The 53,008-nt window shown below is 47.0% G+C and overlaps 1 protein-coding gene across 4 annotated transcripts; it reads left to right on the forward strand.

Annotated features, from left to right (window-relative positions):
- Positions 1-611: 611 nt before the first annotated feature.
- SLC7A8 (solute carrier family 7 member 8) lies at positions 612-52,517 on the forward strand. Of its 4 annotated transcripts, XM_045525567.1 has the most exons (14): positions 620-863; positions 1,058-1,617; positions 16,693-16,897; positions 17,879-18,030; positions 38,122-38,247; positions 39,685-39,838; positions 40,424-40,547; positions 42,329-42,432; positions 46,063-46,159; positions 48,176-48,325; positions 49,971-50,148; positions 50,635-50,780; positions 51,628-51,749; positions 51,862-52,517. In XM_045525567.1, exons 2-14 carry the CDS (start codon positions 1,467-1,469, stop codon positions 52,172-52,174), a joined length of 2,022 nt encoding a protein of 673 aa, XP_045381523.1. In that variant the 5' UTR covers positions 620-863; positions 1,058-1,466; the 3' UTR covers positions 52,175-52,517. The 4 variants fall into 4 exon arrangements, with proteins under 4 accessions (XP_045381532.1, XP_045381523.1, XP_045381513.1 ...); XM_045525557.1 differs by having other exon boundaries at positions 620-1,617; XM_045525576.1 differs by lacking the exon at positions 51,862-52,517 and having other exon boundaries at positions 612-1,617; positions 51,272-51,721.
- The last annotated feature ends 491 nt before the right edge of the window (positions 52,518-53,008 follow it).

A 53,008-nucleotide genomic window follows, 5' to 3' on the forward strand; every position in this document is an offset into this window, starting at 1 on the left:
TGCTGATAATTCCCCATATGTTACTGCTTTTCAAATAACTTACAGATGCAAAAATATTAGAAATTATGGGAGCGGGTTTGAGTCATTTCTGTCGTGTTTCAACCAGCCCTAAATATAAGCTGTGAACAACCAAGTTACCACCTCTTCCTGGTGATTTTGTTTCCTCTGTACTCTTCCTAGCTCACAATTACACTAAATGAACCTCTCTTCCATTATTCTTGATTCCTTCCGTTCCCCTCCCCCACCCGCAGGTTCCTCCTACTTTCAAGAAACTTGAGGATGATGTCCTACAAGCTTCTCTCCCGTATCCTCAAACGATCCAGACCTAAATATTTTAATACATTGGCCAGTTTATTTCTGCTGGCATTAAAAGCGCCTGCACAACTGTTTCCTTATTTCTAAAGCTCACAAATGCTGTATGACCTGTAACGTTACCCTAGCTAATGAGCTCTCCCGGAACAGTTGACGTGGAAGGATTTTACTTCCACTTGGTTACAAGGAGAAAGATGGAGAAAAGCAGAGGCGATTACAAAGAGAAATCATTTAGTCCATTTTCTCAGCGATCTCTGGGGGCTCTGTGCTAATATTTAAATTGAAGAGGAGGGAGGAGAGGCGGCTGAGGATGGAGAGGAACCGAGGAGGTGGGGGCGGAGCCTTGTTCCGCAAATAAAACCCTTCGCTGACAGGGACTCACGCTCGTGTGTGGAGAAACCACTCTGCGGTAGCCCGGAGAGATGGGGCAATCTGTGCCGTAGGACGGAGGTCGGAAGAAGGAAAACAAGGACGAGAAGATCAGCGAGAAAAGAGGACATCGGGGAAAAGCGGAAGCAGAAGACCGGGCAGGGAAAAGAACCCCATGGCAGGTGGAAACCAGATTTAGAGCAAAACGGTCAGGTCCACGGGTTTCTGTTTTTCGTTTTTCTGCAAGAGAAGAAAGTACCTGAAGATTGCCTCTTTTTCCGCTCCCCCCCCCCTTCTACAGTTAATGAAAACTACTTTTGTCCTCATCATAAAAGAAAAGACGAAGGGGAGGTAAAGGCAGTCTCTGTTTTATTAGGAGAGCTGCAGGGAAATCCAGACTCTGTTTCTGAAGCGTCTGAGATCAGCCGCTGCCCGGCACACAGCGACCATCCTGGTTCCGAAGACACATCCCTCCCGGCAGAATTCCAGCCGGAGCCGCTGGTACAGTTCTATTTCTCTATTTAAATATACCTGTCTTTCCCGCCCCTCTCCACCCTTGTAGCGACATTTTCCTTGTTTTTAAACACGAGTGACGAGAAAGCGTCAATCCGGAGTAGGGATATTTTTCTTTTTCTTTTTTATCTGCTTGTCCTTTTTAGAGGGTAGGAGCGGTCCCTGTTTCGGGAAAGGGCGTTTTACTTTAAAGGCTCCCTCCCAGTATATTTACACGCACACGCGTTTAGATAGAGACACAGCTTTTGGAGGTTGAAATCCTACCTAGAAAAATGGAAAAAGGAGCCAGGCACCGAAACAACACCGAAAAGAACCACCCAGGTGGGGGCGAGTCGGACGCCCGCCCGGAGGCCGGTGCCGGAGGGGGCGGGGTAGCCCTGAAGAAAGAGATCGGATTGGTCAGCGCTTGCGGTATCATCGTAGGTGAGTTCGAGTCCCGGTCCCCCCGAGGACGCCTCTCCCTCTCCGGGGGTCCTCTTGTCGGACCTTAACCCTTCGAAAGCACTCCTTAGAAATGGGTTGTCAGTCACCTGTGCTACCACCTACCTCCGCTGGTTACGCCTGAGTGGTGTAGGAAGTGCTATATGGCATACAGCTGTTCCTCCGAACCAGGCAAGCAGTTCTGCCCTGTGTTCACAGAATGGTGCAAATAGGGGCCGCAAACCTGGCTGATTGGATCAGAAACTTGAAGTTTCTGACGCAACAGCTTTAAGGTGGGCGGAGGGACTTGAATTTTTAACAAGCTTTTATGCAGCCACCCTCACCAGGCTGTGCACTGGCTTTGAGACGTATTTGGTAGATATTTTGCTGTTTTATGTTATATGAGACTATGGGATAGGTGATAAATATATAGCAACAACAGCAACAACGATGCCCTTTTACAGCGTTTTCCTTCTTATGCAGCATTCCCACTGTGTGGAAGAGATGTGACAGGGCTGTTATTCCCATTTCACAGATGAGGAAATTATGGAAGAAAAGAGGGATAGCCTGTGCCTTTCTGTAAATGAACAGTTTATAGTTTCTATAGTTGCCTGATGGAATTCACCTGGCTCTTAACACCCACAGCAGACCCTGTGAGGGTCTCAAAGGGTATTGGCAGTAACTACAGTGTGGAGTTGAGGAGGAACTGATGGTAATGCGTGTCCCAGCTGGGAGGCTCTGAAGGTAGGGAGCCTGGGTGGCCCTGAGAGTGCTAGTGTGGGCCACTCTGACACTGCCCCCCACACACACACACACTGCACTCTACAGGGCAGAGGATCCCAAATACAGCTTTGTCTCTGGACAACACATCCTCCTCTTTCCAGAGAAGCCCAGGAGATTGATGGCAGGCAGTGGCTCATTCCTGCCCTCACTTAGGAGGGTGATAGTTTCTTCTGCTATCTTTGGTAGAGGGCTTTACCTTCTTCCCAGAGAAATGGGTGCAGGACCGTCAGGCCCAGGTATGTTTCTGTGTCGTCTCTCCAGATTTACTTTGTGAAGGCTTATTGTGTCCTGGTGCCCATGAACCAGTTTCTCTGGATGACACCATGTTCCGTGCAGTAGCTAGAGACGTTTTGGCACCTGACACCAAGAGTGACACTGGAGAACACCCTTGAAATCAAATAAAATCAGAACAGAATTCAGATAATCCTCTTCACTTTTACACCTAGACTTCGGTGATCATATTATATCCAATCTCTTTTGAAAATGGAATCCCATTTTAGCTAATTCTCTGACTCTGGGAGGTTTTCAGGCATCTATAGTTATAAGAAGGATAATGGTATAAAAAATTATAGTCATGATCTGAATCTCTCATTACTTTTTCTCATTACATTTTCTTTTTCTTTTTTATTTCAGTCTTGCTGAATTAAACAGAACCTTTTCCTCTTTTCCTCTACTTTATCTCAGTTGCTGTAAAAAATGAGATCAGCCAAGTATCCAGTATGTATAGCACATGTCAATTTAAAGTCTATAAATAGCCCAGAGCCTGTTACCTCTTCACCAGTTTGATAGATTTAAGCATTTTCCTCCCTTTGAAAAGGTTCTGATTTATAAACAGATATGCATGCCCACATGCACACAAGTACAAACTTCTTTCTTCCTGCCTCAGTGATTTTCACCAATCCCAATATATGTGCAGGTATTCAAGGGTAGAGGGTATTTTCCTATATACTGAATTTTTTGTCTCTTTAACATTTTTTTCTAAAACTATGAAGAAATGAGAGTGTTCAGGTATAATAAGTACAATATCAGTGGGGTGAATGTTACTACTGATTTGTCTATGACCTCATCGGTGGTACTTCAATGTGAAAATTGTCCCCAAACTCCCCTTGGTGGCATTACAGTGACAAGAATAGCAACTCTGGTGTTCTGTGGTGAAAAAGATTCCAAATATGTGACTTCAGAGAAATCAGGATATTTTTCCAAACTGTGGGAATACTTATAGAGTTAATAGGCACTGTTCTGCATCCCTTCGAGCTAGGATGAGACACAAATTTCCCTTTTAGGGTGATATGAGGGCAAAATCCTTTCTGCTTTCCCTCCTACGTGGCTATTGAGTTGCAGATGTGCTGAGAAGCTGCCCTGTCCTCCTCTAGAGGAGTTTCCACGTGGATGATAATGATTCAAGTTTTTCAAGACCAAATACAAAAATAGAAATGGCATTTTCCGTGCAGAATTCAGTGATTTGGTGTTCACATCCATCCATCTCATACCCAACTGACTTAGATAAGTTAAACTATGTGCTTCGTATAAGCTCATAAATTTAATTCATAATTATCATGGATGATTGAAAGTAGGAATAACAGAATGGCAGGTGTCATGGGAATATAAAATACTAGTAGAAGACTCATGCCATAGAGTGACTTATAATCTGATTGGGAAGACTCATAGGCATTAAAGAGAAAGCACTGAAAATCAATGATATGGTTTAGTGGTGTAAGAGCTGAAGGAGGGAAAATTTAGGTGATTGGCGGGAAGCAGAAGGAAAGAGAGGTTCTCACCAAGAACTAGATTAAGAAGCATCTTAGCCCGGTGCAGGGGCTCACTCCTGTAACCCAGCATTTGGGAGACCAAGGTGGGAGGATAGCTTGAGGCCAGGAGGTGAAGACCAGGCAATATAGCAAGACTCCCTTCTCTACAAAAAATTAAAAAATAAATAAATTAGCTGGGTATGGTGGTGTGTGCCTATAGTCCCAGCTATTCAGGAGGCCAAAGAAGGAGGATCACTTGAGCCCAGGAGTTTGAGGTTGCAGTGAGCTATGATGACTCCACTATACTCTTATCACTGGCAACAGAGTAAGAGACCCTGTCTCAAAAAAAAAGAAGCATCTTGAAACATCTTGACGGATGTGGGGAAAGGTGTAGGGAAGACAATTCTGGAAGATTTTGTAGGTAAAAGCATGATGACTAAACTGTTATTTCCTTGATCAAAAATTGTGTCTTACATATGTCTGAATCTTTAGTGCTTAGCAGAATGCTTGATACAGAACAATTACTCAAGTAATTGTTGAATTTAATTGACTCTTGGACAAAAATCTGAAGACAGTGGTAATAAGAAGCATTTATGCTGTTGGGAACCTGGCTTGAAAATCTTTAAGCTGGGAATAATTTCATCAACCTGGACAATTAGGTTGGCCCATTTTAATTTTTTTTAATCACCCTTACCCTAACCTAACCAGGCTTTTGCTCTCCATGTACTTGGATAAGGAAACCTGATGGCAGCAGATGAACTTAGATTCCACCATGAACTTGGAGTCGTCCCTAAAATCTGAAGAGGGTGTGAAGAACAGCAAAATTCATTTGCTAGTGGTACCAAAGCTACTGCTAGTTGTTATTATTAAACACTTACCAATTACCTAACATACCTTAACTTATTTGCGCCTCACAATAATCCCTGTTTGGTAGGCCCTTATTATCTCTTCCCCCAGATAAGGAAATAGAGGCTCAGAGGGATAAGCAACTTGCCAAAGGTCATACAACTAGAAAGTATTGGAGCTAGTATTCAAATCCAGATCTTGTCTGCCTCCTGAATGCAGCTAAGCATTATTCTCTTCTATTTCTATTTTTATCTCCTAAAGGGGTATTTTCCTTTAGAACTTGGACAGAGGTCCTTATTGGTTTTTGTAGATGAAGCAATTAATGTTGCGTTCCCAGTGAGAAAGGTTCCTAGTGTCAGGGGGAGCTGGGGAGTCAGCTGGGAATGGAAGAAGGTAATGTTCCTGCTGCAACTGCAGGAAGACTTGGGGCGAGCCTGAGGTGCATCTGGCCAACACAGACCATGTTCCCATTAACTCCCCCACATGCACACCTTTCCTTTTTGGCCCAGTGTTCTTCCCAGTCATGTTGGAGATACCCACAGAGTTCCTGTCTGTTTGGGTAGCTTTATACAGGTCATGTGTTTAGATATGTAACCAGAATCTATGTCTTGAAGGCAAACAAGCTGGCTTCAGAACCTAAAAGAAAAGTTTAAGTTGGGCTCAGTGGCTGACAACTGTAACCCAGCACTTTGGGAGGCTGCGGCAGGAGGATAGCTTGAGGCTAGGAGTTTGAGACCAACCTGGGCAATATAGCAAAAAAATAAAATTAAAAATCTCTACAAAAAAATAAAAAAATAAAGCAGCCAAATGTGGTGGCAGGCACCTATAGTCCTAGCTACTCAGGAGGCTAAGTTAGGAGGATCACTTGAGCCCAGCAATTCAAGGTTATGAGCTATGGTTGGGCCACTGCACTCCAGCCTGGGCAACAGAGTGAGACTGTCTCTAAAAAAATAAGAAAGAAAAGTTTATAATTTGTCAGACCATTTTGTTTTCAGCACAATGTATGTTCATAGGGGAACTTGGGATGTAATGTATATTCATGGGAGAACTCGGTATGTTTGCTGTAGGACAGCACTGGCTGTAAGTCTAACTATTAGACCACTATCTCTCAATGAACACAAACTTTTTAAAAAATATTATTTATTGAGCTCTTACTAAATGCCTGTTCCTGTGCTATATACTCTTTACATATTTAATCCTGATAACAATTCTATAAAAGTAGATATTATAATTATCTCTATTTTAAATGTGGGGAAATTGAGTCACAGAGCTGGTAGGTGATTTTTCCAGAATCACACAATTGATAACTGAGAGGATCTGACTCCATAGCCAAAATGCTTAACAAGTCCACATTTTTAATTGGTAACCAAGAGAGGAGGGAGGAAGGCTGATGTATATGCAAGAATCTCGAGGTCATGGAGGAAGAAAACACTGAGATGGGAGTCTAGAAAGACAGTGGATGTCTGCTACGGAAAAAGTTGGTAAAAAACATTTTTTAAAGGATGTTTGTCAACAGAGAAATGTGGCTATAGGAATAACTCTACCAAAATGGCACTGGGCTGACTTAGGAATATTTCAAGTCTAAAAGATTTCAGACCCATGTGGTCCATACCACTTTAGAAGATTTTACATTTTAGCCTCTAATATGATGTATTAGCTTCTAATCCCAAAAATGTTTATTGGATGTCGACCAGAGAGAGTGTGAAAACTACTCCTTGAGTGTGTACTTCAATTAAACACACACACAAAATATGGAGGGATTAGGATTTGGTTCATTCAGGATGAAAACATGATTAAAACTCTCATTGTTCTCAATGAAAACTCTGGGACAGAAGCCAGCTAGGAGTTATTTCAAAACAAACATATCTTGGTGAGTAGGGAAGGGCTATACTTGGCAGTGTAATAATAGTAAGTAGCTACAACTTACTGAGCACTTACTATGCACTGGGTACATGGTGCCTGATCAGTACTTTATGAATATTATAATCTAATCGCATGCAATAGCTACTGTTATAGAAATGAAAGGTCAAAATAGGTAAGTACAGGGCCCAGATTCCCCCCTGGTCATTGAACTCTGAAGCAACTGGGCTTAACCAAACAAAATGCTCCATAGCATGGAGCGCAAGGTGGCCGGGACCAGGGATCCTGTTGCATGCGTCCTGCCTCCAGGAATCAGAGGGCTCAAGGAGCAATTTGGTTGAATCTGTTACTGTCAGGGCTACAATATGTTCCTTCAAAGAGCAGAGTTATGCAGAATGAGTGGCTAGCAGGAAACGCTTAGAGTCAGGGAAAGAAAATAGAAACCCAGTAGGTAAAAATTGTGCCCAAAAACAGAACCAAGCAGTCCATTTTATTTAGGAAAACAACAACAAAAATACCTTGTACCCAAATCAAGTGACCTTCTCAGAGAGGCCAGCACCATATATACAACTTTTCTGAATTAAATCGGCTTACTGAAATGAAGTAGAGGTGCATATTGCTGGGGACTTCTCAAGTTGCCAGGCTACCAAGGTTTTCTGCTTTTTTTGAGTGGTAATCTAACCGTATGGCTGCCTACAAAGAAATGCCTTAGGAATTTCTCTTGTTGCTGTTGTTTTGTTGTTCTTGTGGGGAGGGGCTGGATTTAGAAAAGCAGACATGAGCAAGTGATCCCAGGAGTATATTCTGAACTACAGAAAAGAAGAGCCATTCAGGAACCCAGGAGGCTAGAAATCATTCCTTTCCAATTTTTAACTCCCTCCTGAACTTACAGAGTAAGGAGGATAATGCCTTGTTCCCCTACCCTACAGAGGAGGCCCCTGAGTCCCTTCTCCCTGGAGACTGGGAAATGGCAAACTGCAGGCTACTCCCTGGGACAGGGGTGAGGGCTACTGGTCATAGGATTCAGGAGCATATTATATGCTAGGGCCTGTGTTGAGCACTGGTGAATTTTATTTCTAAGAAGCAAAATAATCCCTCACATCTATTTTAAGCTGTTTTATTTATAGAATGAGTGAAGTTTGAGCTGAAAAGCTTTATCCATCACATCTCATGCCTCATCCTTTGTCACAGTCACAAGTCTTCCCATTGGTTTGCTTCCTGCTTTAAATATCCTCAGCGTTAGCAATGACGTCACTTCTGGGGAGAAGGTTTCACAATATGTCTGAAGATGTACCAGGCAACCTCACGCTGAGCTGCACGTCATGAAGGCATATTGCTCAGAGAGTATCACTGCTGCAGAATTATTAGTGTTCTTTTCTCATCTATGTGTATATATATATATATTTTTTTTTAAACTGGGCAGCCTTCAGAATCACAGCAGATTCAGAGAGACTTCATATAGATATATATATATACATTTTTTTAAAGTGCCTGTTTGTACATCTATGAAATGCACAAATACTTTAGCTGCTTCTTTAGAATACAGTTCTGCGTAAGATGTTTAATAGGCAGTTGATATATGCAGGTCAGGTTGCCTTAAGGAGGCATCTGGGCCCTGATACTGGAAGTAGAAAGCTTAACATGGATTTCTCCATGACTTGCATCAGTATGTTGTAGAAAGGGAGGAACCACCCATGATATAGCAGAAGAGGGTGGGCTTTAGAGATAGTCTTAGGCTTCCAGTAAACTGCTTCCCTATTTACAATCTTCATAACTTTGAACAAGTTAATGATCAGTTTACTTAGCTGTAAAATAGAAGTTTCCTGTGAAGTATTAAAACAAAGTGGCCGGGCATGGTAGCTCACACCTGTAATCCTAGCACTTTGAGAGGCCGAGGAGGGAGGATCACATGAAGCCAGGAGTTCTAGACCAGTCCAAGCAAAAGCAAGACCTGTCTCTACAAAAAATAGAAAAATTAGCCTGGCATGTTGGCAATGCCTGTAGTCCCAGCTACTTGGAAGGCAGAGGCAAGAGGATTGCTTGAGGTCAGGAGTTTGAGGTTGCAGTGAGCTATGATGATGCTATTGCACTCTAGCCCAGGTGACAGTGTAAAACTATGTCTTGAAAAAATAAATACATAAAACAAAGCCCTACCCTATGGTCTATGTTCCATAAAGATTGATTTCTTTTTCTCCTTGAGCTCATCCTCCACCACCCCCACTTCCCCTCCTACCCCCAACCCACACACTCAGTAATTCTAGTTCAGAAATTTAGATTGGACTGATCGGGTGATGGGAAGAACTGACTATTCAGCCCAAGCCTGATCTGCTTAGCAACCAACCAATTGCTTTTCCTGTCCTCCCTGTTAAATTGAGTTTACTTACCCATCAGCATCCATCTTGTGCTTCCCTCTTCCAGGAAGCCCTTTCTGAACAGTCTGTGCCAGTGACCTTTTCCACCCTAATGTCTTGCCATATATTGTAGTAGCACTCATGCAACTTCTGCTCTGCCTGGTGATGTCAGCTCTGTGTCCGCACGCATATCTTCATTTTTCCACACGGTTCCTTGAGAGCAGTGACTGAATCTTACTTTCACATCCTATAGCCTAACACATGGTAAGTGCCTACAAAGTATTTGTGGGGCCAGGCATGGTGGCTTATGCCTGTAATCCTAGCACTTTGGGAGGCCGAGGTGGGAGGATTGCTGGAGGCCAGAAGTTCGAGCCCATCCTGAGCAACACAGTAAGACCCCATCTCTACAAAGAGTAGAAAAATTAGCCAGGCATGGTAGCACACGCCTGTAGTCCCAGCTACTGGGGAGGCTGAGGCAGGAAAAGCACTTTAGCCCAGGAATTTGAGGTTGCAGTGAGCTATGATGACACCACTGTACTCTAGCCTGGGCAACAGAGCGAGACCCTGTTTTTTTTTTTTTTTAAAAAAAGGAATTTATGGAATAATAGCAGTCAGTCAAAAACAAATTGTCCTTTAGAGATTGTTTCACAACAATGTCAATATACTTAACATTACTAAACTGTAGCCTTAATAGTTAAGATGGTAAATTTTGTTATGTGTTTTTACCACAATAAAAAATTGTTTTAGTTTAAAAATGAGTTATTCCCATGAACAATTACATGTTGGTGCTTAGCTAAAAAAAAAAAAAAAATCCAGGTTCAAATCTGAAAGGGATTAGGGATGAACCAAACGATGGCATTGAAGCTTGAAAGTAGAACAGGGTTTCTCATCCTCAGCACTATTACCTTTTGGGCCAGATGGTTCTGTGTTGTGGGAGGCTGTCCTGCTCATCGTAGGATGTTTAGCAGCATTCCTAGCCTCTACACACTAGATGCCAGATGCACCTCCAGCCCTGTTGTGACAACCAAAAGTGTCCCCATGGCAAAATTGTCCCCAGTTGAAAACCACTGAGGAAGACAAAGCCTCTCACTGTAGGTGCCTGGATCCCCAGTCTGGCAGGGAAATGCTGGAAGTAAGAGGTGAGTCCTTAACGGGCTTATTTGAAGGCTCAGCACTCTTGGCCCCTCAGGCTACAAGGCCTGTCTGTCAGTGGCTGATGAGTGGGTTGTTGGCTCCATCTGTTTCATTAAAAGCCCATGTGTGAACAAGTGCTTCTCAATTACCTTCCAAAGCAGGCATGTACAGAGTGGGCGCTCAATAAATACTTTTTGAGGTGCAATTACCTGCTGCCCACCCACCTGCAGTATCTAAAAATTATACCTAGACAAGCAGACAAATGACTCAGAGAATACTTCATGGTCCTGGCTATACAGCACTGTTTTGGAGCCAAGCCCCCAAAGGAAGCTGGCCAGATTCTTCTAGGACTGGTCTCTGTCCCTACTGCTACAAATCCTAGTAATTGCTTCTATTTATTAACATTTCACAGATTATAAAGTACCTCACATATTTGTGCTCTCCCTTGATCTCCACAACAACCTTGTGCGGTAAGCAGGGCAGGAACAAATATTTCCATTCTGCAGACAAAGGAAGTGATTCTCAGAAAAATTCATGCCACATGGCTTGTGAGTGGCAAAACCAGGACTCAGTGGCTCCTCCAGCTCTAAGTCTAGTGCCCTTTTCACTTTTTCAGTAAGGATCCAGAACAGCAGAGTCCTGCAGCACCTTCTACATCTGTTCTGCAGGAGCTGGCAGCTCCTTAGGGCATGTGTTGGAGTCACAACCTGTTCACACCCAGGTAGCTGTTTGTACCTGTATGCATGGTAAGAGGCATGGTACACTTCCCAGGCCTGGCGAGAAGCTCAAAGCCTGGCCCCAGCATGCCAGACCCTGCTCTCACACTCTTCCCCCAGTTCTGAAAAGCTCTGAGATCCTCCCAAACAGTTATGGAAGGAGCACACAGCAGGTTCACCTCAACTTTCCCTGGACATCATGGAAATGGCCAGAACTTCCAAGCCCCGGGAGGAAGTTGTGGCTAGATTTCAAAACTAGCATGAGGAAGGCAGGCAGGACATAGCCTTTTAGATCTGAGGTTCCGTTGGGCTCTGGAAGTCTGTAATTCCATGCCCCAGGAAATTCTTTGATGGCTATAGCATTCTAGTGTGGACAGGCCTGGATGTGAGTAATGACTTTATGGGAGTCACATGCATATTGGCTTGCAGATGGAGAAGTCAGTGATTATTCATGGCAAACGTGGATTTTCTCAATTCCGGCAATTTTTCTAGTGAGGACTTGCCGGCTGATAGGTTTTGGCCCCTTTTTAATGGAATGAATGGTTTGCTTGGCTTTTCTTTGACAGAACAAGCCAAGCTGGGCCTCATTGTCCAGGCATCCTAGAATCCATTTTTCACTAAGGAAGATCTATGCGATAAGATGATTACTTTATTAATTGCGGTAGATGGAAGTAGGGCTAAAATCCCGACCTCGAGTACCCTGGCAATGCCCGATGGGTATGCATCTCATTCTTAAATGGCTTTATAGACAATGAAGACAAATATCTCCACAATAATCAACTTTCTTCCTATATCTCATCAGGAACTTTTCATCATCAAGGTAGAAAAGATCTTTCCCAGTTCTTTTACAAAGCCGCTCCAAAAAAGTCTCATTTGGGCAATGTCCAAGTTTAAAAGCCCTGCAGTTAAAGTGTCTGTTGTGCAATTTCCAGAGGTGAGGCGGCATGGAGTTGAGGAGGAAACCCTGGGCTAGGAGTTCGAGGCCTCAGCCTCTTATCCCAGCCTTGCTACCTGAGCAGTGCATGACTCTGATCAAGTCCCTTCACCTCTCTGAGCCTCAGTTTTCACAAAGGTAAAATAGGAATGATAGTACTTGCCCCGCACACCTAAGAAAGTAGTTAAGAGAATGAAGTTTGGTGATGGATGTGAATGTTTTATAAATCACCACTGAAGGTGCTGCTACACTGGAAGGAAGGAATCAGATCTGTGTTCCAATTCTTTAGTAAGTGCCTTCTGTCACCTATTCTCATTGCTTATGGAGTGGAGCAGATAAGACTGACCCCAGTGTATGTAGGACAACCTTTCATTTTCAGGGAAAAGCTTGAGGCTGTGACAGAAGATTTAGGTTCCAATCCAGCTATTTCTAATTTACCCTGTGCTTTAAGCAAATAACTACCTCTCTGGGTCTGTCTCTTCCTCCATAAAATAGGGATAATAATACCTCCCGCACTTCCCCCATTTAGAAAGTGAGAATAAGTTGTCCTACTTTCTTCCCCTGTAGATTGGAGATGGTAATGATAGCCAATCTACTCTCCTCAGCAGTGAAATAAATGGGTTGCTTTACTCGTTTGCCTACAATACGCACTCAGCATTCTCACAGGATTTGGAAGTTCCAAAGAAATAGGGATATTAAATTCCTCTGTGGAGATGCTATACATGATGTCAGACATTATGTATTCATTAAGCATTTATGGGATGTCTACTAGATCAGTGGTCCTCAACCTTTTTGGCACCAGGGACCAAAAAGACAATGGAAGTTTCATGGAAGACAATTTTTCCATGGACCAGGGGGCGTTAGATTCTTATAATAAGTGCGCAGCCTAGATCCCTCACATGCACAGTTTATAGTAGGGTTTGTGCTCCTATGAGAGTCTAATGCGCTGATCTGACAGGAGGCAGAGCTCAGGCAGTGATGCAAGCGATGGGGAGTGGCTGTAAATGCAGATGAAGCTTCACTAGCTGCTCGCTTCCTGCTGTGCAGCCCCTTCCTAACAGGCCACAGGCCAGTACCCATCTGCAGCCCTGGGGGTTGGGGATGGCAGTGCTAGATGACCCTGCACAGGTGAGGGAAAGCAGCATAGTTCCTGCTCTCCCAGCACCTACAGTCTAGTGGGGGACATAAATACTTATTAAATAATCACACTAAAGATTGCAGATAGTAGGCATTACTTTTCAGTAAATGTAATGTAAATTTTCTTTCAGCTCCAGAACATGGCTCTGCTGTGAGTGATGTTCCTCTCCCTGTAGAAGTCCCAGAGGCTGCCATGGTGGAGGAAGTCTTCTCAGATTCTGGTTTTCTAGGCAGTGGTTTCCTAAGAATCAGAGGGAGACACTCCTCTCTTTCTCTGTTCCCTAGCACTCAGTGTAGGCTAGTGTAGCTCAATTCCTTTTTTAGCTTTTATCTTTGTAATTTTATTTGGTCAAAATTAAGATTTTTGGAGGGTAAGAACCCAGTTTTTACAAAGTGAGGACTCTTACCCCAATGCCAACCTACTATGGCCGTCACAATCACTCTGGCAGCTTCCTGGAAGGTCATGGAGCCTCCAAGAATAAGTGGAGGCAGGAAGGGGGTCAAACCCTTCACAGGGCAGTTAGTGTTCCACATCCCATATTGCAGTGGCTCCTGTGACCCAGAACCAGGGAAAGAGCATGCACACCACGGAAATGTCAGAGCAAAAACATAAGAGAAGCACTTACTGATCCCAATTTACTGATCCTATTGCAGTGTTTGTTTTCCAAGAACCCTTAGTGGAACATTAACATTCTTCATTCCTGAAAAGATCAAATCTTTCAAATAACACCCACCCCCGACATTTCCCCTTGCAACAGCCATTGTTGTATCTAAGAAATGCCTGGCTGTACACCCCTCCCTTTTCAGTGCCTTAAGGACCAAAGTCAAACCTTGTTTTTTTCCCCGGTAGTGATTGTTTTTCTAATCCCTTGAACTGGTTTTATGACTCTAGTTCTATTGCTCTCTTCTTGGCTGGCTTTGAAATGCCCTATAGATCACCTTTTGATAAATTCCTGCTAGGCAAGGAATTTACTATCATCTTTCAACAGTATTAGCAAGCTTGTCCCTAGTTCTCTCATTTCCCAGCACTTGGTGTCTTCCAGGGAAGAGCCACACATTTCGTTTTGGCAGGTGAAGCGTCACTGGACGGAGTGAACATGGCCTGAGCCCTAGGATACTACAGGATACTACAAGTGGATCTCTTTCTTTCTTTCTTTCCCTTTCTTTCTTTCTTTCTTTCTTTCTTTCTTTCTTTCTTTCTTTCTTTCTCTCTCTCTTTCTCTCTTTCTCTTTCTCTCTTTCTCTCTCTCTCTTTCTCTCTCTCTCTCTCTCTTTCTTTTCTTTCTTTCTTTCTTTCTTTTCTTTTTTTTTTAAGACAGAGTCTCACTCTGTGACCCCGGGAAGAGTGCAGTGGCATCATCATAGCTCACAGCAACCTCAAACTCCTGGGCTCAAGAGATCCTCCCGACTCAGCTTCCCCAGTAGCTGTGACTACAGGCGCGAGTCACCACGCCCAGCTAATTTTTCCACTCTTTGTAGAGATGGAGTCTCACTGTGTTGCTCAGGATGGTCTCGAACTTCTGACCTCAAGCGATCTTCCGGCCTTAGCCTTCCAGAGTGCTAGGATTACAGGGGTGAGCCACCGTACCCAGCAAGTGGGTCTTTTAGTCTCTGCTAACCCAACACTTCTGCAAAGAGCATATGGGGACTGGTTGAGGAGAGCAGAGAGCTGAAAGATATACTCTCGTTCCTATCGTAGGACTTTACATAAACCTACAAGAAAAGGAAGGGTCTGTAAGGACTGGTGGCACTCAGAATCTTCTTCTCTATCTTCTCTTGGACCGAGAGTTGTATCACAAATTTAATGATGAGAGATTTTTTCTTCTTTTAGTTTCATTTCTATAATCAGCCCTGTTCTGTGGGGATAGACTGTTAGCACTAAAGGAAGGAAGACATGTTAGAGGCAGAAATGTGATTTCGTTTCATCTGTATCTAGCTTTGGCCTGTGCCCTCTGAGTCTACATTTCTCTTCTGGACCTCTTCCCCCTCCTCATTACTCATCTCACACTGCAATTTTTTAGTTTGGAAAAGGAGAGCATACTCCGTATCCAAGAGGAATAGAAGGTTATTGGTTTTAGAATGTGAATGTTCTCTTCTCTTCCACTTTAACTAAAAGAGCTTAATAAAAAACTGAATTTTGGTTTAGAAACAGAAGTTCATGACTGGATTGATGTTGACTCATGGTTGAGATCTGAAAGTCAGTTTTTGAAAGTGGAGCATAGAACCTTACAATCTCCATCTCACTGGTTCCAGACCACTGTAGAGCGATGGTGGGAATTTGAGATGCTCTCAGAACACTGTCAAATCCAACTGACCTCAGCTCTACTGCAGTTCTGCCTCTCCATCTGGATCCATTTAGTCTCTACTTCTCCCCTCAGGCATTGAGGGGTGCAACTGGGCAGGGCATGAAGGGAGAGCTTTCAAAGCACCTGCCCCATGGACACTGACTACCACCTTTAATCACAAGAAGTGGACAAAGGAAAACTTGGGAGGAAGCATGTCAGGAATGCCCCCCACACTCCTACTGCTCCCCAGCCTAACACATGCAGCCCAGTAGCCAACCATTCAGTACTGGCCGCTGGCATCTGCTCTCAGGAGAAAGCCAGCCCTTGCACACACAAGCAGAAGTGGATTAGCGAAAGAGCACTGGGTTAAGCATTAGGAGATTGACTTCTAGATCCAATTTTATCCATCAGTAACTGTGGAATTTGGAGAAAGCCACTTAACCCCTCTGTGTCTTAGTCTCTTAGTTTGTAAAATAGAGAAAGAAATACCTGCCCTTCCCCCTCTCCCTGAATTCCATAGGTTGTTGTGAGGGTCACAGGAAACACTGGGAGACAATGACCTTTGAAAGAAGTGTTGAGGCTTTGCACGTACTGCACTTCTACACACTACCTCCAACCAACCAGGACTGTTTTTATGGGGTTATTTCATGTTCTTCACCAAGGGTGGGGCTGTCATGTCTGGGGTAGAAGCCAGCCTCCAGGAATGCTGTCTACACTCATAGGTCTTGAGAACCCCTAGTCATAGGGTGTGACCACAATCTGTCCAAAAGATATTGCTGTTTGGCTCATTTCTAAAGCCACCTCGCTGGCAGATGGTCTCTGAGAGCAGCCCACTTTTCTGGCCCTGCCATTTTCAGCCAATCCTGAGGCCCTTGTCACCTTGGGTAGACCATGTGTAGCTGAGGTAGGGGATCCCGAGATTAAATACTTGTGCCATAACTTACTACTGTGTGGATGTAGGCAACTTCACTTGGTATCTCCGAGACTTTGTTTCCTCCTCTGTAAAATGTGAGAAATGATATCTGACTCCATAGGGCTGTCCTAAGGATTAAACGACACGTGCAAAGTACCTGACCAAGTTCCTGGTTAATACGTGTCAGTTCTCTGGTCCTCTTTACCCTGACTTTAGGGAGAATTATTGCTAGGCGGGCTTGCCTAAAGATCATTTACACATCTCAGAGGCATTTTAGAATCAGACCCGAGGTGAGACCACCTGCAAGTGCCAATCCTGCCGGCTGTCCTGACTCTGCTGTCTCCCCTCCTTACCCTTGGTGCTTTGTGCAGGGAACATCATCGGCTCCGGAATCTTTGTGTCGCCCAAGGGCGTGCTGGAGAACGCCGGCTCTGTGGGCCTCGCCCTCATCGTCTGGATTGTGACAGGTCTCATCACAGCTGTGGGAGCCCTCTGCTATGCTGAACTTGGGGTCACCATCCCCAAATCTGGAGGTGACTACTCCTATGTCAAGGACATCTTCGGAGGATTGGCTGGGTAAGAGGATCTGCAAAAGCCTGAGTGATCTCGGGGAAAAGGAGAAAGATGGTATAGAAAGAGGTCAGGGGGAGGGGAGGGTCTGAATTAAAAAAAAAAAAAAAAGAAAAGAAAGAGGTCAAATTGGAGGAAGCCAAGGCCAGGGGTTTCCAGTCTCCAGTGTGCCAAGGGGGACTAGAGAATGGGATTTCTCTTTTGCTTCCATGTCATGGTTGCTAGTTTAGCCTTGTGTCCCCTTGATGTTTCTGAGAGTGGCAGAGGAACCAAGTTTATAATTTTAATCTCTATGTTGATCTTAGTTGCAGAGATTCTATGAGTGAGAACAAACAGAACTACATAACAATGCTGACCCTAGACTCCCAGAGAAAGCACATCACAAAAACAAAGCCCTTCTATCTTGACAACTGATAGTGACCACCTAAGATACAGTGTACCCTCTTCTCACATTACCAAGGATAGTGACCTCCTTTTAGAGTCAGGCCCTGATCTTGAGTTTCTCAGCTTCTGAAAGCCTGCCATGGAAGAGCTCAACCCTCACCAAAGGGCCAAAGCATGTGGAAGGTGCTACTCCTGCAAACCCCCACTCGTTGCCTCCCCTGGCAGTTGCTTAAGAAGCCACAGGTTTAGCACATCCTGGCTATCACAATTCTGGGGTTGCAAATTTTATATTTCCACCATCGGATGCCGGGGGCCAGAGCAGTAGAGAAGAATTGACAAAAGGAGAAGGAAGAGAGAAAGGATGCCAAGACTTATGTTAGTGCTAGTTGAAACTTAGCTCTTCATCATTAAACCATTTTATGGTCATTGTGGAGCGCTGAGGGTGGGGGCTGGGCTCTTCAGCATCCCTGAAAACAAAAGAAGAAATGCATTTCTGCCTCTCTAACGGCCGCCCACCTACTTGCCCAACGTGCCCTGGCTTTCCCCTGATGACTCGGAAACCCTGCCATGCCTGCCAGCGGGGGTGTCCTGTTCCCCCTTCAGGTTCCTGAGGCTGTGGATTGCGGTGCTGGTGATCTACCCCACCAACCAGGCTGTCATCGCCCTCACCTTCTCCAACTACGTGTTGCAGCCGCTCTTCCCCACCTGCTTCCCCCCAGAGTCTGGCCTTCGACTCCTGGCTGCCATCTGCTTATGTAAGTGTCATGCGAGCACTGTCCTCAGAACAGCCTCTTTTAGCCTCCCTGGTGGTCCACATGTCTCTGATTCTTCTTTTTCCCCTCCTTTTCTTTTTTTTTTTTCACTCCCATTACTTTTCTTTCAATGTCCTACAAGTGAGTTTTGGATGAACGGATTCTGCATACAATTATCTGGTGTTAAAATTAGAAGAAACTTAAGTAGTTCCTTGGAGGCACAGTAATTTTCACTGGCAGGGTTCTTTACATTACGTGAGCACTTTCACCTATATTATCTGATTTGAGCCTCATGACAAATCCGTGAGGTAAGCTGGCCAGTATTAACATTTTCCTAGAACAAATAAGGAAGCGTGGAGCCAGGCAAGTGACTTGCCCAGGGAGACAGCCCCTGAGTGGAGCGCGGGTCTCCTGATCCTTCTCTCTCCAGCGCTCCCCACTGTGCCGGCTTCTCCCAGCCACTGATAGGAAGATTATTCCAGCTCCATGGAAGAAGGTCCATGTTTACTTCTACCTCAACTTGCCAACTCATGCTTTTTAAACTCTTTTAGAGGAAGGTTTGCCCATGGTCCTAACCCTTGATGAGTTTTCTAACTGTAGAAAAAGCCATAGAGGCAGATCTTATGCTTAGGATTCAATTGCAATAAAAATTCAGAAAGAGGAAAAGAGCTCTGTGAGCTGGAGTAGGTTAGAGAGGCTTTACAGAGAAGTTCTACAGAGGCGTATTTCTAGGAAGTCTCAACACTTAATCTCTGATATGAGTGATCTCAGTGGGTTGAGGTATTTTACATCTTTAATCAAAAACTAATTTCTAAAGTAAACACTTGGATATGTTGTAGAGACTCCACCTCTAGACTTAGTTCAGTCCCTGCCCTCCCAACACCTTCCAACACACACACTTAGCTGAGGGTAGTGACCCTTCTGGCCATACCCTTTACTAGGTCCTGACACTTTCCTTCTGTCACTCACCCACCCCAGTAGCCTCTCAGGGAGCAGATAGCTGGGACCTAAGAGCTGGTCTCCTTGGCAAGTGCGCCCTCTTTGGCAGTGGTGGTCAGCCCTGGAATAGACCCCTGCCACCCAGGCCAATTGTAGTGTGGGGCTAAAATACTTGTTTGGAGCATATTCCTTGTGCTTTATCAGGCCTGCTCACAGGTCTGGAGGCAGAGGAATGTGGGCTCCCAAACCAGGCTGCCTGAGCCAGCATCTCCACTCCACCACTTTCTAGCTGCCTGCCCCTCCCCACTGTGAGATGGGCATTATAATCCTAGCTGCCTCAGGAGGTTGTGGTTGTAAGGATTGCCCTCAGCACAGTGTTGAGCACCTAGTACCCAGTCACGTCGGTCACTGAGGGTGGGCTGGCATGTCAAGCTGCTGGGGCCACCTCATCCTTGCATCCTAGCTGGATTCAGAGCTGGGGGAGCAGGGAGGAAGGAGGGCGTGGGAATGCAGGAAGAGTTACTGTTTCTGCCATCAGACAGGCTAATGGGGGGGTGGGGTGGGGGAACACATGAGTGCTGGCCACTGCTGTTTTGGCGTCTTTTGCACACAGACAGCTTCCTCTTTCCTGCTGATGCTGCTAAAGTGCCTCAGACAAGAGGCCACCCTGACCCTCTTACTAGAAATCAAGAATCCTGAGGCTATTCAGTCCCTCCTCTAGGAGAGGAGCCAGGCCACAGGGTGGAGTTCTCTGGGTGGCTAGACTAGACCCCACGGGTTCCTTTGTATTCTCCAAACCTGCTAAGAGTTTGAACCCTCACACAAAGATCCTCCAGAGTAATGTAGCCCATGGGCCTCCCCTCAGACCAGAAAGGTTCAAACCCTCCCAGGAGATAAGAATGGCTCCAGCTTGTAAGCCCAGCTCCAGAAAGACAGGTTGCACACAGTCATCTCTGCAGCCTAACCCTCACCTAGACACTATTGGCACCAAGCCAAGGGAAAATTTAGGTGCTCTGGCTGATGACAAAAATGACAAGCATCCCCACTACCCCCATCTCTGCTGTCAAAGATCCAATAAAGCTTATCTGGTCTGTCCTCTGCCTCCTAAGTAGAACTGCAAAGAAATTATCTCCAACTTTAACAGTAGTCGATCTTGTTCTCCAAAGAATTTTTCAATGTCCCTGAGATATGTGTTCAAGTATTTTTTTAACTTCATAAGCAGAAAAATGTTCTTAAACCCTTCTTATTCCCAAGCTTATTCCTCCTTATTTTCTTTAGGGGAAATAGAAACCAGCTCGGCACCCGCCACCCCCTGCAGTGTCCTTTCCTCCTGGCTGGGAAGGCCTTGTGGAGCCCCCACTGCAGTCCCCGGCAGGGTGCACACGTACACGTACAGAGCCACACACACACTTCCTCTCTCCTCTTCCTCAGGCCAGACACTCCCAGCTGCTTTGAGTCTGTGTACAGAGGTTTTTGTTTTCTGGTTTGTTGAATACCGCTTCAACAGACCCCTCAAATCATCTCTTAAGGTATCCAGTAAAACAGAAAGCAGATTGTCAGGAAGGCTTGGTGGATGCTGTCTTTCATTAAATGCTGATATCTTTAATTCCAGCATCACCCACCCATTCCCCCACCCCCACCATCATCCAGCCCACCCCATCCTCTTAGCAGGTGCCAGGCAAGCCAATTGCATAAAATAGGCCCAGCCTTCCTTGGCGGTAGAGCCAAGAGTGGCCCAGCCTAGCCATGCTCCTAAGAGAAGCAGTAGAGAGCTTGGGTCTGACATGAATGTATATTTCCATAGGAAACTCTGCTTTCTGCTGTCTCATTTTGTCATGCTAACAGGCTTGATCCACTGTGCCACGAGAGGCTGTGAGGAAAGGCCGCCCTCAGTGGAGAGGTCGCTGGTGTATAGTGGAGGGCGCTGGAGGACGGGGCTCAGGGCCCAGCAGGGAGGGCCAGAGTGGCAGAGCCCCTAGTGAGGGTTTGCTGCAGGACGGAGGAGGTGAGGTCAAGTCTGGTTCTGTGGTGGGGCTGTTTTGGAAGAGATCTGATGAGAAATGAAGTTGGGACGAGCCAGATGGTGGGGGTGGAGAGGCGGAAAGAACCTGCTGTAACTGGCTTGCTTGCCCAGAGCCTGGAGGGGGTGGGGGAGAAGAGAAGGAGAGAAGGAACTGCAGATTTGGATCGTGCTTATGCAACTGCAGCTGCCACTTTGAGTTATTCTATTATTCAGGTCAAAGCTGATTATTCACTGCTGAGTCAGCGCAAAATCCGTAGCCACCAGGCAGTTCAAAAAAAAAAGAGAACAGAAGAAAGTATTTTACATTTTAATTAAATGACAAGCCTTTCTCCCTTCTCCAGAGCAAGCATATTAGTGGGAGGGGAGGAAGTTAGGAGGTGCCTGGGAGGTGTTAGAACTCGGTTTTGGTGCCTTCTTTTGTGATTTGTTTGGGTGTTTCTCTCTCTCTCTTTTTTATTATTTCATAAGTAAGTGACTATATTCTCCATGTAAAAGATTCAATAAGATACAAAGGGAGTCACAGTGAGAGCTACCCTGCCCCTCCCCTGCCCAGGAGCCCGGTAATAGTGGACAGGTGTCCTTACAGTTCTAAATTAAACGCATGGCAGGCGCGGCGGCTCACGCCTGTGATCCTAGCACCCTGGGAGGCCAAGGCGGGCGGATCGCTTGAGCTCAGGAGTTTGAGGTTGCTGTGAGCTAGGCTGACACCACGGCACTCTAGCCCGGGCAACAGAGCAAGACTCTGTCTCAAAAACAAAAAAAAAAGAAAGAAAGAAAGAAAAGAAAGAAAGAAAGAAAGAAAGAAAGGAAGGAAGGAAGGAAGGAAGGAAGGAAGGAAGGAAGGAAGGAAGGAAGGAAGGAAGGAAGGAAGGAAGGAAGGAAGGAAGGAAGGAAGGAAGGAAGGAAGGAAGGAAGGAAGGAAGGAAAGAAAGAAAAGAAAAAGAAATAAATAAAATGCATCTATGCATGGACATATCTGCATATGCAGACCTACACATTGACAGACTATTTCTGCAGCTTGCCCTTGACCATGTAGCCACATCTTTTGACTGTTACCTGGGTTTCCAGTTATAAACAAAGTGGGCACAGTGACACAGTGGGGGCACTTGGTATCAGAGCCCTTTTCCTAGACTCTAGTCTGTGTGTGTTGCTTCCTAACTCTGGGTTTTCCTTTGAGATCTGTTTGTCCTCACTTTTCTTGGGGACTGGATCATCTTTCATTCAGACAACTCCTGGCCTCCTTCCTCTCTTTTGGGGCTGGGGTCACAGCCAGCATCTGAAGTAGAATTTCCTTCCATTCAAGTCTCCCTCTTCTCCCTGAATGTCTTTCCCCACCCACCTCATGGAAATCTCCTACAGAATAATTTTTAGTCTTAATGCATCACAAAAATGAAAAATGAGATTTTAGTCAAATTGACTATTGAGGTAAAATCAAGAGATTTTTGGTACATTTAGATTTTAAATGCTGGCTAGTTAGAAGATGTACAGAGAAAAAAAAGGGGTCTTGGATGTATGGGAATCAAATCTAGGCCAGTCTGTATTTGCCTGAATTCACATATACAAGGCTGATCAGACACTCAGAGAACTCTTTGGGGCCTACTGGGGAGAGGCAAGAAGGCAGCACTGCCTAGAGTCTTGCTCTGTTGCCCGGGCTAGAGTGCCCTGGCGTCAGCCTGGCTCACGGCAACCTCAAACTCCTTGGCTCAAGCGATCGTCCTGCCTCAACCTCCCGAGTAGCTGGGACTACAGGCATGCACCACCATGCCTGGCCACTTTTTGTTTCTATTTTTAGTTGCCTGGCTAATTTTTTCTATTTTTAGTAGAGACAGCATCTTGCTCTTGCTCAGGCTGGTCTCGAACTCCTGACCTCAAGTGATCCTCCCACCTGGGCCTCCCAGAGTGCTAGGATTACAGGCATGAGCCACCCTGCAAGGCCTTCCTGAATGTCTTGATCTAAAGAAGTGCCTTCCCCTTCCTCTCCCTGAGGAGAAAGGAGTACTCTGCATGCATTTCACAAGGAAAAAATGTTTCTTATCTTGTTTTCTATCTTTGTACTGAGATGCCTAAGAGGCTAGTTTTCCAGGGCTTCAAATTACTCATTCTTCTTTGACCTATGTGGAAGGGAAAGGACTTCAATATTACTTCTACCCCTGAGTTGCTCTACAGAAAGCTCCCAGCTGCCTGGTGCAGGATGCTGCGACAGAGAAACATATGCAGGTTGTTTTGTAAGTCTCTTGCAAATTAATCAATCCCTTGACATCAGAGGCTTCAACAGTCTTTCCCAGCATCTAAATCCCTTAATCTCAGTTCCCTTGAGTTTTTTTCTTCTCTAGTCCCAAACTTCTCATCCCCAAACACTAAACATACTGCCTCAGATACCTGGGCAGCGCTGCCTTCTTGCCCCTCCCCAGTAGGCTCCAAAGAGTTCTCTGAGTGTCTGATCAGCCTTGTATATGTGAATTCAGACAAATACAGACTGACCTAGATTTGATTCCCATACATCCAAGACCCCTTTTTTCTCTGTACATCTTCTAAGTAGCTAGCATTTAAAATCTAAATGTACTGAAAATCTCTTGATTTTACCCCAATGGTCAATTTGACTAAAATCTCATTTTTCATTTTTGTGATACATTAAGACTAAAAATTATTCTGTAGGGGACTTCCATGTGGGGGAGGGGAAGAAACTAGAAAATCTATCAGTTAATCACCATATTGATCCTGCACGAATATGGTTTTTTTGTTGTTGTTGTTGTTTTTTTTTTGAGACAGAGTCTCACTCTGTTGCCCGGGCTAGAGTGCCGTGGTGTCAGCCTAGCTCACAGCAACCTCAAACTCCTGGGCTCAAGCGATCCTCCTGCCTCAGCCTCCCTGAGTAGCTGGGACTGCAGGCACATGCCACCATGCCCAGCTAACTTTTTCCATATATTTTTAGTTGTCTGATTAATTTCTTTCTATTTTTTAGTAGAGATGGGATCTCTTTCTTGCTCAGGCTGGTCTCGAACTCCTGACCTCGCGCGATCCTCCTGCTTCGGCCTCCCAGAGTGCTAGGCTGCATGAATATGATTTAAAAAAAAATTTTTTAAACATAAAAATCACCATATTGAACTTCTACACTGAGTGGAGATAAGGCATAATTTATAGAATTTTGGAAAAGATTAAAAGTCTAGTGAAGAGATTAGCATATAAACAAGTAATTACAATACAATGTGATGAAAAAATGTGTGCAACACAAAAAATGTGCTTTGAAGTTGGGAGGGGAGTGCCAGGAAAGGCTCCCAGATTGTGCTAAATCTTAAAAAGTAAGTAGGACCAGATGGGCATACGGTGAGAGGACAGCCACGTAGAGGGAAGGGCTCAAGCAACACTTGGGGTCCAGAGAGAAATGGCCTGTTTGAGGAAAGCAAATACTTCTGTGTGGGTGGATCCTAGGCGAGTGACAGGAAATGAGGCTGAACAGGTGGGCAGCAGCCGGATCTTGAAGAAGACCGTATATCATGCAGAATAGAGCAGATTTTATCCAATGAACAGGGAATCACTAAAGGATTTTGAACAGAGGCGTAACATGATTAGGTTCACATTTGGGTGAAGAAAGACCATGAAACTTGAAGCAGGGAGACAAGCAAGCTGAGTCCAGGCCAGGGTGAAGTAACGAGGGTGGAGAGGTGACAAAAACAAGAAAGATTTAGTAGAATCAACTGGACGTGTTGATTAATTGACTACTGAGAGAAAGAAATCTGGTTTGTCTACAAATCAAAATGTTTCAACTTAAGTGTTACATCCATGATGAGCATCCATGATGAGCAATTAGTGTTCTCTATTTCTGCTGTCCCTGTCCTCCCCAGAGGCCTGAGGGATGTGGAGCAGGTCTCTGGTTAGAAGTCTTCCCCAGGGTGGTTACCCCAGGATTATGCTGGAAAGCCTGTTTTAGAGCAGTGTTACTTAGAAAAGGATTGGGACTCTTGGGAAGCAGTATATAAATGAGAATTGCAACACTTTTTTCTTTCAGCAGACATTTATCAAGTGTCCATGGTGTGCTAGATACTGTTCCTGGTCCAGGACAGACAGCAGTGAACCCCCAAAACCCTCATTCTCATTTGAAGCACCAGCAAATTAAGCCTTCTCTCTTAACAAGTGTTATATGGAGTCCACTTGTGTGTCCTCTATTGATACTGAAGGCGACATGGAATTATTCAATCACTATCAAATATTTGAATGTTCTGCTGTAGACACTGTGCTAGGCATGGGGTTATGTCCGTAGTTCCTGTACCAAGGAACTCACAGTCCAATGAATAATTCTGACAAGTATAGAGGGAATTTCATTTCAAAGTCATACGTTCCCAAAAGGACAACATCCAGGGAGCTAACTGTAAGAGAAATGGGGACACGGGACTGAGTTTGAATAAAATCTTGCAGAAAGTGACATTTAAGGCTGGGCACAGGCTCATGCTGTAATCTCAGCACTTTGGGAGGCCAAGATGGGAAGGTAGCTTGAGATCAGCCTGGGCAAGAGAGCAAGACTCTGTCTCTAAACAAAAAATAAAAAAGTGCACAGAAGGCCTTATGGACCATGCTAAAGAGATTGGGCTTTACCCTAAGAGCACTGAGAAGGTATTAAAGGATTTCAAGCAGAGGAATAACATTATTGTATTTGTATTGTAGGAGAGTCATACTGTCAGGGTAAAGGATGGATTGGTAGGAGAGTGAGATCAGAGGCAAGAAGACTGATTACAAGGCAGTTACAGGAATCCAGGTTAGAGATGACAGTGACATGAATCAGGGATGGAGCAGTAGGAGTGGAGAGGAGTAAATATATTTGCCATTTAGGAGGTATTAATAGAATTGGCAGGACTTGGTGATCAAAGGCGAAGGAGTCAAGAATGACACAGTCTTGTTGGGGATACACGTGAAATAAATCAAGGATAACACTGGATCATGTTTTAATGTTTTCTCATCGGTGTGGTCCAGATTGGTTGAGTTGGCCCCTCTGTCTTTGCCACCTTCCTATTCACTCTCTATACTTAAGATCTGTTGCTGGGACTTAAGGAAGGTGTCCCCTGTGCTTTTGGACTCCCGTGTGTATAATGGCAGAGTAAGCACCCATTCATTCTTTAGTGCTATTTCACCTCCCTGCCCTATAAGGCCTCTGGAGTGTTGCCGGTGCCTATATCCTTGGGAATGAAGGTATTTCCGTTATCCTCATTTTACATTTCTGTAACAGTGACTCAGTCTTGAGCTCCAATAAGAACAATTATTGGTACAGTGCTTGTAGTTTATACATTATAGTAAGCAATTCCATCTATCACTGAGAATTTAAGAATTCTACAGAGGTCTTCTTCCCTGCAGATCCATTTATGCTGCACTCTTCTGTCCATTGGTTTAAACCCTCTTCTCAGACCAGGCTTTCCTGCCCCTCCCCGCAACTGGCAACCTGAGAAGTCAGTCTTCTTTTTAGTTTTAATGTGGCTCAGTTGCTGGTTCAGATCACCTCCTCTTTCCTGACTTCCCATAGAATCTTCTCTGGTCTCCAGCTTTTACTCTCAGCCCGAAGTTCTGCTGTTCAAAGGGTGTGCCCATGTAGACCAGGCCCTGGAAATTGAGGAATGAAGGGCTTATTTCCGGGAATGTGTCCACCACTGCTGGGGAGAATAATGAATGGGATTGAGGTTCCCTGAAACAGGAAGTTTTCCTAAAGTTCAGCTTCCACCAAGTATGGGAACAATTTGCTTACTTTCTCAAACCAGCCTAAAAACTTAAATTCTCTTGTGGCCTTTTGGCGCTGACTTTCAAGGATCACTGTTTTTCTCACAGGAGCTGGTGCCTGTGGTGTATGAAGTCACTCGCTAATTGTGTCTGGTGAAACTTTAGGGTTAATGTGACATACGAAATTCCTATCACTTACCCAAGACCATAAAATCAGAAGACTTATAGGAGGAGTGAGGCCCAGTGGTACTTAGAGCTTTGGGGGAAAGAAGAAAGGGCAAGGTTTGTTTTGACAGTTTAGCAAGTTTGAGTACTAGCTACTTTTGGAATTGGGTTACAACTGAACCATTTTGGAGAATTTTGCAGGCTAGGTCCAGGTTTGTTTTTGTTGTTTTTCTTTTTTTTTTTGATTCAGAATCTCGCTCTGTTTCCCAGGCTGGAGTGCCATGGCATCACCCTAGCTCACAGCAACCTCAAACTCCTAGGCTCAGGCAATCCTCCTGCCTCAGCCTCCTGAGTAGCTGGGACTACAGGTGCATACCACCACACCTGGCTAATTTTTTCTATTTTTAATTGCCCAGCTAATTTTTTTTCCCTATTTTTAGTAGAGATGGGGTCTCACCCTTGCTCAGGCTGGTCTCCTGACCTCAAGCAATCCTCCTGCCTCAGCCTCCCAGAGTGCTAGAATTACAGGTGAGAGCCACTGTCCCGAGCCTAGGTCCAGGTTTCTAGACCTTGGTGAACACTAGCAGAGCCCACAAGCCTTCTGATACAAAAACCAACCAGATTTCCTAGGACCCACACCCTATCTTCCAAGACTGAATACAGTGCAGGGTCAGACTAGGCCTCCTGGGTTCAGTGCAGACCCAACAGAACCCACCCTCATCTGCCTTGCTCTTTGTCTAGGATGCATCAGCCCTGAGAATTGGGGCATGAGGTAACAGGAACTTTTCAGTTCCAGGCTCCCCAAGGTGGCATGGCGTGCCACCCCTGGCTTTCCTGGCGTCTTCAGTTTTTCTCTTGTCTACCACAGTCAGCTCAGGAGCCATGTTTAGCTAACGCTGAGAGAACTGCTTGGCTCCTGGAAAATGCTGAGCAGGCTGTTCGGCTTCCTGGCTGAACTAAGCACTGAATGGTGATTCAGCAGAAAGTCCAGGTCCTGCAGCTGGCACGAGCAGGAGCAGGATAAGAAAGAAGAGAAGGGGGAGGGTGGGGCAGTGTACGTGGGAGCTCAGCTGGAAGTGTCCGGCAAAGGCCCTGTGATTCGGGACCACAGGGCACTCAGCACTCATGGCTTCTCTGTACCCCTCCTCCTCTGCTGGTTTGTCCTCGGAGGAGAGAAGCCCTTCTGGAAGGCTCGGAGCACCTCCTCTCCTTTAGAGGGGGTTCTGAGATTTCTACAACTTTGTCAGTGCTTCCAGTTGAAAAGGGCTGCAGAAGGGGAAATGTTACTGTAGTATGATAGGCAAGATCTGTTTCAAAACCAGACTTCCCATTGTGTACTTTACAGAAGCTAGGATCAAAGCGTAGTTTACAAGGAAGAGCTGCTTTAATTTTTTTGGTTGCTGTTACATGTATAACTTCACCAGTCAAGTTATTTACATATACAATAGTACCTTTGTTTTAGGTAGGCAGGGTGCCTGAAGACTTTACAATGTGGCCCCTCACCCCATATGAAAAATGTCTTGGCTCTGGGGGAGCAGGAGGATTCTAGGAGGGTTCTAGGAAGCTGACTCCGTGTCTCCTCGCTCTCCCCAGCCCACGCCAGGCCTTTCTGAGGTCTCTGAGGAGGAAAGGTGGCTCAGTCCGGCCTGCGTGGGCAGAACTGGAACCTTATCAGAGCCTTGAGTTGTGTGCGTTAGAACTCAAACAGGCCTGCGTATTTTTCTGGCCTATCGGTGCTTTTGGCAGCCGGCACTGGTCACCTCCTTGATCTGGAAAGGGCTAAGGTGGGATCGGCCAAGCTGAAGCTGCTTTGCCACAATTGGAAACACGTGCCCAGTTCCTTCCAGGAGCTGGGAGGCCCAGGAGCCCCATCTAGCCTATCACAGAGCGGAGCTGCACCACACCCCCGCCCCACAGGCTGGGCACGGCCACAGCTCCGCTGGGGCACCGGAGGGCTGACAGGCTGACCGGTGGCTCTCCCTGTGCCCCAGAGGGGAGGGAGTCAGGGGGAGCTGGACAGAGCTTGGCAGAAGGCAGAGGAGTGCACGTCCCAGCAAAAGGTGAGGCTAAGAAACCAACCCTTCTGGCAGGCCCATGACCCAGGTGAAATTTATGGCTGGTTCTGAGGGCTGGGGCGCTCCATCTTGGCCCATCCTGGAAAGGTGCCTATTTTGAAGGTCTGGTGAGGAACAGGGCGTTCTGATTTCTACAAGGTGGCGTCACTGCTTCCTTTTTCAGCAGCTGTCTGCTTAGTACATTCCATCTTTCTCTTTTTCTGTCCTGGCCTCCTCTCTGTCTTCTGCTTTCGAGCTCTTTTCTCCCTCACTCCCTCCCACCTTGTTGTTTCTTATGCTCGCTCTGCCCTTTCTTCTAAACTGTCTGTCTTTATGGACTTTGGCAAGTCTGGACATTTCTTCTCCTTGCTACTGCCTGTTTTCACTTATCTGAAAAGACCAGGAGGAAAGGCCTGGTTCTGGAAATGTTAAAGGAAAACAAGCCTTTCCAAGCCGCCTCCAGCCCACCCCTGAGAAAAGTGCAAGCCAGCAAGACCAAGAAATCCAAATGGAGTTCCTGGAGTTTGGAGGGAACGTGAGATGGTGACTTATTAAGGGGGCTGGTGAGAGGGGACACAAGGCAGAGAAAGGAAACTCCCTGTGGGAAACGATTTTTCTAAAGCCCTGGGAGCAATGGATGCAACTTTCTTGGTTTGCGAGGAGGGGCCATCTTAGTCCTCCCCTTTTGCCATCTTGGCATCTTACTTCCTGCTGCTCAGAAAGCAACCTGGGTTGGGACCAGGCCAGTGTCTTCAGGTGACAGACTCAGAGTCCCAAGTGGCCCTGACAGGAGCACAGGGGAGAGATGATGTGGGAGTGGGCCGAGGGAAGGCAGAGCAATGCGTACGTGATGAAAGGGAGGTGAGGGTAGTGGCAGAACCAGCCACTGGGAATTGGGGCCATCCCAGTCCTCTCTTTGCCACTAATTAGCCAGGGTCTTACTTCACTCACATATAAAATGAGTTTCTGGATCTCTAAGGTCATTCCTGGCCCTGATTGCCCATCAAGGCTGGAAACATGCCTCTGGGCAGTAGGGTGCAGTCTCAAATATTTAACTTTACAGTCAAGAGTTGGCCACAAGGAGAGCCCCAACTGGTTCCTTCTTCTTAGCAGCTATTCTCATAGCAAGCAATTCAGCCCCTGTCCAGATGGCTGCATCCCAACTTTTACCCTATCAGACCAGAGAGTGGGGTGAAGCCCTGCTTCATGGGGCTGTCCCATCATGTAAAAAACCCTGATATTTATGCCCTGGAGCAGCACAATGGCGCCTACGGCCACCCTCCCTGATATTTTCCACATAGATTTATCCATCTATCCCTCCTCCATTCAGCAAGCTTTAGCATTTACCATGTGCCAGACAGTATCACAGGATCTCAGCGCCACACTGGCCAGCAGGTGTTGTTTATGGCTGTTTGTGCCCTGCTGGCTGCAGGAAGCAAAGGGCACCTACATTTCCACTGGGCCTAAGGAGCAGCAGCGAGGCTCTCAGCTTTCTACAGGGCATTCCTTCCCCCCACACAGACCCTCTTGACTTATAATGCTCGGTGCAGTTTTCTTTGTTTGTGGAAACCGAGGCACAGGAACATGCTTGACCATCCAGGGCCTCAGCCTACATTCACCAGCCCCACAGCCCCCTACTTCATCCTAGAGCCGTGACACCCTCCCCACTTCAGACAGCTTGGGTTGAAGGACACCAGAACAGATCATTTGTGGAGGAGCATCCTCCTGAGAAAAAGATGAAACAGATTAGAATTTGAGGAGAAGGGTCAGGGGTCCAGGAGGAAGTGACAAAGGAGAAGCAATGCAACAGTGCAGGATATGGCCTATGCGTGACACAGCCGCTCTAAAACCCTCCGAACCATTCCCTTTCCCAGCCCTGTTTTGCCTCTGATTGTCAGCATGATTCTGAGCAAATCACATCCTCTTCTTGTTAGTCTATGAACAACAACAACAACAAAAAAAACACTTAATATTTTATGCAGCAAGGCCAGGCACGGTGGCTCACGCCTGTAATCCTAGCGCTCTGGGAGGCCGAGGCGGGCGGATTGCTCGAGGTCAGGAGTTCGAGACCAGCCTGAGCAAGAGTGAGACCCCGTCTCTACTAAAAATAGAAAGAAATTATCTGGCCAACTAAAATATATACATAGAAAAAAATTAGCCGGGCATGGTGGCTCATGCCTGTAGTCCCAGCTACTCGGGAGGCTGAGGCAGTAGGATCGCTTAAGCCCAGGAGTTTGAGGTTGCTGTGAGCTAGGCTGACGCCATGGCACTCACTCTAGCCTGGGCAACACAGTGAGACTCTGTCTCAAAAAAAAAAAAAAAATTTATGCAGCAATACACACAGAGTATCTTCACAAGATTAAAATGGGGCATACATTTTACTGAGAAGGAAGGGAGGCTCAAAGAGTTAATTAACTTGTCCAGGCTCCCTGAGAGTAAGTGACTCAGCTGCGGAGGGCTCCAGGGCCATTGAGTTCCTCAAGTTCTGAAGCTGAATGAATGATTCCTGGGTTCAGACCTGCCAGGTCCCTCTGAGGGAGCCATCTCTGCCTCCTTCCCAGGCTGTTAACCATCCTCCTCCCCATTCTTACCACTTTAGTCCTCACACAAGCTACTCTGAGCTCTACTTGCTTGTTCTGCACTCGAAAAAGACACCAGAAACCCACATGGTCCTTCACTCACCAGGTGCTACTAGGTAGAGCAGGGGGGGGGAGAGTGATACGGCCACAGCCCTGGCCCTATGATGATTGCAGGGACTCAAAACCAGCCCACAACTCTCCAGTTCATCCTTAAAACTTTCTAAATGAAGACTTGTTTATTAGTTTATGCTAAAGATTCACTGGTGTTCTATTTCAAAATGCACTAGAGAGATTAATTTTAAATTGCCTCCTTTACCTGGATTCTATAATGCTGCCACACATGGATTAACAATGAGGATACGTTCTGAGAAGTGCATCCTTAGGCAATTTCATCATTGTGTGAACAACATAGACTGTACTTACACAAACCTAGATGGTATAACCTATTGCTCCTAGGCTACAAACTGTACAGCATGTGACTGTACTGAATACGTTGTAATACAGTGGTAAGTATTTGTGTATCTAAACATATCTAAACTTACAAAAGGTACAGGGAAAATATAGTATTATAATCTTATGGGGCCACTGTCATATATGTGGTCTATGGTTGAGCAAAATGTCATTTTGCGGCATATGACTGTATGTTAATATAAGGTAAAAATTCCCCAAAAGTGTTGCTCCTTTTCTTCCCTTCCAAAATTTATAATCCCCTAACCTCATGTGCCTCACCACCTACTGAATCAGGTTGTATTGACTCAGCCTAGAAAAATCACAGCAGGAGCTCTGCCAAGGTTTGTTTGGTGTTGTCCACTATAAACTAGTACACAGTGTGGCCACTCTGTACCCTCTAACTTAAGGAGTGAACTCAGACTCAGCACTGTTGAGATCATCTTTTGACTTTCCGTGTTGACTTCCTTTGTGGACTTTCCTTGTAGCCTCTGGTCAGTAAACTAGGAGACCAAAAAAACCACAGTGACAAAGAAGAAAGCAATTGTGTCTGTGAACATCCTGGCACTCTACTTGCCTCACCAGAAGTTTGTAACCCTTGAACCTGTGTTTGTATGTGTGTCTACATTGCACATGTGGGCCTGAAGTTGTACGGAATATGGAGGAGACTGGAGGAGAACCTAAGATTAGGTAAAGGAGAGGTATTGTGTCTTTTGCCCTGGAGAAGAGAGGAAAAGCACTGCTAGAGTCATTATAGGACAAGACTGTTTGCTACTGTATTGAATTACCAAGGGGAGGAAGAGGAGGTAGTAACTTAACTCTAACCACAACTCTATCCCAGCTAGAGTTGAGAAGCTGAAAGAGTTGGAATGCTGTCATGTGATGTGAGTTTGCCAACTAGGTTAGCACATTGATGACCTTACCTTCCCTACCCACTTCTAGAGAGCCCCACCACTTCCCTCCACCTGGTGTCCTGCAAAGCCTGTGGACAGAGACTCCTCTGGGGTCCTGGTGTGTGTTGCCTGGTTGCTCTCTAAAAGCTTTTCTCTTTAAGGGTACGCCCTTTCTTTCTGGTCTTTCTGCTTGATGTCTATTTCTGTATTAGTTCCTTATTACTACTGTTACAAGTTACCACAAACTTAGTGATTTAAAACTACACAAATTTATTAACTTAAATTCCGGAGGTCCGAGTCCTAAACTCAGGCCTTGGCAAATTTGCCTTCCTTGTGCAGGTCCTGGGGAGCCTTCTTGCCTCTTCCAGCTTCTAGGGACCTCCTGTGTTCTTTGGCTCACAGCCCCTTCTTTCATCTTCAGATCTCTCTCTCTCTCTCTGATCTCTGTTTCCATCATCACATCTCCTTTTGTAACTCTGACTCTCCTGTCTCCTGTGATTGCACTGGGCTCTTCTGGATCATCCAGGATAATCTCCCCATCTCAAGATCCTTAACGGAATCACATTTGCAAAGCCCTTTTGCCATTTCAGATAACATATTCCCAAATCCTGGAGATTAGAATGTTGACATCTTCGGGATGGCCACTGTTCTGCCTTCCACAGGCCCCACGACACCTGCAGTCTTTGCCAAAGGGAGGGAGTGAGGGAGAGGCTCCTGTGATCCCCCAAGACCGAAGTCTGAGGGCCAGGGGTGGGTGGGGCTGAGAGCACCTTCTCCGCAGGGAGCCCACACGCTCTGCAGTGGGCAAGCAAGCTGCAGGTTGGCCATGATGACTCTGCATCTCTCTGCAGGTTCCGCAGCTTCCACGGGCAGGAGACGTTGAGCCCACCTCTCCCACTTGTCAGCTGAGAGGCCTTGGACGCTGGGCAGGGCTCTAGATTGCTGGATTCGGAGTTTCCCTCCTCTTGCCTCATTCTTTGTATCTCTCCGGTCATGTGTCATGTTGATGTTTAGTTCTTCAAACTGGGTAGACTAAGTAACCAACCTCTGAATTCAGCATCTTTTTGAACTCTTGTCATCTTTTTTTTTTTTTTTTTTTTTTTGAGACAGAGTCTCACTCTGTTGCCCGGGCTAGAGTGCCGTGGCATCAGCCTAGCTCACTGCAACCTCACACTTCTGGGCTCAAGTGATCCTCCTCCCTAAGCCTTCCCAGTAGCTGGGACTACAGGCACGCATCACCATGCCCAGCTAATTTTTCTATTTTTAGTAGATTGGGGTCTTGCTCTTGCTCAGGCTGGTCTCGAACTTGTGACCTCAAGCAGTCCTCCCACCTCAGCCTCCCAGCAGTCTTGTCTCAATAGACTTTTCCTCTTATTTTTTACCCAGGTAGCAAAAGAGAGGGGAGAAAATGCCCAAGAAATGCAGATAAGCCTGGGATTCCGGGGGCGGGGTGGGGAGGGGTCTTCTAGAGAAGCAGTGACTACTCCGCAGCTAGATTAAAATGGACAAGAGCCAGAGTCCTGTGCCTTTTTATTTTGTCCAGCTGGATGAAAATTGTAACATTCTCCATGTTGCTAGGGTCTCTTCCTCCTAAAGGAAGCATCTCTGACTCCCCCGGCCTAAGTCAGGGACTCCTCGAAGACCCTACCTTCCGTAAATAGCTCTGCCGTCGCCACATTGTTTTGTGGTTGTCTCTTAGTTCACCCATTGCCCCCATTACACTGTTAGCTTCCTGAGGGCAGGGACTTGTGTCTTGTGTGTAACCTCCCTACCTGCCAGAGTGCCTAGCCCACGTAGGCCCTGTGCAGATGATGGACAGACAGATGGATGGAACCTCCCTACATTTCAAGCTGTAGTGGCCACTGGTCCCTATCTATGTGTGGCTTCCCTGAGGTCACTGTATATCCGGCACGCAGAATTCAGGGTCTAGCTGAGAAGAGAGAGAGAACATAGTCTTGGGCAACCAAAAGGAGTGCCGGGTAGCAGACAGGAAGCAGCAGGACTCCTGAGTGGGGCTTTCACTCACTGACCTTTCCTCTCTGGATGGAGGCTCCGGTTTCAGCCTGCTGTGAGGGAAGCTGTCCTGTGGTACCAGGAGCCTGAAAGTGCCCTCTTTCCCCTCAGTCACACGCTGTGATCTCCCAGCTGCAGGGTGAAAGGTCAGACCTGGGGCCTGCAGCCATTGTTCCAGGAAGACAAGGTGTCACAGGCAGCCTGCCTGTTCCCACCCCATTCTCAGAATTCCTCTTTTTATTTCTGAAAGATCTGTGAAGGTGAAAGGTTAAGTATTAGTCATGGCTGGGTTCTTGGGAAGTTGTGGAGATGAGGTGAGGCAGGACGGAAGACACCCACAGAGAGATTATTTGACAAAGCGTCCCTACCCCCCAAACATCTCTCCTTACCCCCAGGAGCACCGTGGAGCTGACAGTTTGAAGGAGTGAGTCTTTATCTGCCTCCAGCCTCTACCCCGCATATCTCAGGGCCCTGGGGAAAGGCTGAGATCACAGACCCAGTTGCCGAGAGTGATTTGGGTTGGATTGTCACCAGGCACATGATCCTGAAATCCTTATTGAATTGAGTAAGATAAACCAAGGGTGTATTATCAGGATGTCTCCATCCATCTGGAACATTAAAGTATTTACAAAATGTTCTCCCTGTCCGGGCACTTAAAATCCCTCCTCTGACAACATGTTTTGCTTCTCCTTATATGACACCGTCTTGGATAACAGCTCCTCCACGAGGAGTGAAGAGTTTCTACTCCTAAAGTCAAGCTTCCTGTTGCTCTTTTGGCCCTGTGAAACCAACTGGGGAATGTGTCTCCTTTTGATGAGATTCCTGGGGAGCAGGGAAGATTGGTGTGCATTGTATGGAAGCGTAGACTGAGGTGATATTGGAAAACTAATGAAGTGTGGCATTTTAAAATTCATTTATTGAATATTTGTTGAGCACCTACTATTTGCAGACAGCAATGATATGCCCTGGGATTAAACACATGAAAAAATCACAGTCTCTGCCCTCCTAGTCTACAAGGAGAGGGGAAAAAAAGACACAGACTATTTTAATACAAAGAAATAAGTGTGAAAATTGGATATAAACAAAGTGGTCTGGGATTGTTCTAGGGAAGAGGAACAAATTTTGTTTGTTGTCTATAAAGCACAGCTGATATATCTTCCCTTGCAGGCATGTTGTTAGGAATAAATAAAATTATAAATTATAAAGACTCACAGAACAGGTGACATTTGAGCTGGATCTTGAAAGATGAGAAGGAGTTGGCCAGGTGGAGACGGTGTGGGAAGGAAGGTGGGGAAGGTTACAGATGGATAATGTCAGGACCTCCCTATCCTGCCAAAATGTTCTCAGAATTCAGTAAGGTTGGGGAATACTTGGAAAGTAAAAGCACAGTTAAAGGACAAAATATTGATAAAACTTGATCAGCCATTCAAGTGAAGTCAGAGCCCTGGTTAGAGGCTTGAGGAAACAGAAATTGTGTCATGCTTTTACATGTGTGATGTGTACCTTTTGAGGACTAGAGGGTGTCCTGGTGGCTGTTCCAGGAGAAGGAGAAATGAGGATTTTTTTCCCCTTTTATTCATTCATTCATTCTTTCTTTCTTTTTTTTTTTTTTTTGAGACAAAGTCTTGCTCTGTCACCCAGGCTAGAGTACAGAGTGGCATGATCTTAGCTTACTGCAGCCTCAAACTCCTGGACTCCTGCCTCAGCCTCCTGAGTAGCTTCCCCTTTATTCTTAAGTGTTGGGATCTCTGTAGGAACCCTGTCACTACTGGGTAAAGGAGGCAGAGCTAACCCACCCACCCACTGACCCCACCAAACAAGATATGTAGATGGAAGGCAAATGAGCATATGAAAACTTGCTCAACATCATTAGCCATTAGGGAAATGCAAATCAAAACCACAATGAAATACTACTGCATGCATATTGGAACAGCCACAGTTTTCTTTCTTTGTTTTTTTTTTTTTTTGAAACTGACAGAACCAAATGTGTGCAAGTGCACACGAATAGGAACTCCCACGTGGCTGGCGGGGAGGTAAAATTGTACAGCCACTTTGGAAAAAACAGTTTCGCAGTTTCTTATAAAGTTACACATATAATAACCATATGACCCAGAATCCTATTTCTGGATATTTAATCAGGAGAAATGGAAAACCCCACTCAAAGACCCCTACAATTCATGAAAAGACTTCTATCCAAGTGTTTACAGTAGCTTTATTCATAATAGCACCAAACTGGGAGTAACCCAAAAGTCTCTCAGCTGGTGAATGGAAAAACAACTGATACATTCACCTAAGGGAATACTACTCGACAATAAAAAAGAACAAATTACTAATCTATGCAGCAACATGAATAGATCTCAAAAGCATTATGTTAAGTGAGGCCAGTGCGATAGCTCAAGCCTGTAATCCTAGCACTTTGGGAGGCTGAGGCAGGAGGATTGCTGAGGCCAGGTGTTTGAGGTTGCAGCGAGCTATGATGACAAGACTGTACTCTAGCCTGGGGGACAGAGCCAGACCCTGTCTCAAAAAAAAAAAAAAACAGGAACATTATGTTTTGTGAAAGAAAGAAACCACACACAAAGGGGCATATGTTGTACAATTCCATATATGTGATATTCTGGAAAAGGCAAAACTATAGGAACAGAAATCAACTTAGTAGTTGTCAGAGGTAAGGGGAAAGGATTCGCTAATTCATTGCAAAGGAGCATAACACATAGGGGAACTTTTTGGGGTGTTGGAAGTGTTCTACATATTGAGTGTAATAGTGATTAAGCAATTAAATACATTTGTCAAGTCTCATCAATCTGTATATTTTAAAAGGTGAATTTTGGTAGATATAGGTTATATCTTAATAAACCTATGTAACAAAAGATTCCCCTAAACCTGTTCTCCCAAAATTGGGCTCGGGAAGGTGACATCCAGGATCCCACCAGCTGCTCAGGGCTCTTCTTACAAAGATCATGACTTGAAGACAAAGCCCATACCTGGTCAGATGCTAATTTCTTTCCCCCAAAACCAGTGCTTACATTTCCGTACCTGCTTCTGGCTTCCAGGCTTGGGCAGGACATGCTCTGACCAAGCTCTAATTTGGGGCTTGTAATCCTATTGTCACCTATTAACCTAGCCAATGTTTCTGGTCACTGGGGCTGAGCATGCCAGATGTTTGGCCTACCTGTGAAATCCCACCTTCAGGAGCAAGGAGCACTTCTGCCTCTGTGCAGTGGGCAGTGTGCAGCCTCATGTGGTCCCAGAGTGTATGTTTAGGGGGTCTCTCGTTTCAGTGCTTCTCACATGGGTCAACTGTTCCAGTGTGCGGTGGGCCACCCGAGTTCAAGACATCTTCACAGCTGGCAAGCTCCTGGCCTTGGCCCTGATCATTACCATGGGGGTTGTACAGATATGCAAAGGTGAGTGTCTTGGGAACAACTGGGCCACACCCAACTTTCCTCCACCCCTTCCATGTACACACCCTGAGATCTCCGAATTCTGGTCTTGAGTGACTTCTCTTCTTCATCTTCTCTTGCTTGACAAACGGGAAGAGAAACCGTTTTCCCCAGGGCGGTTGAAAGTAGGAAATGCTTCCCGTAGTCTGTAAAGGTCAATCCTCCCATGCTCAGCCCATGGCCCCAGCACAGCTGAGTAAAGACCCCAGCTTTCTGGACTCCTATTGCCCTTTTACCCCAACCCCAGGGAAGCTCCCTGCGTCTTATATAGTGTGTCTTGTCCATGTAAAAATGGAGAACAGAGAAGGAGAATTTTATATGCTTCAAAATTACTTATAATCTCTGCAAGAGAGAGCTCTACATTCCCGGGGCCCCTGCCAACATTCCCCACTGGATTTGTTCCTTTCCAAGACCGAGTCTGTATTTGGTTTCCATGGGACCCGTGGCACCACGAGGCTCTGCCCAGTGTCACTGCCTCGTGGAGAAAGTCAGATGACAAACAGGGAGACCTCTCACCCGCCCACAAGCCCTGAAGGCAGTGTGGGGAGCCTGGGTTTTTACTCCAGGAAACATAATTAAGTCTCTGCTATATAATGAGCCTGATTATTTTAATCAGTTGGATTAAGTGCCTTAGCAGGTTATATATTGTTTTCAGGAATTTAGATTTAAGGAAATCACTGTGCTGTCATTTCAAAGATAGTGAGTCCCTTCTAATCTGATTTCAGTTCTTTCTCCTGGTCACTCTAATTTCCTAATTTCCTGTCTAAAGCTGGATTACAGGTGAATAAATAACATATGGTCAGTTACTCTGTATCTCATTACAATCTTAGTTGGCGACCTGTTTTGAGGGCCCACTGTGTGCTGGGCACTGTGATAAGGGCTAGGAAGGCAATTTAAAAGCTCTTTGATAAGGGACCCCTATTGTCAGGAATCTATACTTTGAAAAGAGAGACCAAACACACCTTAGAGATAGAAGGATATCAACAAAGCAAGCAAAACAACCTTGAACTAATATAGTGTTATGGAAGCTTATAGCTGAGAGTTTCTTGTTCATGATGCTTTCTTCATGAAAATGTGCAAACTTAAGATATCAGAGAAGGGAGTCAGGAGATTGCCGATGACTCCAATCCTGTTTCCAAAGCCCAGTTTACCTAGCCTTTCCTGCCAAGAAGCTTTGCCTTTTACAAAAGGAACATCCAGAACTGTGCTTTGAATCTGACTCCCCATTTGGAGCTCTTGGACCTGTATTTCCCCTTCTCCAATAATTGGGTTCACTGGAGACAGGACAAAGAGCTGGCATTTTCACCACAGGAAGGAGTAGGAGACCAGCCAGGGCAGGCCAGCGGCTGCTGGGTCTCTGATGTGTCTCTCTGAGCAGCCTCCTACTGGTTGTGTCCACAGGAGAATACTTCTGGCTGGAGCCAAAGAACGCATTTGAGAATTTCCAAGAACCTGACATCGGCCTCATCGCACTGGCCTTCCTTCAGGGCTCCTTTGCCTATGGAGGCTGGAACTTTCTTAATTACGTGACTGAGGAACTTGTTGATCCCTACAAGTGAGTTGAAATGGCCTCACCTCTTCCCCTCTCCCTGGCTGGGCCACAGCACCTGCTGCTGGGAAGAGGAGACAGGTGTCCACTGCCCGCTTCTCCTTCCCCTGCCCCATTCTGACTATGATCAGGTCTGTTCAAAAATAACAGCTCATCTCCCAGGAACTTAAACCATGTGCCATCCCCCCTGCCAGGAGGAGGAAAATGATCCAGTGACTGTCCCAGAACAGATTAAAAGCTGAAAACCATATTGCGATTGCACCACTGCCTTAGAGAATGGACTGTGCCCCGAGAGGCTTCTGGGCGTCTTACCTGTGTCAGGACGGGCTAGTCTTTGTGTCTTGAGGCAAGGAGAAAGGTGGAGACTCGGGTCAAGAGGAGATCAACAGGTGTGGAGCATATTTCCAGCCTGAGCTGTTTCATTTCCTTTAAATTATCCTGCCCATATGGAACAAAACCCACCTCCCAGGGAGAGGGAGCATCACAGGAGGCCACAGGGTTGGCCTCTCAGGAAGGTGGAGGGCATTCCCTGGACCCCATGGCGAGGTGGGCGTCGGGTGCCAGCCTCCCTCACCCCCTCTCCCTCCACAGGAACCTTCCCAGAGCCATCTTCATCTCCATCCCACTGGTCACATTTGTGTATGTCTTTGCCAATGTCGCTTATGTCACTGCAATGTCCCCCCAGGAGCTGCTGGCGTCCAACGCAGTCGCTGTGGTAAGAAATCCAAGTCCCGGTCTCGCACCCCAGGAGTGCTGGCGTGGACTTGCCCATGTGGCCCCACTCACCTTTCCCTGATCCATGGCCTCGTGGAAGCGGAAATCACCCCAAGTCCTCAGGGCAGAAACCAAGTGTCTTCACTGGGGCATCTTCAAGTGCCCAGGAGCAAACCTGGCTGGGTTGTAACTAGAATAGCTACAGTGGCAGAACCGAGTCATTGCCACAGAGACTGCACTGTCCGAGAAGCTAAAATACTGACTGACCCTTTGCAAAAAAGTTTGCTGGCTCCTGATCTAGGGCACTTTAAATGTAAGGATGAGGATGATATAATAAAAGAGACAGGCTCCTCAGAAAGACACGATCTTGCCAAAACATGCCATTTCTCTCTTCCTCTGTTTCCTCCTCTAGAAAACATGCAGCCCAACTCCCTCCCTCAGCAGGGAAAAGTGGGTGCTCGTGAGCGAATTAGAAGTAGGACTGGGTTGTGCTCTCTGGAGAAAGAGATCGCACAGGTCCGAGGGCCTGGGATCCTCTATATCCAAGAAAGACCTGGTAGCTGTGTCACCCCCTCACCTGGTTTCAGTCTGGGCCACCACCCTACCCTGCCAAACCTGTGGTTTCCCTGGTCTTATCTCTGAAGACTGTACAGAAAAGAGCCCTCCCTTCCCCCCAGGTAGCCTGTTCCTATGACAAACAGCCTTCTCCAGTAATGTGCTATGATCCTGGCTCAGAGAATACAGAAAAGCTCGTCCCAGCCTTTCATAGTCCTTCAATACATGAAGACTAGTCTCTAGCTTCACAATCTGTTCTTTCTCAGCCTAAGCAGGAGCTTGTGCTTATCATTTTACTCCCAATTCATCTGTTTCTGTGAATTTAGAAATTCTCACCCTATGAATTAGAATTCACCCTGATTTTACAAATGGGAAACTAAGGCTCAGGGCCGGGTGCGGTGGCTCACGCCTGTAATCCTAACACTCTGGGAGGCTGAGGCAGGCGGATCGTTTGAGCTCAGGAGTTCAAGACCAGCCTGAGCAAGAGCAAGACCCCGTCTCTACTAAAAAAAAAATAGAAATTAGCTGGACAACTGAAAGTATATATATAAAAAATTAGCCAGGGATGGTGGCGCATGCCTGTAGTCTCAGCTACTCAGGAGGCTGAGGCAGGAGGATCACTTGAGCCCAGGAGTTTGAGGTTGCTGTGAGCTAGGCTGATGCCACAGCACTCTAGCCCGGGCAACAGAGTGAAACTCTACCTCAAAAAAAAAAAAAAAAGAAAGAAAGAAAGAAACTAAGGCTCAAAAATCGTGAACCTTGCTCAAGGTCTCCCAGTGCCTAGATGTAGGAGTAGGATTTGAACCCAGATCTGCCTGACTCACAAGCCTGTGCCCCTTCCTTTGCTGGAGAAATCATGTAATGTATGTGAGGCCTGGACTCACAGCACCTGGCTTCCAATCCTGTCCCCTCCACTCCCTGGGCATATGAGCTTCGGCAAGCCTCAGTTTCCTCAGCCATGAAATAAGAATAATTATTAATTCATTATTATTATTACCACCACACACTGTCTCTGTCAGTTAATTAGCCCGAGACACGTATTGCTGCCCCCTGTGTAACTGTTACTGTGGGAAGTGGCGGTTCAGCCAGGGACTCTCAGGGAACTTAGCCGGAGAGAACCTCAAGAGTGGAGATGGGGAGAAGCTTTCCCAGCCAGGAAGTTTGCATTGAGAGGCGGGGAGCTGTCACCTTTCCTGCCCTGCTTATCCCTTTTGTTTTCTCTCCCAGACTTTTGGAGAGAAGCTCCTTGGGGTCATGGCCTGGATCATGCCCATTTCCGTTGCTCTGTCCACATTTGGAGGCGTTAATGGGTCTCTCTTCACCTCCTCCCGGTGAGTGCTGCCTCGGCCCTTCCCGGGCCAGGGGCTGCTCTGCTGTGCACACTGCTCTATGTGTATGTGGCGGGCTTGTCTCTGTCAGTGGGGGTCTGTGCGGGCACCTGGATGGTGGACTTGCACCAGGCAATTGCTCACGTGAGGTGTGCATGTCAGTGTGGACACTGACGGGTGTGTGCTGCCCGTGTGGTCACCCGTGACATGTGTGACACACAGGTCCTAGGTGTCTCACAGGGAGTGGCTTACCTCATTTCAAAATTAGCAGAAGACTGAGAGGGCCCGGGGCCTGCCTGAGGCAGTCCCGGTCAGGGGCAGGGATAGCAGCAGGACAGTGTCTTGGCTACAGTCCTAGAGCCCTGTCTCCACTCACCTGGAAAGAGCCTCTGCTGGCTAGAAAGGAACCCCACTCTGAAAGGGCCCAGGAAGAAGACTTGTACTTGGGGCCTGTGGGTCTGGCCTCCCATGAATGTTCTGGAACCAGACTGCAGGCGGATGGGATCACTCTGATGACCCTGAGGATGCAGGGCTCCCCCGTGCTCGACAGGCAGCTGGGAAGGCATTCAAGTGCCACCCATGGGCCCCGGGCGGAGAATGTGAAGTGAGAGAGAGCATGGGGAGAGTGGAAAGAAAAAACACTCCTCCAAAGAAAGACCTTTCAGCCATGACCTCCACCCCAAAACTCTCTGGGAAGCCAGAAGCACGAGTGGGCGCGGGAGTCCCAGCTCCTGCCTCCACACAGCCAGGGACCCAGGCCCTCCTTTGTGTCCTTTCTTGCTGTCCTTAGACTGGACTGTTGAGACTGGCGGATGTTGCATGATTTCCATTTGCGTGGTTCAAGGGGTCCTCCCAGGGTTCTTAGAAAGCCCCCATCCCTCAGGGCACAGTCCTCACAAGATGAGTCCCTGAGTTCAGCTGCTTCCAACGCCATCCCATCAGGGAGGAGTTCCTGTGAAATGACAAGGAAGTGGCATGTTTTCAGGACCCAGGGCAGGAAAGAGGTGGTGTGGGTATGCCCCGTACCCCAGGACCCTGTGACGCTCACCCACAGCAACCTCATGTGCATGTTACACAGGAGCAGTGGCCACCTGGAGGCCCCAGCCGAGGGCGAGCAGTGGAAGAGCAGTGACCCATGAGGCTCCTGGGGATCTGTTGGAGGAGAGCGACTGGCTACAGTCGCTTTAGAGTGGGGTCTGCAGAGGCCAAGCAGCGGTCTGCGTGCATGTGGTATAGCTGCGTGTGCATGCAGGAGATGGCGCATGGTGTGCTCGGCCTCTGATTCTGAAGCCAGACCTCACCCACCCAGGCCTCCTTCATTCATCTTCCCAGTTCCTTCCTTCCTTTCACCTCCTTCCCTCCTCTCTTTCTCTCTTGTCTTCTGGGGTATCGAGAGGATGGTTCTTCCTGAGGAGTCAGAGTGTGTGTGGGTGTGTGCTATGCTTAATGTCATCGTCTCCTCTGTTGTCGGCTAACCGGGCAAGAATTGTCTCTTGTGAACTTGACACTTGCAAATGCAGTTGGACCTGGACAGTTACACTTGGTCCTGGCTGCATGTGGAGGAAGGATGTGAATGCGGGGCCCTGGCTATTTGCACGATGAGGCCCACAGAGCAGCTGGGGCTCAGTCTGGTGCATGAGGCTGCACTGTAGAGGGGGCAGGAGCATGGGGGGAGGGGCAAGGATGCGTGTGGCTGCATGAAACCAGTGACAGTAGCCTAGGTAGTTCATGATGGTCACTGCTCATGGGTACTTGGGGCACAGTCAACTCCCACACTGCTTATGATCTGCTCCACTCTACCATACACAAATTACAAAGTAAGTGACAATTCTTTTCAGAGCTCCCAGTGGGCTAGGGCTATACCTTTCTGTTCCTGTCACACTATCCCCTTCCTCTCATCCCTTAAGTGCACCTTTCCCTAGAAAAAAGAACAATGGTCTAATTTGCACTAATATATAAATGACTACTAACAGCTTATAGTATTCTCTTTTTTCTTAGTAGAGGGAAGAAGTGCTTTTTATGGTAAAATTTTTCTTTTTTATTGATACATAATAGATATGCATATTTTCAGACTACACATGATATTTTGATATATTTGCATAATGTGTAAAGATCAAGTCAGGGTAATTGGGATATCATCACTTTAAATATTTATATTTATGCTAGGAACATTCAAATTATTCTCTTAAAATTTCTCTTTTAAAAAATACTTTCTGGCACAGTGGCTCAAGCCTATAATCCCAGCACTTTGGGAGGCCAAGGTGGGAAGATTGCTTGAGGCCAGGAGTTTGAGACCAGCCTGGGCAACATAGTGAGACCCCCATCTCTACAAAAAATTTTTTAAAATTTGTGGGTGTGGTGGCTCATGCTATTGGGCAAGCTGAGGCAGGAGGATTGCTTGAGCTCAGCAGTTCAAGGTTGTAGTGAGCTATAATTGCGCTACTGCACTCTAGCCCAGGCAACAGAGCAAGATCCTATCTCAAAAAAAAGAAAAAATACTTTTTTTGTTTTATTTTGTTTTGTTTTGAAATTACTCACAATCCTACCACTCAGAGATAATCGGTTGGCATTTTAACATATTTTTACATGCCCATAAATAATTTTTAAATTAATTGGAATTACAGTTTTCTATTGTGCTTTTTTTATTTAACATTATATTGTGAGCATGTTCTCATGTAATCACTTTTTTTCAAAAACATTATTATGAATATAATATTCCATCTTATACCAAATTTAATCAACCTACTTTTAAGCATTTAGGACATTTCCAATTCTTTCTTATCAGAATATCTTTGTATACATGTTTCACCAACTCTGTTCATTTCTCTTAGATGGCTTCTTGGGAATAGAATAAGTAGCTTTAAGGATATAAAATTTAAATACAATTTATATAAAATACACAGATCATAAGTGTTCAGTTTGATGAGGTTTTTTTTTTTAGAGACAGGGTCTTACTATGTGGTCCAGGCTAGCCTTGAACTCCTGGGGGCTCAGTTGATCCTCCTGCCTCAGCCTCCCAATTATTAATAGCTGGGACTATAGGCACACATGCCACTGTACCTGGCTCCAGTTTGATGAGTTTTGACAGCTGTAGACAGCCATGTAACCACCACCCAACATAAGGTCTAGACTGTTTCTACCACCTATTCCCCACCCCCACAAAGGCAACTACTTTCTGACTAGGATAAGAATGTTCTTAAAGCTTTCCATGTACAATTCAGCCCCAGCGTAGCAGGGAATCTGTATCCCTTGAGGATGGGGAGGCACGCTTTTAAAGGTTTGAAGACCTTAGGCAAAAGAGAGAGGCTGCTCCTGCACCTTCCTCACGCTGGCAGCAGCAGCCTGAGGAGTGACTAGGTGCAATCACCTGTAACCCTGAGCCACCCAGACCACACTCGGGGTTTCCATGCACCCGGGACTCATCCACATATCCACTGGCTGCCTCTGGTTTGCCTGCACCTGCATTTGTGAACACAGGTCCCGTGATTAGTGGTCTAGAAGGTGTGCACGCAAACGTGGGTACCTGGTTGGAGGGGATGCCCCTGCGTGGGCAGAAGGTAGGAATGGAGGAGGGAGCCCCGGCTTGGTGGTCCATGGGCTACCCCCACACTGACCTGCGTTTCTCCCTGCCAGGCTGTTCTTTGCTGGAGCCAGAGAGGGCCACCTTCCCAGAGTGCTGGCCATGATCCACGTGAGGCGCTGCACCCCAATCCCAGCCCTGCTCTTCACAGTAAGGGCCCTTCCTGCTGCCAACCCTACACACATCCTCCCTCTCTTTGTGCCTACTCTAAGCTAGGGGTTCACACTTTCCGCACACACCCCTTGCACCCCGCTGGTCTGCTCCTAGGTCTCACTGGGTCTTAGAGAATCTGACAAATTGATATTCATGAGCTTTAATAATATCATGGGATCCAGCAAGGAAAGACCCTGAGTCCTGAAACACCTAAGGCCCTCAGCCTGGCTCATTTCCATTCCCCTGTCCTTTTGGGTCCTACTGAGCAGGCTGCCTCAGGATTCTCCAATCTGACAAAGAAACTTCTCTGCCCAGGTCCTCCTCGCACCTGTAACCACAGGTTGTGACACTGGGCCTCTGTTCCTGACTGGTCCTGGCAGACACCTGCCTTTCCCCGTTAAGTTTCTTGCATCAAGGTACCCAGTCTCTTGAGAAACATCACTGGAACAAATTCAAGGTTAAGGGTACATTAAATAAGAAAAATCATAAAGACAGGAAGACTGGTAAATTGAAGAGGGGGGAAAGGAAACTTGGGATGGGGAAGAAATGGGGGTCAAATGTGCCCAGAGTGGAACCATTTAGAGAGAGCTAAAGGAAGGAACAAAGAATTGTCCTCACTGAGTCTTTTGAGTTATTTCTGTTCTCCTTATGGATCCTAAATAAAGCATTAGAAATGACTGGTCCACCAGAGAAGCAGCTACAGATCAGGATGACAGAGCCCTTGGGAGTCAAGAGCATCGTACAACACCAGGAGGAATTTCAGAATGTTCAGATACAGGACGAAGGTCACCTTGATTGGTTAGTTGTGAAAGGTGGCTGGAGAGATGATATGCCCAGTGGGCCACACACTTTTTTTTTTTTCAGTTTGAGCTGTCGGTGCAGTACTGTGACTGCAAGGCAAGTACAGCAAGAATCAGGCCTATTCACCTGGTAAAACTTCTGGATTATTCTCACCATCAGACCTCATGGGAGAACTGAACTTTTTATTGGCCTTCACAAATCATCAGAGGGAAAGAGTGTGGTTTTGAGAGAAAGCCACAGAGATGATTTTGAAGTTGCAAAGTAGACTCACTCCATCAAGAAAACCTCAGGGGATGTTTTGAGGGTTAAATGAGTTAATATTTGTAGAATGCTAAAAATAGGACCTGGCACATAGTAAGTGCTTTGTAACTGGTTATGAAATTAAGAAAGAGGCCAGCACAGTGGCTCACACCTGTAATCCTAGCAATCTGGGAGGCCGAGGCAGGAGGATCACTTTCAGCTCAGGAGTTCGAGACCAGCCTGAGCAAGAGTGAGACCCCGTCTCTACTAAGAAAATAGAAAGAAATTAGCTGGACAACTAAAATATATAGAAAAAATTAGCTGGGCATGGTGGCGCATGCCTGTAGTCCCAGCTACTCAGAAGGCTGAGACAGTAGGATTGCTTGAGCCCAGGAGTTTGAGGTTGCTGTGAGCTAGGCTGATGCCATGGCACTCTAGCCCGGGCAACAGAGTGAGACTCTGTCTAAAAAAAAAAAAAATGAAATTAAGAAAGAGAGAGAGGAAAGGAAGTGAAGGAGGGAGGGAGGCAGAGAGAGGAAGGAAAATAAATTAGATGACTCAGCCAGGAGGAAAGGATAAGGGCAAGAATAAAGCATTAATCTGCAGTTAACAATCTTCCCTAGGGGATAAAAAATTAGAAATTAGCTTGAGCTATAACCAAGAGAGAAGTGTAAATGAGACCAGGGCTGACAGAACCACGTAACACCAGTGTGACCAGTTTATGGCTAGATTGGTTAGTGCCCATGCTATACCAGTGGTTAAATATTGTGATTATCACCCCTACAATAAGAAAGAACTTCCAAGCAATGAAGGTGTTAGTAACAACCTGGCTACTAAGAGAGGTTGTAAAGTCTCCATTTTGAGACATGGCATCATGTGCCTGGAGGCTTGGGAACAGCCCCTGACCTGTACACACTCCCCCAGTCTCTGAATGCCTTTCTGATCACTGATGAGCTCCTCCCCCTTCCCCAGTGCATCTCCACCCTGCTGATGCTGGTCACCAGCGACATGTACACACTCATCAACTACGTGGGCTTCATCAACTACCTCTTCTATGGGGTCACGATTGCTGGACAGATAGTCCTTCGCTGGAAGAAGCCTGATATTCCCCGCCCCATCAAGGTGAGAGAACCTCCCATGGGGGTCCCCTCCTCTTCCTCTATGGTTCTAGCTGCAGGTCATTTTTTTAAAAATATTTTTTCTTTTTTTTTTAAAAAAAAACTATTTTTACTTTTTTTTTAGTCTACCTGTAGATTTTCTACCTCAACCACACTGGAATGCATGCAGGTCATATTTTTAAGTCACCTCTGTTTTTAGCTGCTGACCCCAGACCGTCATCTCTGTGAAGGTAGCAGACCCTTTGGGAAGCAAGGATCATGTGTGACTGGGACGGCCATGTCCATTCTCCACGGGGAACAGGACCAGAGCAAATTGGAGCTGGGGAATAAGATTTAATGTCACTTTCATCATGTCATTCCTTTCTTTCCTACCACTCTGGGTCTTAAACTCCAGTTGATTTTTTTCAAGATTCTCTTGTCTTTACAACATTTCTCCCTGCCCCTCCAGATAGCCGGCTTCTCCCTGTGCTATGTCTCTATTCCAGAATGCGTTTCCTCCTCCCGTCAGCCTATCCACAGTCTAACCATTTTCCAAATGGGCCTCAAGTACCTCCTCTATCTTGAAGCTTTCCAGTTCACTTTTACAGACCTCCATGATCCTCCCTTTTTAAAGTCCTGTGGCCCTACGCATAGCAGGCTGCTCAGAGAACTGAATGATCGCTGTAAGAACTAACTTTGCGGTAGGAATGAATGGGATTGCTCAGAACAAGATATGCTAGAGTGTTATGGGCTCTCCTACCAATTAGAAGAACAGAGGATAGCCTGGAGCTATTTGAACAATCCTATTCTAGAAGCAGAAACTAGATGCTTCTAGAAGATTCTTCTAGCTGAGAAAGCTCTCAGTTCCCCACTGGCATTTTCACTGCTACTTTTCTCCTGCCCTTAGAAAACATGCTAGAGTAGAGGGCAGAGGAGGTAGAATGACCCCATGTCCCCACCACATGCCTCAGGGGAGGATGAGGAGGAGGGCAGCTGAATCAGGGCTGCCCCTGGAGTCCTGAGGAGGACGCTCTTGGGAACGCCCCGCATGTGGTCAGCAAGGAGGGAACTGATGCTTCCTTCTGAACGGAAGTGAAAACCCCAGGCTGCTTTATACTATGCTGGGTTTCCTGATTTCTTGCATCTTGGCAGATTTTTCTCAGACTGCTTCGGAGAAACAGTTTGGGGATGATCTTGGTGTGAGGGACACTCGCCACGTTGTGCCCAGATGAGGCCTGTCTAGAAGTGGGCCAGGAGAGGGAGCCTGGCTGACCTAGGTCACGTTCATCCTGCATCTCTCCTCCCCGCTAGGGCCTCAGCAAACGCGCACGGATGCGGGGCAAGCTTCTCAACCCCCATGGGCATCTCTGGCCACTGCGGGCACCTGGCACTGATGATGAGGCCTTGTCTGAGCCCACCTGAGAGGGAGGATGTGGGCAATGAGGATCCTTCCTTCCCTGGTCCCCCCACCCTCTCCTGTCCCACTGCCCAAGTTATCAACGTTGGTTGCCATAACACCTGCCCTATCAGGGCTTGGGGTGTGGGAGCCGCAGAACTGAGTGAGGCCCAGCCTTTGCGCTGAAGAACACTCCCTGTGGGGAAGAAGAGAGAGGGTGCCCCGAGCCTGGGGCTGCGGGGACCACACAGCTCACAGTGCCTCTTCTCCACAGATCAACCTGCTGTTCCCCATCATCTACTTGCTGTTCTGGGCCTTCCTGCTGGTCTTCAGCCTGTGGTCGGAGCCGGTGGTGTGCGGCACCGGCCTGGCCATCATGCTGACAGGAGTGCCCGTCTATTTCCTGGGTGTTTACTGGCAACACAAGCCCAAGTGTTTCGATGACTTCATTGGTGAGTTGCTGGAGGCTCTGGGGTGGCCAGAGGAATGGAGCGGTCAGCAACGGGGCGGGCGAGCCACCAGGATCGGGAGGCCTAGGCTCACCTTCCCCTGAGTCCACAGAGCTCTGGAGAAGGAGTTGGGGTCAGGAAAGGCAGATGTCTTCCCAGAGGCCTCTGAGGAGTCTCCATGCAGACCTTAGACCCACAGGCACAGGCAACCTGTCAGTCCTCCTGCAGGAGCTGCCCAGGCTGGGTGGAGACCAGCAGAGACTCTGGAATTGGGGTCAGTAGGCATAGGGAAGGCGGAAGGCTGGGCCTGGATGAGCAAGGGGGAGCTGACAGAAGATGCAGGAGGCAGATGAGGTGGCCGTCGCCTGGAGAGGGAGTCTCCAAAAGGCATTGACTGCTGAGACCACACCTGGGGTGGGAGAGCCGGGAAGGGCCAGGCTGGTGGGATGCTCAGCACAGACCTGGTTTCTGTGTGGTCTCCTTCTACAGAGTTGCTGACCCTGGTGAGCCAGAAGATGTGTGTGGTCGTGTACCCCGAGGCAGAGAGCGGCTCAGGGACAGAGGGGACAAATGATGACATGGAGGAGCAGCGGCAGCCCATCTACCAACCCACTGACACCAAGGACAAGGACTTGGTGGGGCAGCCCCAGCCCTGAGGACTGCCTCCCTCAGCAGCTACTCTCCCCTTCATCCCCTTCCGGCCTTCCTTCCCTGCCTGGGTCCCCCCAACACACACACACACACACACACACACACACACACACACACGCCTCTTTGCTTCTGTCAGGCAGGGCAGGACCTGGGTGTGGGTGGTGAGAAATTATAAACAGACACTGACACTTGTACCCAAAGAACCTGCCTCTCACCCCAGTGCTGCCCACACTCAGCTTTTAGAGAGGAACGGAGAGCCAAGGGTGCCCGCAGGGCCCTCCCTCCAGGCCACAGCCTCAGCTGCCTCTTCAGGAACCGGAGTTCACGGCTGCCTTCCCTCCTACTCCTGACCAAGGGAGGCCTCGGTTCGGAGAGCAGTGGCAGCCACAGTGAGTTGGCTGGGGGGACAGACTCAAGGAAAGGTATCACCAGTGAAGATTGGCTGGAGAGACCCAAACCCCTTTCTGTCCACCAGGGGCCCAAAGTCAGGGGGGATGCTGCCCTCTGCCCTCGTTGCCCGGCTCCTGCCCTACCTCCACCCACCGCAGCCTGGACTCCCTGTCAGAGTAAGGCTCCTTTCAGGGTAATACCTCCCCACTGAGCAAGGGACCAAGGAGAAGGAGAGCTGCCCCAACCCCTCCCCTCAAGCCAGGCCTGTGGAATGGTTCGGAAGGGCTCAGATTGCAGAGACCCAGCCCTGCCCCTGCCTCCTGCCTCCGGCCCCAACATGGTGCCAAAGCTTCTGGAAGCCAGAAAGTCTTCTTACTCGTAATGCAGTGGACATCTCTCTCCTAGTGACAAAGCCACTCAGCAGCTCCCCTCCCACCCTAGGGAAGGAGCAGTCACCCTGTCAGCCCTGCAGCCACACCCCGGCACAGTCACCCCGAGCCAGCGCTGCCAGCCGCACCCACCAGGCCCTCATCCTCCTCTCTGGACCTTGGCTCGGGAACTGGGTGTGAAGGATCCCCAAGCCCTTCAGGCCTGAAATCAGAGCCAAATCAGCCTTAAATTGCACCCCCATCCAAGAACTGGGCCTAAAAATACTCCCTTATTTCTAACCCTCAGGACAGACCTGGTATTGAATGTCTCCCCCAGGAGGAAGGGTACTTTCCCACCTCCCCAGAGGGGCCCATTCCACGTCTTCAGAGACTGCGTGGGGAGAGCCTGTTTTCCGAAGGCCAGTTGCCCACCCTCCCCTAACTCAGATAACTCTCCCTCCTCTCCAGTCTCACCACCATCCTGTCTTGGGACAGGATGGGAGGGCAGTGGCAGGATGGCACCCACCCCAGAGACCCTCAGAAAGGCCCCCTGTGGTATGCGGCCTTCTGACTGTCCGCTGTGCTCCAGAGGAAGCCTTGGTGTTAGCCCTGGGCCTTGAGGCCTCCCCAGCGACACCTGCTGTGCTAAGGACACAGCAGGATTCTCTCTGCGCCCCCTCTGCATTCCGTCTGCTTAAACTGGAGTACCCAGGGGTCCCTCCTGGCCTGGGTCATGTCCCCAGCTCCCCACCCGGCTTGCCTGCCCCATAGGTGGTGAGATGCCACGGTTGGTCCGAATTATGGCCCCTTCCATGTAGAACCAGGCAGGCTGGGGTTGGCCCCTGGAGGGTCAGGGGACCATCTTCCTGTTCCTTCCCATTCCTCCAACCTCCTCACCTCCTTCAATTATTATTTTTTTGTAAAGTGGATGCCTTACTTTTTGGATAAATATTTTTGAAGCTAGTGTTTCTATTTCTTTCGGATTTTTAATGTACGGTTATTTTGGGGGTGGACAGAGTTAGAACCTTGATAATAATCTTCTGTCTTTAACTTGGTTTAGGTTTTGGAGTTTCGTTTGTTTGTTTTGTGGAGAGTTTTTTTTTTCTTTTGATGTAATAAAATTTTAAATGGAAATGGAGTTTGTGGTGTTGATAATTGAGTCAACTTCTGAGACAGGAATCACCAGGCATTCCAGGTGCCTTCCGGGGTGGCACTCCTAAAAGCCGTGCTCTCTGTGACTTCCACTCTCCAGGCCTCAGTGCCAGCACCCTCGAACAACTCTCTTTTTGAAACAAAAACACTGTCAAAAGACAAAATTGCAATAAATTTAGTTTAAAGATCTCATTGGCTTTATTCACAATTCCAGAATCAGGCAACACCTCACTCCATAAAATAGAGTAAGTGTTCCCACGAGCTGAGGGCAAGAGGTTGGCTTTAGGGAGAAGGGCTGAAGA

Source organism: Lemur catta, chromosome 1, assembly GCF_020740605.2.
Source record: "Lemur catta isolate mLemCat1 chromosome 1, mLemCat1.pri, whole genome shotgun sequence".
Classification (NCBI taxonomy): domain Eukaryota; kingdom Metazoa; phylum Chordata; class Mammalia; order Primates; family Lemuridae; genus Lemur; species Lemur catta.

Coding starts and splice junctions, on each gene's coding strand:
- SLC7A8 (XM_045525557.1), top strand. CDS start 1,467: ATGGAAAAAGGAGCCAGGCACCGAAACAACACCGAAAAGAACCACCCA. Junction 50,781..51,627: donor ACACCAAGGACAAGGACTTG/GTGGGGCAGCCC, acceptor CTCCCACCCTAG/GGAAGGAGCAGTCACCCTGT. Junction 51,750..51,861: donor GACCTTGGCTCGGGAACTGG/GTGTGAAGGATC, acceptor TCTAACCCTCAG/GACAGACCTGGTATTGAATG.